Source organism: Zootoca vivipara, chromosome 5 (assembly GCF_963506605.1).
Source record: "Zootoca vivipara chromosome 5, rZooViv1.1, whole genome shotgun sequence".
NCBI classification, from domain to species: Eukaryota; Metazoa; Chordata; class Lepidosauria; order Squamata; family Lacertidae; genus Zootoca; species Zootoca vivipara.
Window position 1 is genome coordinate 3,143,714 of NC_083280.1, and position 70,554 is coordinate 3,214,267.

Below are 70,554 nucleotides of genomic sequence, written 5' to 3' on the forward strand. Positions count from 1 at the left end.
TTTGGAGAGAAGAGACAGCCCCGACCAGAGAAGAATGGCAAATCAAGTGGATAGGACTATGCCGAAATGGCAAAATTAACTGGGAAGCTCAGGAATCAAGAAGGCAATAAATTTTAAAAAGAATGGGAAATGTTTATAATGTACCAGTATATGCAAAATCATTAGCCAGCACGTGTAGAGACAAAGTCAGAAAAGCTAAAGCACAGAATGAACTCAGGATTGCTAGGGAGGTTAAAAGCAACAAAAAGGGCTTTTATGGGTATGTCCGTAGCAAAAGGAAAAACAAGGAAACAGTGGGTGAGAGAGAAGATGGTGAAATGTGAACAGGGGATAGAGAAAGGGCAGAACTCCTCAATGCCTTCTTTGCCTCAGTCTTCTCCAAAAAAGAAAACAAGGCCCGACCTGAAGAATATGGAGCAGATGATTCAGCAGGGGAAACACAGCCCTGAACAAGTAAGGAGGTAGTACAAGAATACTTGGCTAGTTTAGATGTATTCAAGTCTCCAGGGCCAGATGAACTACATCCAAGAGTATTAAAAGAACTGGCAGAGGTGATTTCAGAACCACTGGCAATAATCTTTGAAAATTCCTGGAGAACAGGTGAAGTTCCAGCAGACTGGAGGAGGGCAAATGTTGTCCCTATTTTCAAAAAGGGGGAAAGAGAGGACCCAAACAATTACCGCCCAGTCAGCCTAACATCAACACCAGGAAAGATTCTAGAGCAGATCATTAGGCAAATGGTCTGTGAGCACCTAGAAAGGAACGTTGTGCTCACTAAAAGTCAGCATGGGTTTCTGAAAAATAGGTCATGTCAGACTAATCTGATCTCATTTTTTGACAGAATTACAAGCCTGGTAGATGAAGGGAACGCTGTGGATGTAGCCTATCTTGATTTCAGCAAGGCCTTTGACAAGGTGCCCCATGATATTCTTGTAAAGAAGCTGGTAAAATGCGGGCTAGACAATGCTACCATTCAGTGGATTTGTAGCTGGCTTGCTGACCGAACCCAAAGGGTGCTCATCAATGGCTCCTCCTCATCCTGGAGAGTAGTGACTAGTGGGGTGCCACAGGGTTCTGTCTTGGGCCCAGTCTTATTCAACATCTTTATCAATGCAAAATAAGAAATTCCTTCCAGTAGCACCTTAGAGACCAACTAAGTTTGTCATTGGTATGAGCTTTCGTGTGCATGCATGTATCTGAAGAAGTGTGCATGATGCACACGAAAGCTCATACCTATGACAAACTTAGTTGGTCTCTAAGGTGCTACTGGAAGGATTTTTTTATTTTGTTTTGACTGCGTCAGACCAACACGGCTACCTACCTGCAACTAGTAGCTTTATCAATGACTTGGATGGTGGGCTTGAGGGCATCCTGATCAAGTTTGCAGATGACACCAAATTGGGGGGGGGGGTGGCTAATCATATGATTCTATGATCCCCCATGTACTGCTGGCAAGCCAGGTGTCTGCTCTCACCCCCCCCCACACACACACACCAAAAAACAAAACCCCAAAACACAGCAGCCCCCTGCTGTGCCCATGGATGGACTGGCAACCTTGGGGTTGTGCCCCTGAGAGCTTCCTGTGAGGAAAACCAGAAAAGTGAATTGAGACCGTGAATGCCCAGAAACACCTGTGTCCCGAAGGTAGCAGAGGGTGGGGTGGGAGGGGCCAGAACACCCACCATGGAAACATCACATTAGGGATTCCCTACTGGGAACAGTGGCATTCCTGTGAGGTATCTCAAACAGGGAGAGGGGTAGATGGTCCTGCGCTAACGGCACACACAGAAACATCTGATCTCAACCACTTGCCCCTTAGCTGCTGGGATTCTATGATTCATTGGAGATCTTTAAGAAGAACCTGGATGGTCACCTGTCAGGGGTGCTCTAGTTGCGATTCCTGTGTCGCAGGGAGTTGGAAGGGACCCTCAAGGGTCATCCAGCCCTACACTTCTGGGATTCTATGACTCTCCCAGCCCCCAACCATGACCATCCAGCTGCCCCTGCCCTGCCTTCGTCTCCTGGCCCTTGTGCAGCAGGCAGAGACTGACTCCTGGGCGCTGGTCCAGCAGCCGGGCTGAATCTCTCCTCCTTGGCCGGCTTCCCTCTGGCCTTGAGGGCCAGGCGGAGATGGGCATGGAGCCAGGCAGGCTGTAGCTGCCACGGCTGGCTGCTGTCACTCTCCGAGCTCCGGATCCCGCCCAGATCTTAATCACTGTGGGAACAACCGACTGAGCGCCCGGCCGGCTAGCAGACGATGTTTATTTTCATAAGGATTTATCGCAGCGCTCGATCAAGGCCTGCCAAGAGAGGCTGCTGGAGGAGCGTGGCCGGGGCAGAGAGCAACAGGAAGAGCAAACCCTGCTGGATCCCTTGGGCTGCTTGGTGGCTCCCAGGAAAGGAGAAGTGGAGTCAAGGCTTCACCCCCAAAAGGAGGTGGAGCGCCCCTCCCCCCCCCCTGAAGAAAGGTTGGGACATTTTAGTTTAGTGAAAGAGGCGAGGAAGAGGGGAATCTTCCAGGTTCTAGTGTTAGGAGAGAGGGATAAAAACTTCTCCCTTTTTAAAATAATCCTTTTTATTGATTTTCAATGATACAAACATGCAACATAAAACAGTACAAAATCCAAATATTGAGATGACTCTGAATCTCCTGACATCCCCCCATCCCTTCCATGGGTCCTTTTAATTCTATTTTCAGCCACATACCAGTACTTCTCCAATTTTTCATCTTCCTAAGTTATCTATACGTTCTATCACCTTACAGGTGTGTTTAAAATCCTGCTGATGTTTTGACCTGTTTACAATCATGGAATCATAGAATCATAGAGTTGGAAGAGACCACAAGGGCCATCCGGTCCAACTCCTTGCCAAGCAGGAAACACCATCAAAGCATTCCTGACAGATGGCTGTCAAGCTTCCGCTTAAAGACCTCCAAAGAAGGAGACTCCACCACGCTCCTTGGTAGCAAATTCCACTGTCGAACAGCTCTTACTGTCAGGAAGTTCTACCTAATGTTTAGGTGGAATCTTCTTTCTTGTAGCTTGAATCCATTGCTCTGTATCTGCTTCTCTGGAGCAGCAGAAAACAATCTTTCTCCCTCCTCTATATGACATCCTTTTATATATTTGAACATGGCTATCATATCACCCCTTAACCTTCTCTTCTCCAGGCTAAACATACCCAGCTCCCTAAGCCGTTCCTCATAAGGCATCGTTTCCAGGCCTTTGACCGTTTTGGTTGCCCTCCTCTGGACACGTTCCAGCTTGTCAGTATCCTCCTTGAACTGTGGTGCCCAGAACTGGACACAGTACTCCAGGTGAGGTCTGACCAGAGCAGAATACAGTGGTACTATTACTTCCCTTGATCTAGATGCTATACTCCTATTGATGCAGCCCAGAATTGCATTGGCTTTTTGAGCTGCTGCATCACACTGTTGACTCATGTCAAGTTTGTGGTCTACGAAGACTCCTAGATCCTTTTCACATGTACTGCTCTCAAGCCAGGTGTCTCCCATCCTGTATTTGTGCCTTTCATTTTTTTTGCCCAAGTGTAGTACTTTACATTTCTCCTTGTTAAAATTCATCTTGTTTGCTTTGGCCCAGTTGTCTAATCTGTTAAGGTCATTTTGAAGTGTGATCCTGTCCTCTGGGGTATTAGCCACCCCTCGCAATTTGGTGTCATCTGCAAACTTGCTCAGGATGCCCTCAAGCCCATCATCCAAGTCATTGATAACTTGGAAAGGATCTCAGGATCTCACAAGCTTCACATGAGTCAATAATGTGATGCAGCAAATAAAGCCAATGCTATTTTAGGCTGCTGTTGTTATTGTCCATGGAGTTTTCTTGGCAGGGATACTGGAGTGGCTTGCCGGTTCCTTCTCCAGGTGGATCACATTTACATAGTCTAAACTCTTGGCTATGACTTGTCCTTCTTGGGTGGCCATGCACGGCATAGCTCATAGCTTCTCTGAGTTATTCAAGCCCCTTCACCACGACAAGGCAGTGAGTAGTGATGTATGGAAGTGAGAGCTGGACCATCAAGAAGGCTGATCGCCGAAGAGTTGATGCTTTTGAATTATGTTGCTGGAGGAGACTCTTGAGAGTCCCATGGACTGCAAGAAGATCAAACCTATCCATTCTGAAGGAAATCAGCCCTGAGTGCTCACTGGAAGGACAGATCGTGAAGCTGAGGCTCCAATACTTTGGCCACCTCATGAGAAGAGAAGAATCCTTGGAAAAGACCCTGATGTTGGGAAAGATGGAGGGCACAAGGAGAAGGGGACGACAGAGGACGAGATGGTTGGACAGTGTTCTCGAAGCTACAAACATGAGTCTGACCGAACTGCGGGAGGCAGTGGAAGACAGGAGTGCCTGGCGTGCTATGGTCCATGGGGTCACGAAGAGTCGGACACAACTAAACGACTAAACAAAACAATTCTAGGCTGCATCCACAGAAGTCAAGTGTCCAGATCAAGGGAAGTCATTGTACCACTCTCTTCTGCCTTGGTCAGACCAGACCACACCTGGAATACTGTGTCCAGTACTGGGTGCCACAATTTAGGAAGGATGTTGGCAAGCTGGAAGGTGGGCAGAGGAGGGCAACCAAGATGATCAAGGGTCTGGAAACTAAGCCTCATTAATAATGGTTGAAGGAACTGGGGATGTTGAGCCTGGAAAAGAGGAGACTGAGAGGAGATATGAGAGTCATCTTTAAATATCTCAAGAGCTGACACATGGAGGAGGGAGGAAGCTTGTTTTCTGCTGCTCTGGAGGGTAGGACTCGAACCCATGGCTTCAAGTTACAAGAAAGGAGATCCTGACTAAACATCAGGAATAACTTTTTGTTTGACAGTGGAATGGACTCCCTTGGAAAGTGGTGGACTCTCCTTCCTTGGAGGTTTTTAAACAGAGGTTAGAGGGCCATCTGTCAGGCATCTTGGGCTGTGGTTCTGGCATTGCAGGAGGTTGGACTAGATGACTCTTGAGGGTCCCTTCCAACTCTACCATTCTATGATGTCCACGTGGCTTTTATAATGCATTCACTCCCAGGTCTTGCACAAGACTGACATTTAGCCCTGCTGACATCCTGATAAAGAGGTCTTGTGCAAGATCTCTGTCACAAAAGCATTTAAAAACAATAATAATCCTGGCATATGTACTGCGGTTACAGCCTCCAAGGTAATTAATCCACAACCTGTATGAGATCTGGAAAGAGTGACTCCTTGGAGCGGAGCTGTTGAAATTCCAGAGAGCCTCCCACACTGCTGCCGTTGGTGCTACCGGTAAGAGGAAGAGCCTGCTCTCCTTTGGCAATGAAACCGGCTGGGCTGGGCTGGGCTGGGCTGAGGAGGAAATGGCAGCAGGAGAGTGACAACGGAGGTCACCCACGGAAGCGTCACCACAAACACAACAAACCGCTCACCCCCAAAATGAAGTAAGAATGCGCTTAGCAGCTTCCAAGCCAGCAACGGAGGCATGCCGTATATATTATGAATCAGAGAATCCTAGAATTGTCGAGTTGGAAGGGACTCCAAGGGCCAACAAGGTCAACCCACTGAGATGCAGGAATCGCAGTGAAGGTATCCCTGACGGGACGGCCCCCCAAATTGTGGGTGATTTCTGCATAGCAGTTTTTCTGCTGAGCCAGGGATGTCCAATCAGTAGATTGTTGTCTACCGGTAGATCCCCGACTGATCCTGGTAGAACGCAGGATCCATATCATGTTCAGAAAGTTACGGGGGGGGGAGCTAGAAAACTCTGCAATCCTCCCCCTAAAAAGCTCAACAACTCTGGGCAATCCACCAGCCCCCCCCCACTCCTCCTCCCTCAAATGACAATGGGTAGATCACTGCCAGTTTGTTGATACTGGGAGTAGATCACAGTCTCTTGGGAGCTGGACATACCAAAATCTGCTCTAAGAAGGGATCCAGATTTAATGTAGGAAAAAAGAGAGCAAAGGCTGACATTTTGATGATGTGGATGTTGTATGGATGAGAAGCACCAACCAAGAACATAATAAGAGAGCCAGGGTGGTGTAGTGGTTAGAGCATTGAACTAGGATCTCGGAGATCCAGGTTCAAATCCCTACTCACCTATGGCTCTCCCTGGAAGAGCTTGGGGGACAGTCACTCTCTATATAACTTACTTTGCATTCTTGGGCACCTGAGGCATGAAAAGCCAGGATGCTTTGATGTTCCTCCCAATGGAAAATGTAGTCACAGCAGCCTCTGAGGCCAACCAAAAAGCTACTAAAGCGCTATTTCCACCACTCTACTAATCCTGAATTTACATTACAAAAGTTATGCCCAGTTCAGATCAGCTGAGCCATTGTTTAGCAGGGCTAAAGTGGTCCAGGGTGTCATGAAGAGGAAGAGTCAGACACGACTAAACAACAACAAAACTGGAGGTTGTGTATTTGGAGACAATGCAGGGAATAGCTACCTATTCCGGTCACATCAGGAGGGAAGAATCCCAGACCCTTCAGGGGGCGCAGTTGAGCCACATCAAAATACAAGGGCCATCTTTTCAATGGCAAAGGGTGCCTAAAACAGAGGATTCAGTCAGGACCAGTTCTGAGGGCAGCAAGGGCACACATTTAAGAACACAGGAAGAAAGAGCCTGCTGGGTCAAGGCAATGGCCCATCTAGTCAGTGCAACATCCTCTTCTCACAGGGGCCCAACAGTAGTTGCTTTTTCCCTCAGGAGTTCAAATTATTCTATTTTGTGATGTACAGAGTCTAAAAACTGCCAAAGACAGGGTGAGCTCCCATTGCTTGGTCCCAGCTCCTGCCCACCTAACAGTTTGAAAGCATGTCAAAGTGCAAGTAGATAAATAGGTACCGCTCCAGCGGGAAGGTAAAGGGCGTTTCCATGCACTGGTCTGGTTCACCGGCTTAGTCATGCTGGCCACATGACCCGGAAGCTGTCTGAGGACAAACGGCAGCTCCCTCAGCCTATAGAGCGAGATGAGCGCGCAACCCCAGAGTTGTCCGTAACTGGACCTAACGGTCAGGGGTACCTTTACCTTTAAGGTGTCTCAAAGCAGCTAACATTCTCCTTTCCCTTCCTCCCCCCCAACAAACACTGTGAGGTGATTGAGGCTGAGAGACTTCAAAGAAGTGTGACCAGCCCAAGGTCACCCAGCAGCTGCATGTGGAGGAGCAGGGAAGCGAACCCAGTTCACCAGATTACAAGACTACCACGAAGGACGATATTGGGGTGACACTGAAGGAGGCAGGTGAAATCTGAGAGGTAAACCACAGGATGCAGGAAGCTAGTATCTCTCAATCGCTGCATCTTTGTGGTGCTCTGAACTGCCCTGCATCTACCTTCCTCCTCCTCCTCCTCCTCCAAAATGAACTTTCGTTTAACACCAGTCCAACTGAGAGACCAGTTCAGTTCTAGGCTTCTGAAAGGAGAGTCACTGGAGGAGGACCGTCCACCTGGAGGCCAGAGGATCTTGGGGCTCCTCATACCGGTAGTTACCATAGAGTGGCTGGGGAAACCCAGCTAGATGGGCAGGGTATAAATAACAAAAATATTATTATTACCCAGTAGCAATGGAAAGGCACTCTGCACATTCACCAAAACACTCTGTTTCCCCTGTGGTGCCCTGAAGAAATGGAGCCCTGGTTCTCCTTGGACCGAATGGTGCCTGCTCTGTGTTCCTGGTCTCAGCAAAGCCTTCCCACTCTTTGTGCAAAGCTGCTGGATCCAGCCTGGCAGCCCCAGCAGATAAATATCCAGCAGATCAAGCTCTGTTTCAGCCACAGAGTGGGGGGCACGGAGGAGAGAGGCTGTTCCTGAGCAGGGATATCAAATCCACATTGCTTCCAGGGAGCTGTTGCAAGGGATATCTCTGTTTACAGCAGCCACAGGAGATCTTGCAAGGAGGCCCAGCCTCTGCCACCTGCTTATCTCTCAGCCCAATTCCATGGCTGACTTTGTACCTTATCACTTCCATGGAGGGGGGCGGGGAGAGAAGGGGGGCATTCTTTGCTCTGCTGATGGAAGCGGCTGATAGAGGGCTCCTCCCTGGAGGAAGGGGTCCATTCATGCTTTCCTAGGAAACATCAACAAGGGCCTCCATCTCTGCTCCTGGAAAGTCCCAGGACCACGTTGGGTGGAGAGGGCTTTGGCGAAGGGAATACAGTAATAGATTTGGCAGCTGGCATCTTGTGGGGGTTTGGGGGAATGTGTGGGTTCCAGAGAGAGAGAGAGAAGCAGGATGGGCAAATGGCTTGTACTCTCTCCTCATCGCTAATCCTTTTAAGAAGAGCATCTGCTGGATCAGGTCAGCCTCTTGTTCTCCCTGTGACCAACCAGGTGTCCCCAAGGGAAACCAACAAGCAATATTCAAGCACAAGAGGCCCCTCCCAGAAACTGATATTCAGAGGCATTGCTGTCTCTGACCACGCAAGTGGACCATAGCCATTCTGGCCAGTAGCCATCAATAGCCTTTTCAAGCCCTCTTGGTGGTGGTGGTCATACCTGTCTCCTGTGGGAGTGAGTTCCAAAGGTTAACTAGGTGCATTAGGCTCAGTTAGTAGCGCAGGTTTACCCAGAAGGCCTTCACAAGATTTAAGAAAGGTCCGGGATGTGCCTGAGCACCCATCAATGCCACAGGGCAATGCTTTGTGCCACTGGAGTCTGCCCATGAGCCAGAGCCAAGATGCGCCCCTGCTGCTCCCCCCCCCCCCGCCGCCGCCTTCATCTGGGCCCTGATAAGGGAGGAAGCCCCACTTAGCTGGTCCATGGGGAATGTTAATGGACTGGGAAGGGGGGGGAGGCAGACAGGGCAGCTCCATAAACACAGGGAGATCCGATAAAGGTGGAGTCAGGCAAAGCCCACCAGCCTCTTATCTCAGTGGAAGAAGCCGCAGGCCCCTGAGCATCAGAAGAGCATCTGCTGGATCAGGCCCACGGCCCATCTCCTCCAGCATCCTGTTCTCACAGGAGCCAAACAGGGAACCCGGGAGCAAATCCCTTTTCTCCACCATGCTCCCCTTGGGGATTTGCAGTGTGCGCCAAGCCTCTTCCTGAAATCCGCTTGCCAGCATCACACACCTGTGTGGAAACACACACCCTCAGCCCACAGCACAGGCAGTCCTGCTTGATGGTCCCTGAGCTCTGGCTCTTTGGCTGCCTCCCCCTGCCCCCCCCCCATCTTCCTCAAGCGCACCCGCAACAGCAAGTTTGGAAAGCTGCAGGTCCTGTGAGTGGCCATTTCTATAGTGGGATTAGCTGGGACTCCTACTGTTCTATGAATCCCAAATGCTCAGAGCTGACTGCAGAACTGCCTGAAGATATTTGGCTGACTCTGTTTCCTTCTTTCTCCCAAATACTTCACCCCCCACATCAAATCTGCCAAAGGCAGCTCCTTTCCTGGACAGTTAAAGGAGGATTCCAGTCAACGCTGCCTTGGCATGATTAATACTCGTGACTCATTTCAGTCCAGAGTGATCTGAAATCGTCTCCTTCTGGCTGTGTTCATGCTCCCTTGCTTGCTTGCTGTTGGGAGTCCTCCTGCACAGATTTGGGAGACCAGCCCATGCCTAGACCCTTGTTCAGCCTCACCATTCATGGAGCACCTGGGGCCACCAGGCAGGAGGCCCTGATGGGTGGACCTTCTACCCTGCAGGGGGTTGGACTGGATGACCCTTGGGGTCCCTTCCAGCTCTATGATTCTATGAATGAGAGCAGGAGGGGAAAGGTGGTGGGGGAGGCGTGCCTGGGAATTTAGAAAGAGTCCACAAATGCCAGGATCTGGGCATTCATGGGTTAGGAGAGGCGGGAGCAGGGGGCGGGGAGGGTCTCCCTCATTATGTGTTTTTCCCATTGATTGATTACGGTACACCTCACTTTACCTCAAGGTGGCCTACATACTTCTCCTACCAATTTTATTCCCACAACCACCCTGAGAGGTAGGTTAGGCTGAGAGGCGGCGACCAAGGTCGGCCAGTGGGCTCCACAGCCGAGCGAGGGATTTGAACCCTGGTCTCCCAGGTCCTGTTCCAGAACTCTAACCACTACTAAACCATACTGGCTCTTATTACTGGAATCTGGACTGTAACCCGTTTGGGGAAGAGACCCGGCTGTTGCTTCAGCTTCCCTGCAAAGTGCGTCCAGGATTTAGGGATGTAAAAAGCCAACAGAAATATGTCAGGGGGTGTCAGGGGCAGACCACCCCAAGGGACAACTTTGCTTGCAGATGAGCTCTCTGCAGTGATCAACTCCGCAAGCTGAACCAAGATTGGAGTCTCTGCCTTAAGCAGAATACTTGGGGGGGGGGGGTGTTATGTGGCAATTCTAATTTTATTATATAATGTATTATATTTATCTGCTGTGTGTCAGGGTGGCTTTCCTCTGGTGCGAAAGCACTTTGAACATAAAAACATTATTATTATTATTATTATTATTATTATTATTATTATTATTATCGCCCTATACCTGGGGGTCTCAGCGTGGTTCACAAAATAAAATCAGGATTCTTGTTGTTGTTGTTGTTGTTTTCTACAAAAAAAGGTGCCAGAATTCACCATGAACTCCTCCCTTGATCTCTTATAGGTGAATTCCAGTGAGTTCCAGCTAAAAAAGGGTCTGATTGTTATCACTATTTATTCAATTTAATATACTGGCCTTCATCTAAAGATGTCAGGGCAGTTCACGAGATAGAGACATATGTAGATTCCTTCTTGATGAGGCCAGTGGCCCATCTAGTCCAGCCTCCTCCGTCCAACCCACGTGAGCAACTCTCCCTTCCTGTGGCTTAAAGCAGGCAGGTCCAAAGTCCGTTTTGGGGTCCGTTCATTGGGGTCAAATCCTTTAAAAAGCTCAACAACTTTGGGGTAAAATTGTAAGAAAAGTTCAACAACTTCCATCACGCATGTTCACTTCACCAAATCTGGACCTCTTTGAAAAAAAAGTTTGGGCACCCCTGGCTTCCTTCCAGCAACTGGGATTCGGAAGCACTTCTCCTCCTGAAGGAGGGCAGAGTCCAGCCATCCTGGTTAGAAGCCATCCATAGCCCTCTCCTCCTCCTCCTCCTCCTCCTCCTCCTCCTCCTCCTCCTCCTCCTCCTCCTCCTCCTCCTCCATGAATGCACCTAATCCTCTTTTAAAACCATCCCAGTGGGTGCCCATCCCTGCCTCCTGTGGCAGGGAGTTCCACCGTTTAACTCTGTGCCTCGTGAAGAAGTCTTTTCTTTTCTCCGTCCTCCATCTTCCAGCATTCAGCTTCATTGGGTGTCTACCAGCTCCCAACTGGCAGAAGCGTCTGCAGGCCTGACTTCCAGAAAGCCCTTGGGAGCGGACGGCACCCATCCAGTCCAGCCTCAGGGTGCTGGGCACCAGCGGCCACTCAGCTGGGAAGCCGAGCTTTGGAGCTGAGCTCCTCCCTGAATGGGACCCACCAGCTGCTTGCTGACCTCCCCGCTGGCTTCAGGCAAGCGTGCCGGGCAGCTCCTGGGACAAGTTCCTTGGCCGCCTTGAGACAGCAGGTGCCTCGAACCCGAGACGGGCTCAGGGGTGCTGTGGTCATCTCAGCAATTTGCTCGGTAAGCAGGGATCAGCGGCAAGAGGATACCCTGGGCAGCGTCAACTCAGACTGGATTAGCAGCTGAGGGCAAGGCATTCCTCTGGCTCTGACCCGCTCCAGGCAGGGTGTCTGTTTCAAGGGGGCCAGCCCCACGGGGGGGGGGGGCTTGATCATTTGGAGACCCCAGCATCTTGCACAGGCTGTGAGCCAGTCTCCCAGGGCCTTGCAGCTCCACTGAGAGAGCATGGAATCCTAGAACTGTAGAGGTGGCAGGGACCCCGAGGGTCATCCAGCCCAACCCCTGCAATGCAGGAATCTCAGCATGTCTGAACCAGAGCCATTCCGGGGTGGGGGGGGTGAGGAATGGGGGACAAATCTTCTCCCAAGTGCTGCTGGGTGGGTAATGAATTTGAGTGAAAATGAGAGGGTTATGTTTTTATAAACCCCTTAGAAGTTTTCTTACAGTCAACCCACAACCCTGAGATTGAGTCTCTTGTTCTGCTGATTGAGCTATCCCAATATCCCTGGCAGGGTCTCCAGAGAAGACTGGAGAGGGGGCAATACAAGGCAAGGGGTCAGCAGGGGGTCGCTGGAGGTGTAAATGACTATCAGATTTTGAAAAGCTGTATTGCTGAAGAATTGATGCTTTTGAATTGTGGTGCTGGAGGAGACTCTTGAGAGTCCCGTGGACTGCAAGAAGATAAAACCTATCAATTCTGAAGGAAATCAGCCCTGAGTGCTCACTGGAAGGACAGATCGTGAAGCTGAGGCTCCAATACTTTGGCCACCTCATGAGAAGAGAAGACTCCCTGGAAAAGACCCTGATGTTGGGAAAGATGGAGGGCACAAGGAGAAGGGGACGACAGAGGACGTGATGGTTGGACAGTGTTCTCGAAGCTACCAACATGAGTCTGACCAAACTGCGGGAGGCGGTGCAAGACAGGAGTGCCTGGCATGCTATGGTCCATGGGGTCACGAAGAGTCGGACACGACTAAACGACTAAACAACAACAACAACAATTGCTGGATCATTTCCATTTTGTGGAATTAAACTTTTGTGGAATTAATTAAACTAAGTAGTCTTATTCCCGCACTGCAGGAGGGCCGGGCTAGAGGACCCTTTGGCTCCCTCCCAATTCCACAATTCTGGGATTCTATGGATTTTGAATAAATGTGCAATTATTGTTACTGTTCTGAATCAGTGGGTCATGAAAACCACTGTTCTGAACAATGCTTTTTATAGATGGGGGAGTTTATGGAACCCAAGGGGTGCCCCCACAAAAACCCTTGGGAGCCCCTGTTCTAGCCAGCCCTGAGGTGGGGGGCCCAGGGCTCCGACTCAGAATAAGGCAAAAACCTCCTCTGCTCCTCTCCAGGCTTCTTGCCTCCCGTTGTGACTGGAGGCTCTCGGAGGATGGAAGGGAGAGTCCCTCCTTCTGCCCCTGCCCCCTGTGGGACTTTCATGGGTGCGGTGGGGGGGGGGAGAGAAACTGGGGGTGGGGAGGCAGGAGGGGAGCTCCTCTTCCCCCGCCCAGGAATGAATGTGCAGAAACCCAATAGGTGGGAAGGGAAGGCTTATAGCGTTCTCTGTCTGTGGCCCTGAGTCCTGAGGAGGCCTTGCCAAGGCTGCTTCGTAAATAGCAAAGGATGCTCCAGGGATAGAATGTGTGCCACGTGGGCCGCATGGAGGGCCTGATGCAAGGCAGGCAGCTGCTCCAGGGTTGGAAATGGCACACTTCTCCTCGGCACCCTCACGAGCACTCGGGGCACGCTTGGCTGGAAAGGGAGCGTGCCGGGGGCGGGGGGTGGTGGCCATCTCCCACCAGCCCGTCTCCCGAGCACAGCTGCAGGCCCAAATATAGGACGGAAGTGTGTCTGTTGCAGAGCATGGAAGGGAGAGCTAGCACGCACCACTGGGCTACACTTCGACCGACCCTGGCTCTGCGCCCGAAAAGCACCGTTTAAGAACATGGGAAGAGGCCGCTGGATCAGGCCAAAGGGGGAAACCGGCAAGCAGGATCTGAGAACAGGAGCAATTCTCTCCTCCTGTGGTTTCCAGCAACCGGGATTCGGAAACATGGCTGGCTCCAACTGTAAAGCCAGAACAAAGCCATCTTGGATAGTAGTAGTAGTAATATCCCAGGCCGCTGTGTGCTAAACTCCATTCCGGATTGGGGCCTTCCTTAGCCAGAGACCAGCAGCAAGCGGCCAAGGGCTGCTTCATCTCCCGGGAGTCTCCATCCCCTGGCCTGGCTAAAGGCAGCGCGTGACCCGAGAGTTCCCCGGAGGCTCATCTATCGATTCACGGGTCACCAGAGCAGGTCACAAATAAACAGGCAATTCATTAATAATGTGGGACTGGCAGGCAGGGGAGGGGGAAGAGTCGCATGGGGGGCTGGCAGATTCCATTTGGCTCTCCATGGGGCTGACATTGCCTCTCCTGGCAGGCCTCTTAGAGGGGACCTGGAAGGAAAAAGAGGGAGAAAAAGGTGGGAAGGAAAGAAGGCCATGGGGAGGCCAGGACTGGACTGTCAACCCCCCCCCCCCCCCGCAAGCTCTGCTCCTGTGATTTTAGGCCCTTCATGAGGATGGAGGAAGGAGAAGGAGGAAAAGAAAGGGGGGAAGCAGAGAGATTCCTGTTCCCCATCCTAGGAAAAGCCACACGCTCCATTTGGCAGAGTGTTTGCTGGGCCTCCATCTGGGACACCTGTCTTGGTTCAAGTCTTTCCTTTGCCAGAGGCTTCTTTTATTTCCTGGGATGAGCCACCCCCTATCTTCTCCTCACCTTCCCAAATCAGCCACTCTCTTTCTGAGGGGAGAGAGGGGTGTTCAGGTGTGCGATGGAAGAAACATATAGCCAGCACGTGTAGAGACAAAGTCAGAAAAGCTAAAGCACAGAATGAACTCAGGCTCGCCAGAGAGGTTAAAAGCAACAAAAAGGGCTTTTATGGGTATGTCCGTAGCAAAAGGAAGAACAAGGAAACAGTGGGGTCACTTAGAGGAGAAGATGGTGAAATGTGAACAGAGGACAGAGAAAGGGCAGAACTCCTCAATGCCTTCTTTGCCTCAGTCTTCTCCAAAAAAGAAAACAATGCCCAACCTGAAGAATATGGAGCAGATGATTCAGCAGGGGAAACACAGCCCAGAATAAGTAAGGAGGTAGTACAAGAATACTTGGCTAGTTTAGATGTATTCAAGTCTCCAGGGCCAGATGAACTACATCCAAGAGTATTAAAAGAACTGGCAGAGGTGATTTCAGAACCACTGGCAATAATCTTTGAAAATTCCTGGAGAACAGGCGAAGTTCCAGCAGACTGGAGGAGGGCAAATGTTGTCCCTATTTTCAAAAAGGGGAAAAGAGAGGACCCAAACAATTACTGCCCAGTCAGCCTGACATCAATACCAGGAAAGATTCTAGAGCAGATCATTAAGCAAACAGTCTGTGAGCACCTAGAAAGAAACTCTGTGATCACTAAAAGTCAGCATGGGTTTCTGAAAAATAAGTCATGTCAGACTAATCTGATCTCATTTTTTGATAGAATTACAAGCCTGGTAGATGAAGGGAACTCTGTGGATGTAGCCTGTCTTGATTTCAGCATGGCCTTTGACAAGGTGCCCCATGATATTCTTGTAAAGAAGCTGGTAAAATGCGGGCTAGACAATGCTACCAATCAGTGGATTTGTAACTGGCTTACTGACCGAACCCAAAGGGTGCTCATCAATGGCTCCTCCTCATCCTGGAGAGTAGTGACTAGTGGGGTGCCACAGGGTTCTGTCTTGGGCCCAGTCTTATTCAACATCTTCATGTTTCACATGTACTGCTCTCAAGCCAGGTGTCTCCCATCCTGTATTTGTGCCTTTCATTTTTATTTTTGCCCAAGTGAAGTACTTTACATTTCTCCTTGTTAAAATTCATCTTGTTTGCTTTGGCCCAGTTGTCTAATCTGTTAAGTCATTTTGAAGTGTGATCCTGTCCTCTGGGGCAGTGGTTCCCAACAGGTGGTCCGGGGACCCCCAGGGGTCCGCGAGCTATGCCAGAGGGGTCCGCAGGATGCTATTAGAATAAAAAATATATTAAATATATTTTGTATCATAACAGATTTTTTGTTTTGGCCACTTCCTGCATGAGCAGAGTCTAGCGCAAAACTAGAATTAGATAGAGGCAGTAGTTCTGCTGTATGCCGTTAGGTGGCGCTTTACAAACACTACTGTTTTGCAAAGAGGCAGCGTGCGCATTCTACTAACGCTCACCTCCCCAAGATGCTTTGCGCGCGTCGGCTTCATTTGTGCGCTACTGCGCAGGCACCCTGTCTTCTCCATTCCCCTCCCTCCTCCCTGGCGCGCGCTGCCTCTTTGCAAAACAGTAGTGTTTGTAAACAAAGTGTTGTTTTTCGCGGAAGCTACAGTTCACGTAGTTAAAAATGGACCGTTGGTTAAAAAGTGGTTCGTTAAAACGACAAAGGCCTACAGATGAAGAGGAAGAAAATGTGTTTGATGTTCAAGCAACTGTAAAAAACGTATAAATATAAAATATAAAAAGACTCTTAACTTGGCTCTCACTTTTTAATTTTAGGATTAGGAATTAATGGGGGTCCTTGTCACAATAGCGGCTCGATGAGGGGTCCTCGAGAAAATTTTGTTGGGAACCCCTGCTCTGGGGTATTAGCCACCCCTCCCAATTTGGTGTCATCTGCAAACTTGCTCAGGATGCCCTCAAGCCCATCATCCAAGTCATTGATAAAGATGTTGAATAAGACTGGGCCGAAGACAGAACCCTGTGGCACCCCACTAGTCACTACTCTCCAGGATGAGGAGGAGCCATTGATGAGCACCCTTTGGGTTCAGTCAGTCAGCTAGTTACAAATCCACTGAATGGTAGCATTGTCTAGCCCGCATTTTACCAGCTTCTTTACAAGAATATCATGGGGCACCTTGACAAAGGCCCCATGAAAAAAACTAAGATCATGGCCACTGGTCCCATCACCTCCTGGCAAATAGAAGGGGAAGAAATGGAGGCAGTGAAAGATTTTACTTTCTTGGGCTCCTTGATCACTGCAGATGGTGACAGCAGTCACGAAATTAAAAGACGCCTGCTTCTTGGGAGAAAAGCAATGACAAACCTAGACAGCACCTTAAAAAGCAGAGACATCACCTTGCCGACAAAGGTCAATATAGTGAAAGCTATGGTTTTCCCAGTAGTGATGTATGGAAGTGAGAGCTGGACCATAAAGAAGGCTGGTCGCCGAAGAATTGATGCTTTTGAATGATGGTGCTGGAGGAGACTCTTGAGAGTCCCATGGACTGCAAGAAGATCAAACCTATCCATTCTTAGGGAAATCAGCCCTGAGTGCTCACTGGAAGGACAGATCCTGAAGCTGAGGCTCCAACCCTTTGGCCACCTTATGAGAAGAGAAGACTCCCTGGAAAAGACCCTGATGTTGGGAAAGATGGAGGGCACAAGGAGAAGGGGACGACAGAGGGTGAGATGGTTGGACAGTGTTCTTGAAACTACCAACATGAATTTGACAAAACTGGGAGGCAGTGGAAGACGGGAGTGCCTGGCGTGCTCTGGTCTAAATGATTAAACAACAACAAAAGGGGAATGCATTCTGCTAAGTAAAGGATCTTGCTAGCGCAAGTTAGGAAGGATATTAATAAACAATCTATCCTCTCCTGCCACCCTGAAAGCTCTTTTGCCAGGGCACAGGCATTGCCCCCCCCCCCAAGGCTGAGCTGCCAGGCGAGTCTTTACAGGAAATTCGATAAACTCTGCCTGCTGCTCCTAATGCAGATTCGTGAACACTTAACAATGGGTTGGGGGTCAATAGAGAAAAGCCCTTTACAGCTTTCTTCTGTCCACTCTCTGTGAATTACCTGCCCGGAGTGGGTTTCGGGGGTGCGCTCTGCTGCCGGTGTCCGCCACGTCGAGGCTCGCCTTGCCTGTGCTCCTTGCTTGGCGCGTGGCGGCCGCCCTTTCCCACACTCTGCCGGCTGCGCTGCCAAGCCCCGCGGCTCGGCCTGTCAGCGTTACCAGGCTCGGCAGGCGGTAATTCCTGAAGAAAGCCGGGGCTTGAAGAGCTGGCAAGCCCATATTTGCATGTCTGTTTTCCGAGGCCCCTGGAGAGGATTACGTAAGTCCCCCCCCCTTGCCTTCTCTGCTTCCCCAGAAAACATTCTTGGCATAACTCCATGAAAGAGGCTCCAGCCCCACATGGGCAGCGAGGCGGTAGAAAGTGCACCCCCCCCCCAGGCCCAGTCTTGGCTCTGGGGAGCCAGGAGGGGTGTTATAAGAATGCCCCGGGGAGAACAATTCACAGAATAGTGGAGTTGGAAGGGACCCCTAGAGTCATCTAGTCCAACCCCCGACAGCGCAGGAATCACAGCTAAAAAGTCACTCCCTGGCAGATGGCCACCCAACCTCTGCTTAAAAACCTCCACGGAAGGAGAGTCCACCACCTCCCATTTGCGCCCCTCTGAGGGCGGGACCTGCTCCAAGGACCCCTAATTCCGAGGTGCCCCTTCCCGCTCTCTGATTGGCACATGTTCATTTGGGGTTTAGCCACACTTACCTTTCCAGAGCTGCTCCGCCGAAACCTGCTCTTTAAAGCTCAATTGGAGCAAATGTCAATCTGCAGAAAACACAAATGGACCTTTGCTCTGATTCAGCTGCAAAGAGCAGGTTTTCCTGGGGAAAGCTGGTGGGAAGGAGCGCAAAACACACACAGACCACCATGAAGCGTTAAGAGTGGGCCTGTGCCTGGAAAGAGGGGGACATCACGCCAGGCACAATTTTTTGAATTATTCTCACAGTGGCCAAACAGAAGTCTCTCTTGGGAAGCCCCCAAGCAGTAAATCATGAGCACAGCAGCAGTCGCCACTCTTCTCCTTGTGGTTCCCAGCAATTGGCATTCAGAGGTGGGCACAGCCGTTATGCCTAGTAGCCATCCTTTGTGGTTTCTCTAATTTTGAGGCTCTCCAAGTCGGTAGCCATCACTGTGTCCTGCAGCAGTGAGTTCCACAGGTTAACTGTGCTGCCTTATGTCACTGACAAACCAGGTCAGTCAGAGAGCACAAATTATTATTATTATTATTATTATTATTATTATTATTATTATTATTAAAGCCTGGAGACTTTCACCCTGCTGGCGTGCCTGGCAACTCAGCCGGGGGGCGTGGAGCAGGGCACCTCTTCAAATGCCTGGCACAGCAGAGCCTGCCAGACTGGCCCCGTTCCGGAGTGTCAGAAACTAGAACACAATAATGAGCGCATGCGGTTCAGGGAAGGTCGAGATGAAAAGACACGCTGACAGGCCTTGCAAACTGACACCCTGAGAACAGCTCCAGGCCTGAGGTCATCTCGGCAGCACCAGGTAAGGGGGCGGTGGGGGGGGGAGAGGCCTCCTTGGGCCCCCTTTCATCCTTCACACTTGGCACTTTGTCTGCGCCTTGAGAGCCAGGAGTTGGTCACAGGAGAGGGGGCTCCCCCAACGGCAAGCGGGGGGGGGGGGGAGGGTGTCTGCAGCAAGAAGCAGCCAGCTTGGCCCCAGGAAAGGGACTTTCCTTCTCCTGGATCTGCATCCGGCGGTTCTCTCTCAACTCCACCAAGAGGAGCCCCCTGGATGAGGCCAAAGGGGCCCGGCACCCTGTTCTCATGGGGGCCACTCAGCTGGGGCCATTCTGCAAAGTCCACAGGCAGGATTCGAGCACAAAAACAGCACACACACACCGCGGTTTCCAGCAATGGAGATTATTCAGAAGCACTGCTCAGTTGGCGAGAGCATGGTTCTGATAACCCCAAGGTTGCAGGTTCGGTCCCTGTATGGGGCAGCCGCCTATTCCTGCATTGCCGGGGGGGTGGACTGGATGACCCTCAGGGTCCCTTCCAACTCTGCCATTCTAGGATTCTGAGCCTGCAGGCAGAGCACAGCCCTGGTGACTGGTGGCCTTCGAAAGCCCCCTCCTCCGTGAACTTGCCTCCCACTCCTCTTTTAAAGCCATCCTTGTTGGACAGCCACTGCGAGAACAGGATGCTGAGCCAGGTGGGCCTTTGGCCTGATCCTGCAGCCTCTTCAACCCATCTTTGGGTTCTTGTTGCTCAATGCAAAGGGGGGTCCAGAAGATCCCCCAGCTTTCTCTAAGTCTATGCAACACTTGGGAGCTCCCAGTGGGACTTGAGCCGACTGAAAACGGAAGTGGCCCCATCACACACACACACACACACAGCCCCAGAGTGGCCAGGAATGCAATTCCAGCAGAAAGGAGGCTGGCACTGCTGGGGGGGGGGAGAGAAAATGACCCTGGGAATCCGTTTTTCCTCCAGGAAGGAAGGGCTAATCCTGTTTGGCTCAGAGGCCACCATGTCTGTCAGGAGGCTAAGTGCTGGCCCTCCTGGCTGAGCCCCAGCCGCCTGTTCTTAAGTCTCCTGGGAAACATGGATGATGACGGAGGAGGAGGAGGAGGAGGAGGAGGAGAGACGCCTGCAAGGAAAGAAACCCCTTCCCTCCCCTTCCCTCCCTGCATTAAAAGAAGCAGCGGTGCCATCTCGTATTCTGAGGGGAGAGGGCTGCCATGCCCACCCAAGGCACTTTATTGCTTGGGAGGGATCCTTGAGGTCATCCATTCCAGCCCCCTGCAATGCAGGAATCTCGGCAAAAGCATCCATGGCGGAGGACACATCCCTCGCACACTGGCAGACCATAAAGCAGTCTCACTGCACCCGTCAGGCACCCATTCCTGCCTCCGCCTGAAGCCCACCTTGGGGGCCCCTCCACGAGGCAGGATGCTTCCCTCCCCACAGGGCTGTGTCTGTGGTGGACTGGGAAGGGGAGGTTCCCAGAGAGATTTTTGAAGTGTGAGGGGAGGGCATTTGCAGCATAGGGGCCACATTCCCTTCTGGGTGACCTTTTGGGGGTCCTGTGCCAGTGGCAGAATTGGGCGGCGATGAGCAGGCTCCTTTTAGGCCAAACTCCTTCTCTCTCTCAGAGTTCAAGGACACTTCCCAGCCAGGAAGCCTCACCCAAGGATGGTGCGGCCCATCAGGGCTAGTGGGGGGGGGAACGTGATGCCAGGCAGAGAGGCATGGAGGGCCACATTCAGCTCCTGGCCTAAGGTAAGAGGCCTCCCCTGAAATCATTCCCTCCAGGTGTTTGGACATCTTAAACAGCTGGAGGGCACAAGGTTGGGGAAGAGTGGTCGAAAGCCCCTCCCTTATACAGACTCAAAGTTAAATTTTGGGGAGAAACACAGCCGACACCGAGGGTGCTTTGCTCCCCTTCCTTCCCTTCCTTGGTGGTTTTTAAAGAGAGCTCAGATGGCTGCCTGTCAGGGATACTTTACCTGTGAGTCCTGCATTGCAGGGGGGGGGGTTTCTCTGGAGGACCTGGGGGGGGGTCCCTTTCAACTCTATAATTATTTGATTCTGTGATTTTTAAGAGCTACCTTTTGACATTGCCTAGTAACTGTAGCCGTACGATTAACAAAAGCCACACCTGCCTTTCTCCTAAAATAAAAATAAAAATCAAAGGATTGTGTTTTCGGAAAGCACTCTTAATGCATCAGAACATTTAATTGGCAAGGCACTGTGCTCACAAGCAAAGATGCTTAACCCTGTGCTGCATGAGGAGTGAGAAAGCCTCAAGGCTGGGGAGACTTTTGTCCCAATTCTCTCCTCCAGGGCTGGAACTGAGCCCCAGAAGAGACCTGCTTGCCTGGCTTGTGTGAGCTGCTCCAGGGAGGAGCAGGCAGAGGCGCAGGTGAGGTTCCTCTTCCTCTGTGGCCACCCTTCCCCACCCCCACAGCTCCCCTCTCGCACCTTCACCCCCCCCCTCAGCCTCCTTCCCTGGAGTTTTTATCCCCGCACAAATATTTGCGCTTTGCAAGTTCCTCCCCGGGACTCTTGATGCTCTTGTTCAAACCCAGACAGACCACATCAAACACTCTCCGTGCTCCTTGCTCCGTCTTGTGTTAATCATTAATGCAGAGAACAGGAGCAGTTCAGAGAGCCATTCTCCTGCAGCGGTGGCCCCGACCCTGGTCTGTTTGCCTGGGACAGATCAGGAGCTCTGCCCCAAAGAGTCTCCAGTTGGGGGTGGGGAATGGTCAGCGGCTGTAGGAAGCTGGGGTGAAAGCCCAGGGCTGGCTGCAAGGGCCATAGGGGCTGAGGAAGCTGCCTTGGGCTGAGTCAAGCCCTCGGCCCATCTGGTGCATATTGCCTGCTCTGACTGGCAGCAGTAGTGCTCTGCATCAATAGGAGTATAGCGTCTAGATCAAGGGAAGTAATAGTACCACTGTAGTCTGCTCTGGTCAGACCTCACCTGAAGTACTGTGTCCAGTTCTGGGCACCACAGTTCAAGGAGGATATTACTGACAAGCTGGAACGTGTCCAGAGCAGGGCAACCAAAATGGTCAAAGGCCTGGAAACGATGCCTTATGAGGAATGGCTTAGGGAGCTGGGTATGTTTAGCCTGGAGAAGAGAAGGTTAAGGGGTGATATGATAGCCATGTTCAAATATATAAAAGGATGTCATATAGAGGAGGGAGAAAGGTTGTTTTCTGCTGCTCCAGAGAAGCGGACACGGAGCAATGGATTCAAACTACAAGAAAGAAGATTCCACCTAAACATTAGGAAGAGCTTCCTGACAGTAAGAGCTGTTTGGCAGTGGAATTTGCTGCCAAGGAGTGTGGTGGAGTCTCTTCCTTTGGAGGTCTTTAAACAGAGGCTTGACAGGCATATGTCAGGAATGCTTTGATGGTGTTTCCTGCTTGGCAGGGGGTTGGACTGGATGGCCCTTGTGGTCTCTTCCAACTCTATGATTCTATGATTCCATGATTCTACTTCTCCTGCTCTCCTTCTTTGTTTCTCTGGCACTTTAAAGAACATAGGAAGGGCCTCTGCTGGTTGAGGCCCATGGCCCATCTAGTCCAGCATCCTTAAAAGGAAGTCTGCAAGCAGGATTCGAACACAAGAGCAACTCTCCCCTCCTGGGGTTTCCAGCAACTAGCATTCAGAAGCATCGCTGCCTCAGGCAGAGCAAAGCCATCCCGGCTAGGGACCATCAGTGGTCGACTCTCCTTCACTGGAGGTTTTTCAACAGAGGCTGGATGGCTGTCTCTCATCTGCTAGCTGTGCTTTCGACGCGACAGTTCTCTGTTTCTGCACTGCGGCTTCTGATAGTGTTGAGTTGATTCAATATTTGTATCCCACTTTCCCAGCAACAAATGCCGAGCTCAAAGCAGCTTGGAAGAACCACAACAGCATGAAAATACATCAAACACTGCAGTCTCTATAATACCAAACACAACAGCTTAGAAAGCAAACAACGACAGCAAATTCACCAAAAAAACAATTAATACTAGTCAAAAAAGTCATTGTAACTCATTGCATTCCTTCCCTGCTGCAGCCTCCTTCCCTTGGGAAAACAATCCCTGGAGATGATCTAGGGTTCATTTCTCCACTGAAATCCGGCCCCCCAAGCAGCCCCCGTTTTGCCCACTGAAGCCAGAGAGGCTCTTTCTCGCCAGGGCGGTTTGTGCCAGGCGCGCAGAGGTGGTGCCAAGGAGGTGCCCGTGACTTTGGCTCCCGCAGCACCTGAAGCCTGACTTATTAACTTTATGAACAGAGGCTGAGGGCTTTGATGGCCCCGGAATTGCCTGGGATTGCAGCGCCTGCCTTGTTCCCACGTACTTTCCTCTCCAAAAGGCTTTGTCTTGGCACTCTGAGCTGTTGTGGGGCTTGGCTTTAACAGCCTCCCATAAAGATAGTGGCCAGAGAGAGAGAGAGAGAGAGAGAGAGAGAGAGAGAGAGAGAGAGAGAGAGAGAGAGAGAGAGAGAGCCAGCCAGGATGTTGCGGGACAGCGGAGGAGGAGCAGCTGGCCTGGGCAAAGCGGCTCCTGCAGCTCAGGACAAACAGGGCTTTTTGAGGGGGGGGGCTGGTATATATATATATATATACACACACACACACACAAACAATTTTTTTTTACAATTTTACAATTTAGAATACTCATTTAAACATCCTTAAGATATCAATGACTTCCCTCCTTCTCTTTCCATGGTTCATTTGGCGTATCATAAATCCCTGCATATTTTACAAAGACTAAACCTTTCAGTATTCCATTATTGCATCCATCAAAACTTATTTACACTGTTGAATTTTTCTTAATGCTGCCAACGTTTTTAGGTGTACACAATTATTTCCCAAATATTCAATCAACGTTTTCCAATCTTCTCTAAACGTACTGTCTTTTTTGTGTGTATAAGACTCCCCCTATTTTGGGGGACTCAAAATTAAGAAAATTCAATTTGCACTATCCATGTATAAGATGACGCCTTATTTAAAACTTCAAAAATTTAGGAAAAAATATAGTCTTATACGGTACACAGAAAAATACGGTATGTTCTTGTTTTCTTATTCTATATGGTAGGTCTGCAAGCTGCACATATTCCATCAGTTTAAGTTGCCATTCTTCTTTAGTTGGGACCTCACTCATTTTCCATTTTGGGGCTAACAAAACACGGGCCGCAGTAGTGGCATACATAAATAACCTTTTTTGACACCTCAGAATTTCAGTCTGAATTATCCCCAACAGAAAGGACTCTGGGAAAGTACTTTTAAACATTTTTTCCCCAATTCATTATGGATCATTTCCCAAAACACTTTTACCCTTTTACAAGTCCACCACATGTGATAGAACATTCAGGAGGGGCCTGGCTCTAAAGAACTGGGGAGCTGGCACCCATAAGAAGAGCGTACTGGATAACATGAGTTGGACCAAACTGCAGGAGGCAGTGGAAGACAGGAGTGCCTGGCGTGCTCTGGTCCAGGGGGTCATGAAGAGTCGGACACGACTAAACAACAACCACAACCGTCCAGGGATCCTTTACCTTTACCTTTTGGTTCCTTCAACTAATTCCCAGTACCCCTCACCCTATAAAAAACATTGTTCAGAATAACAGTTTGCATGACCCAACAAAATAGCACAATAAGATTGCACATTTATTCAGGATGAAATCAAAATTGTTTAGTTTACTTAATTCAATAACACTGATGAGCTTGATCCGGAGATAGCGGCTTTTGAAACGCTGGTAGTCCTTTACGCCTCTGGTGCCCCCCTGCCACCCCTTGCCTCTTAGCAGCCCCTAGGGAATCCCACTGCCCACTTGCGGAAGCACTGGTTTAGTTTATCATAATATTTATCTCACTGGGCAGGGCGGGGGGCAGGCATCCAGCTGTGACCCCACCATCATGCAAAGGGTTAACTCCAGGAAGCAGACTTGGGTCTGCCCAGCTCAGCAATACCTAGGCCTTTCTGGAGGCTGGTTCTGGCACACAAACACTCTCTGCACATGTTCAGGGGCTATTCTACATCACAGACCTGATTGCTTTGAATCCAAAGAAGGTAAAGAGGAGGAAGTGGGTGCAGAAGGACCCACAGGATTCACTTGAGGTTCCCCCCACAAAAGAGATGGATGACCTATTGTAAAGGGTTTCTTGAGCAGTGATTCTTACATTGCAGGGGGCTGGACTAGATGACCCTCTGGGTCCCTTCCAACTCTAGGCTTCTGCAATTCTCTGATTCTGCCTGTTGATGAAAAGGACTTAGCCAAGAAACCCTTTCCCAAGGATACAAGGGAAGAAAAACAAAACCCTCTTGCCCTCTTGACTCCCTCGGGCTTAAAGGAAGAACACAGTCTCTCTCTTTAGGCAGCCGTGCAAAAGCATGTTCACTCTTGAATGGAGAATGATTTTAAGTAAGTGGGCGATGGGGGGGGGGCTGAGGTGGAGGAAGGAGGAAGATGCAGCAGGAAGAATTTAGCCTGGGACTGGGTCTGTTCTTAGAAGTGTGGCCAGCCGGTCTCTGCCCTGAAAACTTTTTTAAAAAAAATATTTTTATTGGTTTTTTCACAATTTTATACATTTTAACTTAACCATTTCAAACATTAAAATAAAAGGTTCCTTTGAACCTTCAGACCTCCTTCCCTCCCTCCATGGGTTCCATATTTAAGATTAAATTCACTGCATCTTTTACCATTGTCCATCTGTTATATATCCATAATTACCATAATTAGTTCCACATTACAAGTCTCATTACATCCCTGCCAATGATTTTAACTGTTTCCAGTGGTCTTTTAAATAAATTTACTCCAGTCTTTAGAAAATACTTGATCTTCCTGGTTTCGGATCTTCCCCGTCAATTTCGCCATCTCCCCATAGTCCATCAGTTTCGTCTGCCATTCTTCTTTTGTTGATACGTAGCTCTCCTTCCTTCCATCTCTGGGCTAGTAGCATTCTCACTTGCCATCGTTGCATACATAAAAAGTCTTTGATCCTCTCTTGGTATCTCTTCACCTATTCTGCCCTGAAAACTTTCCGCTCTGATCACTGAGGACTAGCAGCTGCCAGGGGTTGCTCAGCCGTGGGAAAGGGCACTCTGTACACACTCAGGGCGCTGTTTTCTTTGTGTTGCAAGGCTGAGCCACAGTCTCCAAAACAGTCCCTGTTTCTTTTGGAAGGCTGGCCAGAGAGAAGACCTTAAGAACAGAAGGAGAAGCCCTGAAACAGCAGCCCAGCATCCCCTGCTCACAGTGGCCCAAAAGTGACATTTAGCAAATCAAATGGATCATTCTACAATGCTCCGCATGAAACCAGAACAGGATTTTTAATAATAATAATAATAATAATAATAATAATAATAATAATAATAATAATACAGAATGGACACCCATGACAGGGACCTATTCGCCCAGTGAATGTCTTCTGTAGTTTCCAGAAAGTGCAAGTAGAGGTCACCTGTTGCATCTCCAGAGGACTGCTGTTCCACAGAGCAGCAACAGCAGCAGCAGCAGCTTATTTATAACCAGCTGGGATTCCTGCCTTGCAGGGGGTTGGGCTAGATGACCCTTGGGGTCCCTTCCAACACCGCAATGCTATGATTCTATAATAAGGTAATTGTCCCTGTGTGTATTTTCCTGCCTTTTCTTTTCTTCCACGCCGCTTACCGTTCTGCCCCGCTCCCAACCCCAAGTGTAATACCTGGAATTCAGGGTAGTTCTCCTGATGGAGGAGGCTGGAGCAGTCAAATGCCGACGCCACGACCAATCTGTCAGTCTTGCTGTTGTTTTCGAGTGACGGGTGGCATGCCATTCCTGCCGGCTCAGAGGCTTTCCCTGTGAAACCCAGATGGATTTCCCACTAGGCTTGGCTTCTCCGCCACCACATCCACCCTTAAACTTCTTGCAACCACCCAGGCGGCCTTTTATCTGCTTCTCGATCTCAGAGCTGTTACCTTACGCCCTCCATGAACAAATAAAGCAATCACAGTCCTTGTGACAGATTTGTGCCTCTCTGCCCCGGAGACTTGGCAGGGTCATCTGGCTCCCCAGAAGAGAACTTGGCAGGCTCCTCCGAGAAAGGGGGGCTTCCAGGCTGTGATCAGCTCACGACCCTGGCAGCCCTTGGCATGGTGTAACCCACCGGAGCAAGAGATCAGGGACCCCCATTCCCTCTTCCCTTTCCCCAGGCACCTACTTAAAGTGGGAAGCTGACTGGGGAGACCCCGAGACCCTTTGTGAGGTGGGAGACAACGGGGGTTCCTGGAGGCAGGTTCTGGAGTGTGTGGTTCATTTGTGTCCTTATATCCTGCCTTTTCTTCAAGGAGTTCATATATAGCATATGGTTCTCCTCCTCCCCGTTCTGTCCCCAGAACAACCCTTTGAGGTAGGTTAGTCTGAGAGGCCTGTTGTTTTTGTCTGACAAAGGTACGTATAGTTCAAGCTATGGTTTTCCCAGTAGTGATGTATGGAAGTGAGAGCTGGACCATAAAGAAGGCTGATCGGCGAAGAATGGATGCTTTTGAATTATGGTGCTGGAGGAGACTCTTGAGAGTCCCATGGACTGCAAGAAGATCAAACCGATCCATTCTGAAGGAAATTAGCCCTGAGTGCTCACTGGAAGGACAGATCCTGAAGCTGAGGCTCCAAGACTTTGGCCACCTCATGAGAAGAGAAGACTCCCTGGAAAAGACCTTGATGTTGGGAAACATGGAGGGCACAAGGAGGACAGAGGACAAGATGGTTGGACAGTGTTTTCGAAGCTACGAAGATGAGTTTGACCAAACTGCGGGAGGCAGTGGAAGACAGGAGTGCCTGGCATGCTCTGGTTCATGGGGTCACGAAGAGTCGGACACAACTAATCGACTAAATAACAACAGGCTGAGAGGCAGCGACTGGTCCACTTCGTTGCTGAGTGGGGATTGGAACCCTGGACTCTCCCAAGTCATAGTCCTGCACTCTAACCACTACGCCACATGGCAGCAACAAGGCTCAGCCTGGGAATAAGTTTGCATGAAGAGGAAAGCAAACCCCTTCGCCCCCACTTCCACATCACGCAAGGCCCTTGCCAGGGGTGGGTCCCCTGCAAATGCTCAAAATCTAGGAAGCGGGGGAGGGTCTTCATGTTTTCCCAGTGATGACTTCTGGGTATTTTAAAGGAATAACCTTTAAAACCCTTGGGAGGTGGTGGGCTCTCCTTCCTTGGAGGTTTTTAAGCAGAGCTTGGATGGCCACCTGTCATGGATGCTTGAGCTGAGATTCCTGCCTTTCAGGGGGTTGGACTGGATGACCCTCGGGGTCCCTTCCAACCTTACAATCAGGCGCACCGAGCTGGGCCCCACATGGGGGAGGGCTGTTGTGCATGGATGATGTCACACCCCTGGTGCCCCCTCCCCATCGGGCCACACCTATCAGGCCCTCTGGTGATCGCTGCAGGGGGCAAAGAGGGCAGAATCACCCTCCAAGCCTCCCTACCGACCCTCGCCCAGGGGTGGCGGGGAATGGCGGCCTCCTCAATATGGGGGGGCCTCTTCCCCCTGCCTCAAAATATTGAGGAGACTGAATCCCCTTACAACCTGTCTACAATTCTGTGATTCTATGATCAGGCCATTTTTGTTACTCCTTTGCGGGTGGGGAAGATTTCTGCCAGAGGTCAGCAAACTTTTTCAGCAGGGGGCCGGTCCACTGTCCCTCCGACCTTGTGGGGGACTGGACTATATTTGGGGGGAGGGAATATGAACAAATTCCTATGCCCCACAAATAACCCAGAGATGCATTTTAAATAAAAGGACACATTCTACACATGTAAAAACACGCTGATTCCCACCAGACTGCCAGCGCGGCTGGATTTAGAAGGCGATTGGGTCGGATCCGGGGCCCCAGGGAGCATCCCATTCAAAAACCAGCTGGGGAAAAGACCTGCAGAGGCATTGAACAAAGGCAAAAGGAGTAGCTCCCCACCCCCAGCCAGGTTCCCATTTTGGCTGCCCTGTGTGTGTGTGTGTGTGTGTGTGTGTGTGTGTGTCGTCTCCGGAGGTGTGGGGATGGGAACGCGCTGGCTCTGGGAGTTCTGCAAACATGTCTCTTCTTTCCTGGACTTTATTTTTCTCACGGTCTATGAAAAGGCAAGATCAGGTGATATGTGTGGGACTGGCCCCAGCCAGGTGCAGATCAGGTGGGGAAGGAGGAGGAGGAGGAGGAGGAAGCGGGTGGTGGGACTTGTGCTGGCCGTGCTGCCTCTGCTGTGCATACTTGCAGCAAAGGAGAGAGAGAGAGAGAGAGAGAGAGAGAGAGAGCGCTTTTGATGAGAGCAGCCCAGTCCTTGGCAGGCGAGTGAGTCAGCCTAAAGCCGGCAGAGCAGACTGTGGGAATCCAAGTGTGAGAAAGTCAGTCAAGCGAGGGGGGGGGGGGAGAGAAGGGAAAGAAGGGGGGTGAGACACCTCCTAGGCCTCTGGCAAAATACTCCACGTCCCCCACTGCCACCCTCCACAAAATGCCAGGGCTGGAGCCAGGTAGCAGGCAAAGCAGAGAGTGCCTGGCAAGGCCCAGCCAGGAGCCTCTTCGTCTTCCAACAACAACAACTGAGGCAGGGTTGGTGCCTGCACCTTTGAAGGGCCACCTTTGCAGGGAAACACTTGCCCCACCCCAAACCCAAACAGGACCCCCCCAAGGCTCCTGCTTCAGCTCTTCAGCCCCTACCTGGCTGGGAGCCCAGGGAGGCAATCCAGAGCGCCACAGGCAGGCTGTAGGTGGCAGCTGGCCAAAGAGGACATGCCATGCCTGTTCCCAAGGATGAGGCACAGAGGAGCCTGCCAGATCCTGGGCCAGTCCATCTCCCTCAGTGCAGCCAACACTGTTGGCAGCAATAGCTCTCCAGATTTCAGCCCTGCCTGGAGTTGTTGCCAGGGAATAGCTGCCAGGATTCCTGCATTGCATGGGGTTGGGCTAGATGACCGCTTGGTGTCCCTTCCTCCTCTCTGATTATGTGATTGAACCTGCAGCCTTTGGCTCCTGAGTTAGGGCCCTTTCCCAGCCAGCTTCTGGGCAGAGGGTTCAAAGGCCTGGTCTCTGAACATCAGGGGAAGCCCTTCTCCAGGGGCACCCCCCCCCCAGCCCATGGTCAGGCAGAAGTCTGTCACGGAAGGGCCCACCAGATATGGACCCCTGGCCTTGTTCAGCAGCTGCTCAAAACCTTTAGAATATGTGGTGTTTTAATGATATTGCTAAACACCTCAAGATCCTGCAGGCTTTTCTCATTGACTGTGTGGGTGCCAGGCCCCAACCACCCCCTGGAGTTGGCTTCTGTGTCAGGGAATGAATATGAAAGAAAGCAATTTATGTCTCTGAATGGAGCCATCATTACTGAGCAGTGAGAGTGGCCTCTTGCAGCCAAAGAGGCATAGCTTAAAAGCAACCTACTGACACACTCTCTCTCTCTCTCTCTCTCTCTCTCTGTGTGTGTGTGTGTGTGTGTGTGTGTGTGTGTGAAAAGGCTGCAGAGATTCTCCTTGCATCAGTGCAGTGATGAGGCAGCCCAGGGGCCGCCACTGTCTCCCCACCCCCCAAATTCTCATGACTGTCAAGCCAATTTCATGGGAAGGAAGCAACAGGATTACCCCCGGCAACTTGTAGGTGCGATTCCAAAGCTCCCTTCAGGCTTCTACCATCAGGCGGCCAATCCTGTCCAGAAAAGACATGTGGGGGGAGGAAGCAGGGAAGCAGGCTCCGGAGACACCCCACCCCCACCCCAATTTCAGGGTGCCTGGGAAACCCACCCAGAAATGGAGCCAAATTATTATTATCATGATTGTATAATCACAGCATTTATACCCACTTTTTCCCCTGACAAGGACTCAAGGTGGCTTACAGATAAAAATAAGAACAACTCAAAACTCAAGGGGGAAAACACCACCAGGGAAAGGGCACGGCACCCTTTGAGTGCCCCGGGGCTGCCAGCGCTGCCCCCTTTGCCCAGCCCTTCATTGTGGCTCTCATTTCAGCTGTCCTGGAGCAAAGGAATTGCATGTCATCTCTGGCCAACCCTTACGTTCTAAATGCCCCCAAATCCTGGGAGATGCAGGTGTCTGTGTGTGTGTGTGTGTGTGTGTGTGCGCGCGCACCTTGTGGGTCTTTCATCCCCTGCAAGAGAAAGCCCTCCCCATCAAGCCAAAGGGCAACCCTTTTGCTGGGGGCACCTGCTGAAGCTCTGAAACCTGCTGTCCAAATAAATCCCCTCTCTCCAAGCCTCCCTCTTGAGCAGCCACAGACAGACCCCCCGTGAAGAGGAGCCTCCTTCCATGGCTGCCCCAACCCAACCTCGTCCCCAACCCCAGACGCTGAGCTTTCATTTTTTAAAAAAAGGTCTCTAGTCCTCCCAGAGAACTTTGGAACTCCCTGCCTGGGGAAGCAAGATGGGCTCCCTCCTTGCTGGCAGATGGGAACTGACTGTGTTTTGAGGAAAGGGCTAGCGCTGTGGTATTTTTATTGTTGCTATTTTCTGTATTTCTAATAGATCTTTTCAATACATTTTTTCAATTCTATTTGTGTTTAATAACTTTTTAATGATTATCTTTTCCATGATTTTAGCTTTTTCTGTTTGATGTGTAAAGTGGCTCTGAGTTCCTGTTTGGGGGAAAGGCAGGCTATAACAGCAACAAAACAACAACAACAACAACAACAACAACAACAACAACAACAACAACAACAGCAACGTTATGAAACAAAACGCTGCAGGCAGCCTCTAGGACTAGGTGGTTTCTGTGACATGCGCCCAGCACCTGTGTACCTATCAAGTCCTTCCCAGCTGCTGAGTGAAGGGAAGATTGTGATTGATGGCTGAGCTGCTTGGACACCAGACTAGAGGGCTCTGGTGACAGTGCAAACATACCCCAAAACACTGTGAAGTGGCCTATGATGAGCTCAAAAGAATTCTTAAAATCACATTTCAAAAAAGAACCTGAAGCCTTTCTATTAGCGATAATTGGTGATGGGATCCTTATGAAGGTACACAACTTATTTCTTTATGCAACAGCAGTGGCCAGAATAGCATAAATTGGATAGAAAGAGAAAACCCAACCAAAGAGAAACAACGGCTGCACAAATTGCACAAATTGACAGAATTCACAGAACAGAACTTGCAAATATGGCAGCCCAAGTAAGGAATCAGAATGGGGAAAAAGACAAAGGGGGAATAGTTGCAGGTAGGTAGCCGTGTTGGTCTGCCGTAGTCAAAACAAATTTAAAAAATTCATTCCAGTAGCAAACTAAGTTTGTCATTGGTATGAGCTTTTGTGTGCATGCACACTTCTTCAGATACACGGGTGAATAGAATAGTTTTGGGGAATATTTTTTAAAAATATTATACTAAAATCAATTTACAAGCAGGGGTATTCCTCTGAACAACAGTTAAATACAGGGAGGGATTAGAAGAGGGAAAGTAGGGTGGACTAACAAACTTTATATGATACAGCAACGTTCAAAATACCATGGAAGGTCAGGTTGGGAAGTCTGCACAGAAATTATGTATGGTGGTAAAGTATGATGTGTAAATAAGAAAAATGGGAAATGCATAAACAATTTTTTAAAATGGCTTTCTGGGGTCCTGAAGAGATGCTGTTTCCCCTATCCCTTCTAATATACTTTCCCCATTAGTGTTTCATTTTCTAGGCAGAAATTCCACAGGTTAAACCTTTTCTCCCTATGGCAATGCCATTTTGGGGAAAGTTTTGCCATGGTGTTTCTCCCCCTCATTCTGTGTTGTGCCACACCTCCCCCACCCCACCCATGGCAGCTAATTTGTGACTGGCACCCCCCTCACAATTCAAAGTGCCCCCCCTTCGGAAAGGGTCCCCTGCTGCAACCTCTTTTGATACTGAGCTTTAAATGGCTGTAAACTTCCCTGGGAGAAGGGCAGGTAAGAAATCAACAGCAGCAAGAATTGGGGACTTTTCGCTCTTGTTTTCCAGAACATGCAAACCGAATGAAAGGTTGAAGAGCTCCTGAAGTTTATACATAGTGAGAAAAAAGCAATTAGCCAAGAGGAAAAGGAGCCCCTCCCTCCATGTAAATGGAGAAAGTTTGTCATGGTTTTTCTGCTGCTCCAGAGAAGCGGAGACGGAGCAATGGATTCAAACTACAAGAAAGAAGATTCCACCTAAACATTAGGACGAACTGCTTGACAGTAAGAGCTGTTCAACAGTGGAATTTGCTACCAAGGAGTGTGGTGGAGTCTCCTTTGGAGGTCTTTAAGCAGAGGCTTGACAGGCATATGTCAAGAATGCTTTGATGGTGTTTCCTGCTTGGCAGGGGGTTGGACTGGATGGCCCTTGTGGTCTCTTCCAACTCTATGATTCTATGGTTACAGAGTCTTCTTCCAAATTTTTCAGTACTGTACTTAGATCGCTCACGCATCTACCGGTAGATACTGAAGCCATGTTTTGTATTGCAAGCTTCTTATACTGCCAAGGTAACTTTGAGGCAATACTTAATAGTTACTGAGGTCACGACTAAGAGTGCAGATTCCCTAACACGTTTTCACAGAGGGGGCTTGTCAGTAACAGTGGTACGAATTAAAAATAAAAATAAAAATCATAGTATATCCATTTCTAAGCAAGATATATTTCCACACCCGGAGGATGGAGCGTGACCTCGAGGAGAACCGCTGGTCTCTGCCCAAAAGTCCGCCCTCGCCTCCCCGCACTCTCAGCTCCTCTGGGTCGCCAGAAGGAGCACCGCGGAGGAAGCGTCGTCGCCCCCCCAAAAAAGAGAGTTGCAGCCCCCCACAAGAGGGGAAACCCCTTGGTTTGATGCAAGGGTCCTCCTCGCTCCCCAGAGGCGGGCACCTCGAACATTTTGGGAGAGGGGGACCCCCAGATGTGCCCCGTTCCCCGCTTGCCGAACCAGAATGAGGGTCCTCGCCTCGGCCAGGGGCCGGGCAGCATTCTTCAGGGGTGGGGATGAGGAGGAGCACCCACCCCCGCCCCGGCCTGCTCTGAGTCCGCATTCCTGCCCGCCCCCCGATGGCTGGGTTTTCCCAGGCTCTGGGGCGTCGGCTGCAGCTGCTGCGGGCCGCCCGCCCGGCTTCCCTCCCCGACGGCTCTGTCCAAGCCGCGCGCCAAGAAGCGCACACCGCCCGCCGCTCAAGTCCCCGGGGGGGGGGGCAGGAGGAGGAGAGGGCGGCGGCTGCAATAAAACTTCCCGGCACGTGCTGGGCTCGGAGCTGCTGCTTGCGAAGGCCCCGCTGCCCTTTACTCGCGAGGAGCGGTCGTTGTGCTCAGGCAACTCCGCGCCCTGCATTTCTCTCCTCGCCGTCGGGATCCCGGCCCCAAAGAGGCGGCTGCGCTCCTGCTCGACGGCATAGTCGAGAGGTGCAGGGACAGGTGCACGTCCTCCCCAACTCCCGGCCGCATCCTGCATTGGGGACGAGGTCGGGGAAAGCCTCGCCCCACCTTCACGTGAGCAGGACACCAGCTAAGGGGGTTCCTCCCCCCACCACCCGCCAGCGACCCTCTCTCCGGCCCTAACGGGGACCCCTATTTAACCGCCGCACAGGGTGCTCTCGGGGAGAAAGCTCCTTCCGCTGGAGAGCGAGCCCCCGAGGCCCGGCTGCGAGGCGGAGCCCCGAACCCGTCCGGTGTCCGGGCGCACGGCGCGGCAAGGGTTAAAGCAAAGCGAGCGGCTCCTGATTGACAGGGCGGCCCCTGGTGCCCGGGGTGGCGGTGGCGGGGGGGGGGTGTCCGGGCGTGCGCCATTGGCCGCCGGGCGTTGCGCCGGGCGGCCAATGGGTGCGCGCCGTCCACGAGCGGGGCCGCGTGCCTCCGGCTCCCATTGGCTGAAAGTCACTGTGGGAAAGAAAGTTTGGGAAGTTTCACACGAGCCGTTCGCGTGCAGCGCAGCCTATAAATAGGCGCCGCCGGGCGGGGAGGCTGCCGGGATTGCGCCGCGCGGGGAGGCAGCAGCAGCAGCAGCAGCGCCCGCCCGACTAGACTGAGAGCGCGCGCCAGGCAGCCGCCTGCAGGAGCAGGAACAGCCGCCGCCCGTGACCCGCCCTGCCCGCTCCGTCCCTCTGGGCTGCTCCACCGCGCGCACCCGCCTGGCCGCGCGCGTCCCGGTTGCCAGGGCGGCTTGGGAAGCAGACGCCGCCGCCACCACCGCAGCTCCGGCTCCTTTGGACTCTCCACCACCCGGAGAGCTGCTCACCTGGCACCCTCGACGGCGCCCTCGACGGCCGCTGCCGCTTCTTCTCACGACTAAAGGGATTCGCGGCGGCGACGGTTTGCCCCGCCGGGCCTCTCTGGGGGCCAGGATGCCCGCCGACCTGATGGAGAAGAGTTCCTCGTCGCCCGTGGCCGCTACCCCGGCCAGCATCCACGCGACGCCCGACAAGCCCCGCACTGCCTCGGACCACCGGAAGGTAACAGCCGGCGGCGCGGGCGGGGGGCGTCGGGGGGCCGCTCTTCTCCGCTCCCCTCCCCGTCTCCCTCCCTCCCTCCCTTCCTGCGGGTCTGACCGGCGCTTGTCTCTTGCAGTCGTCCAAACCCATCATGGAGAAGCGGCGGCGCGCGCGGATCAACGAGAGCCTCGGGCAGCTCAAGACGCTCATCCTGGACGCGCTCAAGAAGGACGTAAGTGGCCCAGAGAAAGCGGCTCGGCGCTCCGGAGGAACCTCCTGGGCATCGGCGCGTAGGTCGGGCAGCGGGTCGGGGGCCGCAGAAGAGGGTCCTGGAGCGCGGGCCCCCATCTCCGGCTCCCGAAGGCTGTGGCGAGGCAGGAAAGGCCAGGCGAACCCCAGGCAGGCTGGGCATTCAAGGAGCCGGCCATTCTGGAGGCAGAACGCCGCCCTGCCCGGGAAGGCTACTGGGCATCATTCTCACAACAACCCTGTGAGGTGTGCCCTTCTCCCACTTCACCCCATGGCCCTCCAGTATCCAAAGTCTTCCCATGTCCTTATTGCTATTAAGTATTGTTGTTGTTGTTATTTATTAAATATCAATCAAATGTTCTTTGTAAATTTATTAAGTACTATATATTAACACCCCGACGATAAATCCCACCCTCACAATTATTGGGGATAACCTTGTGGACTTGACTGGGGGTGACCTGCTGCCGGCGGCCCCCTTTTTCTGTGCCCTTTTGGGACCTGGGAGTGAGGGTCTTCCTTCACTTTCCAGCTGAGATTCATCCCTCTTTCCCTCCTGTGCCCAGACTCTCTCCCTCGCCCGCCCGCCCCCCAGCGTGTAGCCCCCTGGTGCTAACTCCCCCCTCCCTCCTTTTGCCTTGCAGAGCTCCCGGCACTCGAAGCTGGAGAAAGCGGACATATTAGAAATGACAGTCAAGCATTTGAGAAACCTGCAGCGAGCGCAGATGACGGGTGAGCGGCTGGCCGTGCTGTGTGCGCGCGAGAGAGAGAGCGTGTGTCCCCCTCCCGACCCCCCTTCCTCCCCCTCTCCCTCCCTCCCTCCCTCTCCAGAGGTGATTTCTTCCAGACTTCCGCCTGCGGTTTTGAATGCCATTCAAGCTGTGTTTTACTGACTTGGCGAAGGCGGTCTTTCCCACGGTCTGGGTCTTATTTATAGCCACAACTCCAAGTTGTTACTGTTCCGGAAAAGAGGTGCGGGGGGGGGGGGAGAAGGGAGAGGGTGGCAGCTTGCAGGCAGAGGAAATGGGGACGGGATAATGAGAAGCAAGGGACACATCCTGCTGCTCCTGCTGTAGGAGGCGAGAGCCACCCCCCTCCTTCCTAAGGCTTCCCTTTGTTTAAAGCTGTGTGCAACCTTGGCATGCAGCCTCTGAATGGAGGGTGTTTCTGCACTGCTGAGATCTACTAGGCCATTGAATCATAGAATTCGAAGGGACCCCAAGCATCATTCCTGCAGTGTAGGAATCACAATAAAGCATTTTGTGTGTGTGTGTGTGTGTGTGTGTAGTGTCACTGTCCAGCCCCTGTCACACTTTTTCTTGGCTGTTTCCCTCCTTCTCAAGGCTGAATGCTCTGGGCTCTGTGTGTCTCTATCTTTCTGACGGTTGCCTCTTTCCTTCCTTTCTTCTTCCAGCCGTGCTGAATACAGACCCCACTGTGCTGGGTAAATACCGGGCCGGATTCAACGAGTGCATGAACGAGGTGACCCGCTTCCTCTCCACTTGCGAGGGGGTGAACGCCGAGGTGCGAACTCGACTGCTCGGACACCTGGCCAGTTGCATGAGCCAGATCAACGCCATGAACTATCCCTCCCATCAGCCACCCTCCGCTGCACTGCCGCCGCCACCCCACCCCGCACCCCCTGGGGCACAGCACGGCCCCTCTTTCGGGCAGCCCCTGGTGCAGATCCCAGCTGGCGCAGTGCCCCCTGCTGCCAACGTTGTGCCTTGCAAGCTGGGCAACCCGGCCGGGGAAAGCGCCAAGGTGTACGGTGGCTTCCAGCTAGTGCCAGCCTCCGACGGGCAGTTTGCCTTCCTCATCCCCAGCACAGCCTTTGGGCCCCCGCACAACAACGCCGTCATCCCCCTCTACGCTGATGGGGGCATGGGGTCGGGGCTGCCCCCAGCTGCCTCCGTCTCTCCTGCGTCTGGTGCCCCATCGCTTTCGGCAGATTCGGTGTGGAGGCCTTGGTGAAAGCGGGCAAGGGGGCTGGCGGCCTGCCCACCCTTCGGCCTCTGGACTTTGGGTCAGGACTTCGAGTGGCCCCCTACCCCTGTGGCCAGGGCTCTGGGGTCTCTTCCTCCCAGGGAGCCAGTGACCTTCTGGCTCTCTGGCTGTAAATAGCTGTCTACTGTTCATATTGGATTGTGCCTTCATTTGTACCGTAGCAAATGCTCTCCTCTCCCTTTTCTTTTCTGTGGCTTTTCACGTGGCCTGTGCAAGTGTGCACATGCTTGTGAGAGAGTCCACATTTCCAAGTCCACCTCTTTCCCCTCCCCCCCTCTGGCTTTGTCTCTGCCCAACTCCTTTTATTTTCAGTGACACCAAAGACCTGTTTGTTCTTAACGAGGAAAGCCTTCCCTTCCTTTTGGAAGTTATTTGATAAAAATAAAAAAAGACATTAAGCATTGTGTGTGCTGCAATAGGCTGGTGTGGGTGCAGCTCTCTCCTTTGTGCAGGAGGCGGTGTGGTTGTGGGTGGGGGGACAAAGCCAGGAGGATGAGGGTGCAGGACCCTGAGCTGGGGCTCTCCTGACTGCCCTGAGTCTGCTATGTTTGCCTGGCTGCTCATGAAGGGCCAAATCACATGGCCTCCTAACCTGATAAGCTCCTTGCTAAGTCCCTTTTATCTTCAAAAGTGACTCCTGAATTTAATCCACACAGCAGCAAAGAGGAGGGAGGCCGTGATAAGGCCGCCTATCAATGCTATGTGCAAAAAAGACCTTTTCCTCCTGTTCTGAAGTGTCTCACATATGTACACACACAGATTTCCTAATTTTTCCCATGCGGCACAAAAATGGCAGTATAGCCTTTGCTCACTGCTTGGCCCCAAAGGGACTGTGCCCTAGGCCTAGAGGGACACTGCATCTCTGGTTCCAAGGGTCTCGGATAGCAGATTTGTGAGTCTCTGCCTGGGATCCTGGGAAGCCCTTGTTGCTCTAGAGTGGACAATGGATCCTAAGGCCTGCTCTCCATGTAAAGCACCTACCATACTCCCACAGCAATGCCCCTGAGCTAGCCACGGGGAAGTGATGGACTACAGCCTGCAGATAAACACTCACTAGGGCCTGGAGTTTGTGAAAGCACCAAGACCAAGCCTTTTGCAGCCAGAACTAGGGGCAGTTTTAAGTCTTCAGGAGAAAAGGTCAGGAAGCCGGTACTGTATATTGATTCTTTCCTATGTAGCTTTGGCAAGTTCCTGGGGGGAAAGGGGAGCCAGCCCTGTCTGGTTGGCAGACACTGGCAAATTGTTGGCTAGACCAAGCACATTTGGTGGGTCATAGAATTGTAGAGTTGGAAGGGACCCCAAGGGTCATCTGGTCCATCCCTTGCAATCCAGAAATCAAGGTCCACACCTGGCTGAACATCTGTACCCCAGGCTTGGTATGCCCCTCTGAGGATTCTGCACCATGTGGAGGGCCATGGAGCCTCTGTCTTCGGCCCTGTGTTGCTGCTGCTGCTCAAATTTGCAGGTGGTACAAAGTGGGGAGGTTTGGCTGACACCCTGGGAGATCAACCCCAGATGAGAAAAAACAAATGATCTTGTCAGGGTTGGAACCTAGAACTGAAAGCAGCAAGATGGATTTCAACAGAGCAAGGTAAAAATCTGCAGCTGGCTATAAAAGATCATAGGAGTAGGGAGGCCTACTTCAACATAAGGTAATCCTTGTTGTTGTTTAGTCGTGTCCGACTCTTTGTGACCCCATGGACCAGAGCACGCCAGGCACTCCTGTCTTCCACTGCCTCCCGCAGTTTGGTCAGACTCATGTTCGTAGCTTCGAGAACACTGTCCAACCATCTTGTCCTCTGTCGTCCCCTTCTGCTAGTGCCCTCCATCTTTCCCAACAGCAGGGTCTTTTCCAGGGAGTCTTCTCTTCTCATGAGGTAATCCTAGGCTGTATCAAAATCTCTTTTCCCTTCTGTTCTGGTCAGGCCACCTCAAGAGTATGGTGGCTATTTCCAGGCAGGGCATTCCAGGAGTTCTTTCTCCAAGGAATGATGGAAACTTGTTCAGGCTGGAGAACAGAATGTGAACAGGAACCTTGACTCTGTTCTCCCAATACCTGAGGGACTGGCAGGGGCAGACTGGTTCTCCATTGCTCTGATAGAATGGAAGGGGTGAGGCTAGTAGGCATGGAGAGGGGCAGACTCTCAATGAGAGGAAATAGCAGATTCTGGCTGAACATCTGAAGGTCCTTCAGAGCTGGGCCACTGTATTCTGCATGGGTCAGACCTCACCTGGAGTACTGTGTCCAGTTCTGGGCACCACAGTTCAAGAAGGATACTGACAAGCTGGAACATGTCCAGAAGAGGGCAACCAAAATGGTCAAAGGCTTGGAAACAATGCCTTATGAGGAACGGCTTAGGGAGCTGGGCATGTTTAGCCTGGAGAAGAGAAGGTTAAGGGGTGATATGATAGCCATGTTCAAATATATAAAAGGATGTCATATAGAGGAGGGTGAAATGTTGCTTTCTGCTGCTCCAGAGAAGCGGACACGGAGCAATGGATTCAAACTACAAGAAAGAAGATTCCACCTAAACATTAGGAAGAACTTCCTGACAGTAAGAGTTGTTTGGCAGTGGAATTTGCTACCAAGGAGTGTGGTGGAGTCCTTCTTTGGAGGTCTTTAAGCAGAGGCTTGACAGGCATATGTCAAGAATGCTTTGATGGTGTTTCCTGCTTGACAGGGGGTTGGACTGAATGGCCCTTGTGGTCTCTTCCAGCTCTATGATTCTATGACCAGGGACAGAGGCTGCCTGCAGAGGTGGTGATGCTCCCTTCCCCATGGATCAGAGGCTTGAGGGACTGCTGTCCAGGACGCTGACACAGGAGTCCATCAAATCATAGTGAAGAGTTGGAAGGGATCCTGAGGGTCATCTAGTCCAACCCCCTGCAAGGCAGGAATCACTCGTCCCCGACATCCTCTGCTTAAAAGCCTCCAAGACAACAACGGATTTTTGAATAAACAGAGATGGAGGTCGCGGGACTGATGACTTAAGGGAGGTGGGGGAACAGGTGGAGCAGTGGGGAAAACGAAGCCCATCTGCAGGGAATCAGCTCAGACCGCTGCCCCCTCCTGAGGGGCGAGAAGCAGAGGCAGAAAGGGAAGCCGGAGGGGGTGGCCTGCTGACTTTTTAGACTTTCGCTTCACCCACTGCCCGGGTGTGGCCCGGGACAGGCTAGCTGCGAGGGAATGCGGCCCCCAGTAGGGAAAAGGGTTCCCCTGACTGAGGATCTCTTTGCAGCTGTCAGGTCCCCTTGCAATGCTTCCTTTTAGGGGGGAGCGGGGAAGCAACACACTTTCCCCCTAGAACAGCTTAAGCGGGGGGGGTGTGCATCCCTGCGGGGCGGGAAAGCAAGCCCCCCCCAGGGGGGGACACATAGCAAAAGAGGATTTGCGCAGACCAAGAGCAACATTTTCCAGCAGGGGCCGTACCTCTGCCCCCACCCCATTCATCCTTGAGTCCCCCCCCCCGCGCGCCCCTCAATGCTTCCTGAGCGAAGGCCGGGCTGCTGTGTGCTTCGCCCCACGGCGCTTGGCCCGCCCCACTTTCATGCAGCTCCGGACCTCCCAGGAAAGCAGGGGCAACCACCCCCACCCTAAGTCATTTTGCACGCTCCTTTCCTCCGCCCCCGGGCCTGGCCGGGCGGCGATGATTTAACACCCGCCACATCTGGTTGTGATCAGGTCCGGCGTTTCCTTTGCCTCCCCCCCACCCAATGGATAAAACATGTGGAGAGGGGCGCTTGCCTTCGGAGCAGCAGCAGCAGCGGCAGCAGCCCTCCCCCCCCTCTCCTTAGTCATGCCCCATTTGCAGGCGAGATGGGGGAGAGCCGGATAAAGGGCAGGCTTGCGTTTCAGTACCCCCCCCCCGCCCCCGCCCCCCTTAATAACTCAGCCCGTGCTGAGAATTCCTCGCAAATCCCTCCCAACAAAGGCGGCCGAATTCCCGCTGGAGAGACCAGGTGCCTGCCTTGCGCTCAGGTGTTGAGGAAAGGAATGCGGCGGGGGGAAGGGGGGCTCCAGCCCCTGTCAGTACAGGCCCACAGGCCTCCCTCCTTGGAAAGGCCCCAGGCGCCCAGGCAAAGGAGCCCCTCCTGTCAAGGGTGCATTTTTGGACAGTTTGGGGGCCCCTGCTGCTGGCACCCGTCTGCCGCCAGGCAATGGAGTCTGCCTCCGAGGGTGACGCCAAACCGCTGCATTAGGAGCACCCAACTGGGCCGTGTGCATGAAGGTCCTGGGCTGCCCAGTTGCGCCCCTGCCCTCGAACATAAGTCGCTTGATTCGAGGAAGAGGTCGCCCCCCTTCCATGTTCCATCATAGCAGACTGGATGGAAGCGGCTGAGGTCTTCCTCCCATCTCACCACTGGCTCAGGGTAACTCAGGATTCGAACCCGGGTCTCTCCCAAGCCCATAGTCAGACACGCTAACCACCAAGGCACGCTCTGGTCTTGAGTCCTGGCCAGACTGGGGCATAGCTGCCAAGTTATCCCTTTTTTTAAGGGATTTTCCCTTATGCTGAATAGGCTTCCTTGTGAGAAAAGGGAAAACTTGGCAGCTATGGACTGGGGTCACGAAGCAGCCCTCCTCCTCCTGCTGCTGCTGCTGCTGCTGCTGCTGCCCACGTTTCCCGCTCACTTGGCTGAGAATCCGGGCGCCCGGAGCCCCTCCTGCCCTGGCTGCCACCGCCTCTAGGCTTCACTCCGCCGGGGACTCTGCGCCCCCTTGGCCCGCCCGGCTCCCGCTGCCCCCCCCCCCGGCTGGAGCGCTCCCGGCTGGAGCGGCCTCGGCGCAGCTTTCGGTTCTGGGCAGGCGGCCGGAGCTGTGTGCGTTGGCAGCCGGGGAGCCAGGGAGCCTTTCTCTGTGTCCCTGCGCCCGGCCGGCTGCTAAGTGCTCCGCGTTGAACTCCGTCCCAGGCAAGGTCGTGAGAAAGGAGCGACGGGCAGGCGGCCAGGGAGCGAGCGCCTCCCGCCACGCGAAGTCATGCCGGCTGACAGCGCTCGAGCCTCTGCCCAGAGCCCTAGAATCCTACTATGGTAGAGTTTGAAGGGACTCCCCAGGGTCATCCAGCCCAACCCCCTGCAATGCAGGAATCTCAGCTAAAGCCTTCATGGCAGGTGGCTGTCTAACCTCTGCTTGAAAGCTCGCCAAACAAATCACTGATGTGTAGAGTTGGAAGGGATCCCCAAGGGTCATCTAGGCTAACCCCCTGTACAGTAATGCCGGAATGACAGCTCAAGAATCCTGGACAGAGCCTCTGTTGACTACCTCTGGTGATGGAGAGTCCACCCACCCCACTGCCGTGGAAGAGCTCTCAGAAGTTACTCCCAATGATTCAGAAGCTCCTTGAGAGAGTGCTTCTTCCTTCCACCTCTCTGCTTTCCTTAGAGCTTCCACCTTTCAAGACTGACCCAAGGCATTCTCCCTCCCAAGTCAAAGGACAAAGGGGTTCTTCTTCTTGGCTTTTAGGGTGCTGCTGGCCTCGCCTGTCTTTTTCACAGGGAAGGGATCCCTTGCCTTGGCCCTTGAGCTCACCAGAGCTGACTTCGGGGTTTGCCTGCTGGTTCTTTGTACCCAGTTGCACCGCATGGCTGCAAAACCTTCCTGTGCTCAAAGGCTCTGGCAGCCGTTTTCTCGGAAAAGAGATAATTTTCTGCACGCTTCCATTTTTAAACTTAGATTTTGAGTATTACCCCCTGCAAGCTAAATCCGGCATCCTTTGCATAAATCACAAAGTGTGAAGCAGTGGCTTTAATGATATGCCTCCTGATTTTGTTCTTCTGGAAGCTCTGAATTTGAGAAACTTTCACTGATCAGAATGTTATTTGGGGATGGATGGGTGAATCAGATGAGGAAGATGGAGATTAATTATTTCTGCGAGTAAGCTCAAGCTAGGACCGTTTGCTGGAGAATTTGTTCCCCATCAGTGCTTCCAAATTCCCTTTGCCTGCCCAGCTTGGAGACGCCCCAGGGGCTGGAGGAATTCCCTCTCTGCTCTGTGACTCCCCACCTATTTAGACAGCTTTTTATCAGGCAGGCGATCTGCCAGAATCCCCCACAGGGACTTATCTACAGGATGTTTACAGAAGGAGGTTCAGGTTGGCTGGGAGAGGAAGAGGAGGAGGTGGGGATCTGGTTTCTACAAAGCAACTTGGAGGAGGGCAGTCAGGTTACCTGGCCTTTATCTCTTCACCACCAGATCCTTTCCCAGCTCAGCAAAACTGCCAGAACGCCAAAGTCTTAGCCCTGGAAACAAATTCACATCCATGCCACAAACATAGCCCCACACCATCCCAGAGTTTTGGGTAGCCAGAGAAGAGATAGAAAGCCACTATGATGCTTTATTTTGTAGTCTGATGGAGTTCAGAATTCCAGAAGCAAACTTGAGAGCTACACAGAATGCTTTTTTGGGGGGGCAGGATGACCCCAAGGTCCGGTTGCCCAGCCAAGTGGATGAGGGCCAGTGGCAGTGGAGAACAGTTTTTGAAAACTGAAGGGAGTTTAACTGGGTCTCGAAATCTGTAGCCTTTTTGGAGGATCACCAAGGGAACCAAGGGAACCGGCTCACCACCCACTCACCATCCCAAAACAATGCAGGGAAACATTTTGACAGGGTGTCTTTCGAGTTGGGGGAATTCCAGCTCAAGAACAGAGTCAGCCGAGGCTCTCTCCATCCTCCCCAGCCCTTAGAAGGACAAAACCATTCAGATTGCAGGTGGGGCGGGTTTTGGAAAGCAGGTTGGCTTGCTCAAGGCTCAGTTCATGTCTATCTGTGGCTGGAAGGTTGGATCCTGTGCCCTCTCCCATGCTCAGCCTCTTTCAGAAATAGGACACCCAGCAGGGAGCTTGAGGCTGCCCTCCAAGGAAGAGGAGTGGGCTTTGGAACGTCCAGCACAGGCCTGGGCTGGCAGCCAGAAACTCCTTCTGAGCCACGCAGCTCCTGCTTCATTCTTCACGGCAGAGCGCCTGGGGGACTCATCACATTCCAGAGAGGCAAGCAGGGGAACAAGCCCTTCCTGCAGGGGGGCATCGTGGTGGCTCCGTTTGGGAGCGAAGCCTCAAATATGCGATGGAAGCAGCCCAGTCCTGGGGTACTCAGAACAGGCACAGGAAATGCACCAAGAAAAGGCTCTGGCTGGCCCTCCAGGAAGTGTGCCAGGGTTTGTGTGTCTTTGCCTATGGAACTCCCTCCCACAAGAGGCAGGGATGGCCACCAACCTAGATGTTGGATAGGGAAAACTCATGGAGGAGAGGGCTATCGATGGCTACTAGCCAGGCTGGCTCTGCTCTGCCTGCACAGCTTCCCTTGGGGGCTCCTGGCCAGCCACTGTGAGAAGAGGGTGCTGGACTGGATGGGCCCCTTTGGCCTGGTCCAGCAGACTCTCCTTATGTTCTTTACTCATATTCTTATGAGGCAGGACAGAGAGAAAAATCGGACCGAGTTCCTGCTGCTTGTATACCAGGATGGCAACCATCTGAGATGCGTGCAGGACTCTGAATGGGCACCTTTTCAGCAGCAGCGCCACCCGGTGGGAGAAGGCCTGTAACTGCACAAAGGACCTGCTGTTGGAGCTTTTCTCCACCTGCTGGTGCATCTGAATGCAAACAGGGTCAGGGTCCCCTGGAATGGTTTGCTCCGCCCGTCTAGCAGGAAACCCAGAAAATCACCCTCCAATTCATGCCTTTTGTCTGACTTAATGGGTCAATTGAGAGGGATCATGGCAGATCTCTTGTGTGTTGTGCCATGCAGGGTTTCATCCCCACCCCCATTGGCTGAACCCTGCCTTGTCCCTCACCCCACCCCCACCTGGAATGCAGCATTAAAAGATTGTTGGGGGGGGTCCTCTCCCTCTTTATCAGCCCAGATAAATGCTGTCCTCATCAATGGGTTGGGAGCCAACTACTGTACTTTAGGCTTTGTGATAACCTATGGTCAGCCGTTGTTGTTGTTGTTGTTGTTGTTGTTGTTGTTGTTGTTGTTGTTGTTGTTGTTGTTGTTGTTGTTTTTTAAAAAAGCAACCTCTCCTTCCTGCCTCTCCCTTTCACATCACTTGCTTGAAGCTGTCAGAAGTGATGCGCTGAACACAAAGTCTGCCCAACCCACTTGCAAAAGTGCCCAGCCATGTCATATTTTTGGTAAGGTTAAGTCCAGCTGGTGATGATTGAGGAGCTTCAGGGGTCCTCCTTCTCTACTCATGGAATCCCCTTAGCTCTGCAGCAGGTCCCGCTGAGCACTAGGGAATAAATTGACTTGGTGGCAGCTAAAGGTAAAGGTAAAGGGACCCCTGACCATTAGGTCCAGTCGCAGAAGACTCTGGGGTTGCGGCGCTCATCTCGCTTTACTGGCTGAGGGAGCCGACATACAGCTTCCGGGTCATGTGGCCAGCATGACTAAGCTGCTTCTGGCGAACCAGAGCAGCACACGGAAACGCCGTTTACCTTCCCGCCGGAGCGGTACCTATTTATCTACTTGCACTTTGATGTGCTTTCGAACTGCTAGGTTGGCAGAAGCTGGGACCGAGCAACGGGAGTTCACCCCATTGCGGGGATTCGAACCGCTGACCTTCTGATTGGCAAGCCCTAGGCTCTGTGGTTTAACCCATAGTGCCACTCGTGGTGGCAGCTTGTTGTTGTTGTTGTTTAGTCGTTTAGTCATGTCCGACTCTTCGTGACCCCTTGGACCATAGCACGCCAGGCACTCCTGTTTTGCACTGCCTCCCGCAGTTTGGTCAAACTCATGTTGGTAGCTTCGAGAACACTGTCCAACCATCTCATCCTCTGTCGTCCCCTTCTCCTAGTGCCCTCAATCTTTCCCAACATCAGGGTCTTTTCCAAGGATTCTTCTCTTCTCATGAGGTGGCCAAAGTATTGGAGCCTCAGCTTCACGATCTGTCCTTCCAGGGAGCACTCAGGGCTGATTTCCTTAAGAATGGATAGGTTTGATCTTCTTGCAGTCCATGGGACTCTCAAGAGTCTCCTCCAGCACCATAATTCAAAAGCATCAATTCTTCGGTGATCAGCCTTCTTTATGGTCCAGCTCTCACTTCCATACATCACTACTGGGAAAACCATAGCTTTAACTATACGGACCTTTGTCGGCAAGGTGATGTCTCTGCTTTTTAAGATGCTGTCTAGGTTTGTCATTGCTTTTCTCCCAAGAAGCAGCCGTCTTTTAATTTCATGACTGCTGTCACCATCTGCAGTGATCAAGGAGCCCAAGAAAGTAAAATCTCTCACTGCCTCCATTTCTTCCCCTTCTATTTGCCAGGAGGTGATGGGACCAGTGGCCATGATCTTGGTTTTTTTGATGTTGAGCTTCAGACCATATTTTGCGCTCTCCTCTTTCACCCTCATTAAAAGGTTCTTTAATTCCTCCTCGCTTTCTGCCATCAAGGTTGTGTCATCTGCATATCTGAGGTTGTTGATATTTCTTCCGGCAATCTTAATTCCGGCTTGGGATTCATCTAGTCTGGCCTTTCGCATGATGAATTCTGCATATAAGTTAAATAAGCAGGGAGACAATATGCAACCTTGTCGTACTCCTTTCCCAATTTTGAACCAATCAGTTGTTCCATATCCAGTTCTAACTGTAGCTTCTTGAGGTGGCAGCTACTCCTGTGTAAATAACTTTTGGTCTGACCTCTCAGGTGGTCCTTCAGTCACATGCAGCAGGCGATCTTTCCAAAACAGCACACAAATAATCTGTTGAGCAATCAATCTGGACACTTTTCCAGTAATGGAAAAGTTGCTGGTGGATTAACTCAGCGATGGGGGGGGGCCCTGTGAACTACAACTCCCATCATCCCTGACCATTGTCCATGGTGGCTGGAGCAGAGGGGAGCTGGGGTCCCAAAAATATTTGCAAGGCCACACACAGGCTTCTCATCTTAACTAGCACTACCCTAGGCTGCATCAACAAAAGTTGAGTGTCCAGATCAAGGGATGTAATAGTCCCACTCTATTCTGCCTTGGCCAGACTGTGTTCAGATCTGGGAGCCACAATTTAAGAAGGATGTTGACATGCTGGAAGGTGGGCAGGAGAGGGTAACCAGGATGATCAAGGGTCTGGTAAACCAAGCCTGATGAGGAACAGTTGAGGGAATTGGGTTTGTGCAGCCCCGGAAAGAGGAGCCTGAGATGTGATAGGACAGCCATCTTCAAATATCTGAAGGGCTGTCATATGGAAGTCGGAGCAAGCTTGTTTCCTCCCGCTCTGAAGGGTAGGACTCGAACCCATGGCTTCAAGTCCAGCTAAACATCTGGAAGTTCAACAGTGGAAGGGACTCCCTTGGAAGGTGGTAGACTCTCCTTCCTTGGAGGTTATTAAGCAGGGGTTATTTAGCTGCGATTCCTGGGGGTGGCTGCGTGGTCTCTTCCAACCCTACATTTCTATGGTTCAAAGATCTCTGGATTAATGCTAACCTATGGATTAATTGAGTAGCATGTGCAATCGATTCGGAGGTGCCTTCTGCAGCCGTGCAAGTAATCCTGAGGCTGGGTGGGGCCCCCCTGGGTCGAGGGCAGGCTAGCTGCAATGGAGGCCTCAGCACCCTATACCGGCTCTGGGATACTTCTCAGAGTCAAGGAGCATCAAAGGTGTTTTAAGGCTTCTGTTTATTCTAAAGGGTCCTAAACGATTGCCTAATTTTCAAGTCTTGGATTTCCCATCAGCTAACAAACTCAAAGGTCCTTTGTTGGCTGATAATGCAACCAGCTGTTGCCAAAGGACTCGCCCTCATTTGCCCTTCTGTCCATCACTCGCTGGGGATCCCAAGTGGGGAGGGCTTTGCTGCTCTTGCACTTGGGTCTTGCTGCTGGTGGCCCATTGGGACCTCCAGCTGGCCACTCTGGAGAACAAGAGGCTGGACTAGATGGGCCACTGGCCAGGGAACCTCTTCTTAGGGAGCCTCCCTGTCCAGAGGCAGTCTATCGAGATCCCTAGGTTCTGAGTGTGAGGAGGTTGGACTGGATGGGCAGTTTTATGATCTCCCTCTTTTCTCCCATCTTCCATGATGGTCAATAGGGCACCTTTGAAATGGAAATTGCCCCCCCACCTCCTCTGAGCAACAGCTTCTGGTGCCTCCAGTACCCCTTGAGTGCCCCAGAGGTGACCCACAAACCAATTGGTCTTGCTGACGGGGGCCTTTCAGGACCTCTCATTCCTACTCCTGCTCAGTTGAAGTGGGGAGTTTGTGTGTGGGCCTCTGCTGCCCTACTGGGTCCCTGGTGGGCAGAGCAGCTGGGGGGGAGGGGCAGGGACTGAGCCCCTAAGAGTAGACGGCCAGAAAAGGATGGGGTGGGCTGTGGGGGGTGGTCCTCTCTTCCCAATCTCTGCTCATAAATTGGAAGCAATAAATATCTCCTTATCTGGGAGTCCTCCCTCCCTCCCTGCTGGCTGCCAGACTGCTCTTATCTCGGGGAGCTTTCCCAGTTGGCAGGTCATATTTTAAGCTGATAAAGAGAGGCAGGCAGAGATTAAATGGGCCCTTTTGGCGGTGCTGCTGAGAGATTCTCAGGCCATATTTCTCAACTCGCCACCTTCCCCCTCTTCCTCCTTCTCCTCCTGCTGTTGCTGCTGCTGCCTCTTCTGGAGACCCAGGGAGAGGCTGGCTGCTTCCTCCTCACCTGATTCCTCCTTCACACAGCACAAAGTTAAACTATGGAACTCCTTCTTGACTGCTGGACCCCCCCCTCTTGCTCTCAGTCTCATCCACTCCATCTGCCAGAGCCTGTCTTCACACGCAGGGTTTGAGACCCATCAGCTCCCCTCACCTGGTTTAGCCAGCCTGTCAAAGGCATTCCCAGGATTGTGGCCCCTGTCTCCTGGGGACAGACAGCTTCTAGGAGCCGCAGGGGAGAGCTGAATGCCAGACCAAAGGTGGGCCAAGTACCCCGGAAACAGCACAATGTGTCCCCCATCAGAGGTACCAACCCCTCTCCCCCCACCCCATAATCATCATGTGCTGCCTCCCCTTGGTGGAGTTTCCCCACAGCCTCTCTGACTGTTGTATCTATTGCCTCCAGGATCGGATGCCTTTGCTGTTGCTTGGGGAGAGAAGGGGGGGCGCCTTGAAATCCCCTCCAAAGAGTGCAGCCTGTGAGAGAGGAAAGGGTGGGGGGCCCCCACATCACTTATTCATGGCAGATGAAACACGGCCCCCAGCAGCCCTTTTGAACGTGCCCGGCCTCCGCATTGTCCGTGCTCCTTTCTCTTTGCGGCTGGGCCAGGCCAGCGCTGGGCCCTCATTGTGGCCAAACAGCAGGTCGCCCTGGCAGGCAAAACCCCTCTCCTCGCCCAGCCCCACACTCCCTTTGTGCAGACCAATGGAGAGGCGCTTTGCTCGCCGCTCGGAAAGGTCACCCCCCCCTGCCGGGGCGCCGTACCTGCGCCTTTGTGGCGGAGGCCTTGCCAAAGCGACATTTATTTCCAGATTACCACCACCTGCTTTTTCTGCAGTGAGAGCCCTTTAACCGTTGAGGCTCCAGGACGCAAAGGCAGGGAAAGGCCTTCGTGAGCCAGGAGAACGGGAGCTCTGCTCCAGCAGCTGACCTCGCCACCACCACCAGACCCAGCTCCACTGCTTCCGCAGGGAACTTCCGAGGAGAGCCCTTCACAAAATCATGGGATTGCAGACTCCCGAGGGTCCCCAAAGGTCATCTAGTCCAACCCCCTGCAATGCAGGAATCTCAGCTGAAGCATCCCATTAAAAGCAGAGGCAGCCTTTGGAAACCTGCAAATGGCGGCTTCAGATCAGCTTCCCCAGAAGGACCTCAGGAATCCCCAGTGCCTAATATACTGAGTCAGTATTGTCTGCACAGGCTGGCAGCAGTTCAGTCAGGGAGCCCCACCTGCAGACATCTGCAGGGATTGAACCTGGAGAGGTGTTCTTCCCCTGTAAAGAGCAAAACAATGTCCAATATACTCCCCAAATGGATGGCTACTAGCCATGGTGCGTTTCCTGCATTGCAGGGATTTGGACTAGATGACTCTTGGGGGTCCCTTTCAGCTCTCTGATTCTATGGCTATGCTCTGTCTCCAATGGTTTCCCATTGGGGCATCCCAGAGGGGGCCCATCTTAGCCCAGCATCCTGTTCTCTCCATGGCCAATTGGATGCCTCTACCAAGATCATGGCCACTGGTCCCATCACCTCCTGGCAAAGAGAAGGGGAAGAAATGGAGGCAGTGAGAGATTTTACTTTCTTGGGCTCCTTGATCACCGCGGATGGTGACAGCAGTCACGAAATTAAAAGACGCCTGCTTCTTGGGACAGGTAGGTAGCCGTGTTGGTCTGGGTCGAAGTAAAATAAAAAAATTCCTTCAGTAGCACCTTAAAGAACACGGCTACCTACCTGTAACCAGAACTATGGAAGGCACCACATTGAGCGGCATGAAATGGTCTTAGTTGGTCTTTAAGGTGCTACTGAATGAATTTTTTTATTTTGCTTCTTGGGAGAAAAGCAATGACAAACCTAGACAGCATCTTAAAAAGCAGAGACATCACCTTGCCAACAAAGGTCCGTATAGTTAAAGCTATGGTTTTCCCAGTAGTGATGTATGGAAGTGAGAGCTGGACCATAAAGAAGGCTGATCGCCGAAGAATTGATGCTTTTGAATGATGGTGCTGGAGGAGACTCTTGAGAGTCCCATGGACTGCAAGAAGATCAAACCTATCCATTCTGAAGGAAATCAGCCCTGAGTGCTCACTGGAAGGACAGATCGTGAAGCTGAGGCTCCAATACTTTGGCCACCTCATGAGAAGAGAAGACTCCCTGGAAAAGACCCTGATGTTGGGAAAGATGGAGGGCACTAGGAGAAGGGGACGACAGAGGACGAGATGGTTGGACAGTGTTCTCGAAGCTACGAACATGGGTCTGACCAAACTGCGGGAGGCAGTGGAAGACAGGAGTGCCTGGCGTGCTCTGGTCCATGGGGTCACGAAGAGCCGGACACGACTAAACGACTAAACAACAACAACAACATTGGGAAATCCAAGATCCAAGCACAAGAGCAACTTTTCCATCCAGCGGTTTCCCCCCAGGAACTGGTATTCAGAAGCATCACTGCCTCCGACTGAGGAGGGCAGAGCACAGCCATGATCCTGGCCAGTGGCTGTCGATGGTCTTCTCTTGTCCTTTCCCAAAGACATCTGCTTTGGTGGCCTCCAGTGGGAGAGAGTTCCACAGCTTAACTCTGCATGGCGAGTCCCATCGTTCAGCCAGGCGCTGTGAGTTCTGCACTTCCACCATCCCTTGTGCGAAGAAATCCTTTTTTTTACTTTCTTTTCCTCTCCCTCCTCCTTGACCCAAATAGCCCTGCTGCCTCCATGGGGCATAACAATAGGCGAGGCCCCCATGGATGAGTGCAAGGTGTCTGCAAAGATGGAGGCCAGAGAGGTTGGGGCAGCTCTGGCGGGAAGCCTCCCGGGGCTCTCTCCCAGTGTGAGAAGGCACAGAGGCTGCCGGCACTTTTCATCCTTCCACGCAGGAGAGCAGCCACTTCCCGCTGCTAGGAATTTGTCCGCCCCTTTCTCTCCTCCACGTGGGTGAGCAGTGGGGCCTGGCAGCCCAGAGGATGATGGGATAACTTGATTAAGGCCGAGAGCCAATGACCGGGCGCCATGGAGCCCACCTCAAAGGGAACGCTGCTTCTGGCCCTTAACCTCTCCTCGGGAGTTTGCAAATCGTCCATTAAGGCAGGAGCCCCCCTGGATGCAGACAAATCGGCCGCCAGTTCGCTCACATGCACATCCATCACACCCAGGAGGGCTTTGTGGCCTCACTCTTAACACATGGATGTTCCCCCGGGGCTGGGAAATGTCTGCTCTGCAGGGAGGTCGGGCCAGAGTCACTCGCATGGAGGTCTGCTGCTCTGCAGTGCAGTTAAAGCCTTTCTCGGTTGTTTTTCATTGCTGTGTATGCATCACGACTCCTTTGTGCCATTTATACAAATGCTAAAAGGATTTAGGAGAAAGATTTCTGCTCCTACGGAAGGAATGTCAGGTTAGCTTGGCCATGCCCCCGCCCCCGATTAGAATTATTATTCTCCAACTTCTTTAAGGTTCCGTTTTCATTACTGACCGTTCAAAAATAGCCTTGTTCTCACCTAGATCTAGAAAAGGTGGCTGAGCTGGAGCAAAGGGCAGGCGCAGGGGGCCACCCCAAGGAGGACCCTCTCTCCCCTTTCCAAGATGAAAAGGCTATGGGGGGGAGAGATGAGGTAACAGCAGGACTTGGGAGGGGGCAGAACAGGGCAGAGGGGCAAGGAAGGAGGTTCCAGGGTCCGCGTAACTGTGGGCTGGTGCATTTATTGCTTTAACAAATTGCTACTTCATTGCATTTTGTATTCCACACTGGATTTGACAAAGAGACAGTACATAAATATTTCAAAACAATAAACATTTTTAGGGGGGGAATTGGTCACAGCTTTGGTTTGGAAAGAGGAGAGCAACCCTGTGGGATCAGGCCCACCTAGTCCAGGATCCTGCTCTCCCAGAGGACAACCGGATGCCTCTGGGGAATCCCACAAGCAGGACCCACAGTCTCCCTGGAATGGCTCTGCTCTGCCCTTCCCAGTTGGAGCCCGCGATGCTTCTGAACACCAGAGACTGGAAACCACAGGGGGGGGGAGGGGGCTTGGATCCTGCCTGCAGGTTTCCACAGGGATCTGGTTGGTCACTGTGAGAAGAGGATGCTGGACTAGATGGGCCATGGGCCTGATCCAGCAGGCATCCTCTTACGTTCTGAATCTCTCTGAGCACCACCAGCCTTGGGAACAGCCTCACACGAGGAAGCGGTGGCTTAGGAGAACTTGCCCAGAACAGCCTGAGGCTCAGAGCTCATCCAGACTTCCTTTTTTTAAAAAAAATACCTTTATTTCAAATAAAAATTTAAAAATTATTTACATCAGATCTTTACAAATGTAAACAAATAAACTATATAACAAAATACATCAAACCAAATTCTCCAAACTGAAATTGTACATACCAAAATCATGTCTCGAGATGTATTCCATTTCCACAAATAAACAAGGCTTCCAACCCTTCTCCATCATATCTAGTTTCTTTTTTGTTGTTGTTGTTATTTCCCACAGGTTAGTTTATGTCGGCTTTACACTAGAATTTTTCCTCTCTATTTTTGATTTCATTTTTTATATTTCACAGATATCGTTCCAGTTCTGCCAGTAAAATATTGTTGTTGTTATATATTTTTAGATACTCTCTGAGAATTTTCCATTCCTTTGATACTTTTTGATATTCTATGTCCCGTACCCAGCCCGTTAGTTTTGCTAACTGTAGGTATTCAATCAGCAGGGCTTCCCACTCTGTTATGGTAGGGGGCAGTTTGTCTTTCCATTTCCTTGCAATCAGGATTCTAGCGGCTGTCAGGCTATACATCATTAGCGTGCTGTCTTCCCTTTTAAAGTTATCAGGTAAAATGCCTAGGAGGAATATTACAGGTTGTTTTTTAAAAGTTGTCTTGAATAGTTTTTTGATTTCATTATAGATTTTATCCCAATAATCTTTAATTAGATCGCATGTCCACCACATGTGGAAATACGATCCAGATTCTTTCCCGCACCTCCAACATTCAGGACTCCTCCCTTTATACATCTTTGCTAGCTTCTGTGGGGAGAGGTGCCACCTATATAGCATTTTCATGCTATGTTCTCTCAATGAATAGCACGCTGTGAATTTCAGGTCTTTGGTCCACAGCCGTTCCCATTGCTCCGTTGTTATATTATGTCCACAGTCCTGCGCCCATTTGATCATGACCGTTTTGGTCAATTCCTCTTTAGTCTCCCACTCTAATAGAAGGTCATATATCCCTGAGATATTTTTCTTTCTCTTTATTAATAATTCTTTTTCAAATCTCAATGTTTCTTTAGCCAATCCATTTCTAATATCTACAGCTAATTTTTGGCGCAGCTGAAAGTACTGGAGCCAGTCCGTCATCCTTCCTTTGATGTCCTCATAATTTTTTAGAGTTATTTCTCCATTCTCTATTTCCGTAACCTCTCTATATGAGGGCCAGCTCCAATCCATGTTCCTTCGTTTAACAGCAATGGCCTCTGTTGGGCAAGCCCATAATGGAATTTTAGGTTCTAAAATTCCTCTAAACTTAATCCAAATGTTATACAGGGATTTCCTTATGGTGTGGTCTAGAAATCCTCTGTGTGATTTTATTTTCCCGTATAACAAATATGCGTGCCATCCAAATCTTGTATTGTGGCCCTCTAAATCCAGTAACTCTCTTTCTTTCAAAACTATCCATTCTTTTATCCATACCAGCCCAGCAGCCGCATGATAGAGTTCCAGATCGGGAAGTGCAAAGCCTCCCCTTTCTCTCTTGTCTATCAACAATTGATGTTTTATCCTTGGTTTTTTCCCGTTCCAGACAAACCTCGCTAGATCTTTCCTCCACTCCTTAAAACAGTTTTTCCCACCTAGTATGGGTATTGTCTGGAACAGGAACATCAATTTCGGTAAGATGTTCATTTTTACCGCGGAGATTCGGCCCCATAGAGATAAGTGGAATTTATTCCACATTTCCATATTTTTCTTTATTTCTTTCCAGATTTTACCATAATTATCTTCCATCAAATTTAAATTATTGTTTGAAATCCAAATTCCTAAATACTTTACCTTCTTTTTTATTTCCAATTTGGTTATGTTCTCTAATTTCTCTTTTTCCTCTTTATTTAGGTTTTTTGTCAACATTTTTGTTTTTTGATAATTTATTCTTAAACCCATCGAATCTCCAAATTGTCTGATTGCATCTAGGGCTGCTGGTATTCCTACCTCGGGGTCCTGTGTTGTAACAATTAGGTCATCCAGACTTCCTTTTGAGCGGTGTTTCGTGGCACAGATCCAGCCTTTAACGGCACTCCGTTTCTGAGAACCTCCCCCCCCCCTTTGCCACTTTCTCACGAAATTTCCCCATGAAAACCTGCTCTTTACCAGTGAATCAGAGCAAAGAGCATTCGGACACGGGACTTCAAAGCTCAGACCTGTGTCTAGAAAGTGCGGGGCAAAAGGTAAGTGTGGATGAGTCCTCTGTGTTACGCCTGGTCCAAAACCCGCTTGCCATGGCTGCTTCCACCCGCAACTGTTCTCTGGGTGCGAGAGGCTGAGGCAGGTCCTGTGAGCTCAGGGGAGCAGGGGGGTAATAAAAGCAGCACCCAGCTGTGACTCTCAGCTGGGCCACACGGCCCGGCTGCCCTGGTCAGAAGCCTCTGCTCTGAGAACTCCCCCCCCCTTGCCAAAATCAGGTTCCAGTCACAAAACACCAGTCTGGGGCTGGAATGATTTACGGAGTTCAGCCAGGAGTGGAGTCAATTAAGGTCACATTTCTGTGTTGCTAAACAACAGGCCGCATTCTGAGTTCTGAGCGGGCGGCTGAAAAGACGCCAAAGCACCGCCCCCCCCCTTTGGAACGGGCCTTTTGAGGCGGCTCAAAGAGGACAAAACAAAAGGCGGGTTCTGCGGTGTCCCTCTTCTCCCACCATTGTCCCCTCCCTGGAAAGCAAAGGGGCTTCTAATGTGGCTGGGGAGGGTTTTTAATTGTCGCCTGCACACAATGTGGCCTCACTGAGGTTGCTGTCATTCCAAGGGTCTCCAAAACACTGCGGGAGAAGAATACCCCTTGAGAAGCACCCAGCGCGGGGGCAGGACCCCACTGCCCTCAGGGTGTCCTTCTCACCTCGAGGGACAAAATCCCCATCCACCCGTGGAAGAAGTCCCCTGCAATGCTAGCTTCGCAGGCCCAGCCCTGCGGCAGACAAAGGCATCTACCTCAGGTGGCAAATTTTGAGGGATGGGCAGTGCTCTGCAGCCCCAGGAGAGCTTGCTGCCCTGGCATGGCTGGCGTACCACCAATGAGGCGACCTGAGGCAACCCGCCTTGGGCGGCATGCTCCTCCCACCCCACCAGGGCATGGGCCCATATCTGTGGGTGGGAAGAAACATCCATGATCTTGCCTCGGGTGCCAAAAGATCTGAGGTTGGCCGTGCAGCTCCCCGTGAACCTGAGAACACAAGAAGGGCCTGCTGGATCAGGCCATTGAACCTGCTAGCCCAGCATCCTGTTCTCACAGTGGCCAAGCAGATGCCCCAGTTGGTCAGGCCCCTCCTGGAATACTGTGTCCAGTTCCGGGCGCCACAATTTAAGAAGGATATTGACAAGCTGGAAGGTGTGCAGGGGAGGGCGACCGAGATGATCAAGGGTCTGGAAACCAAGTTGAAAGAGCTGGTTATGTTTAGCCTGGAACAGAGGAGGCTGAGAGGAGATAGGATAGCCATCTTCAAATACCTCAAGGGCTGCCACACGGAAGATGGAGCAAGTTTGTTTTTTCGGGCAGGACCCGAACCAATGGCTTCAAGTTACAAGAAAGGTGATTCCAACTGAACATCAGGAATTACTTTCTGACTGACGGTAAGAGCTGTTTGACAGTGGAACGGTCTCCCTTAGAAAGTGGTGGACTCTCCTTCCTTGGAGGTTTTTAAGCAGAAGTTGGGTGGTTTGTAATAGACCCCCAGCCAGATGGGGAATGTAGAGCCCATTTCAATGTTCTTTACCAAAGGGTCCCCCTTTGCCTCTATCAGAGGGCTCAGAGTAGCCCCCCTCAAAATTGTGGGTCCCTCCCAAGTGGCCCACCTTCCTGCCCTCTGTTCCGGCTTGTGGCCATCTGTCGGAGATTCTCCAGCTGCGATTCCTGCATTGCTGGGCTGGACGACCCTTGGCTTCCCCCCCCAGCTCTGCAGTTCCATGATTCTACGGTATGAGTCTTCTTTTGGAGGGAGGGTGCCATCCTGTTGCGAAGCTCGGAGACCTTAGCAGCAGTGATCCAGGAGCAGAGGAGGCGAAGGCTTAGATTCATAGAACTGTTTTATCAGAGGGGACCCCAAGGGCCATCTAGTCCAACCCCCGCATTGCAGGAATCCCAAGTAAAGCACCCCTGACAGATGGCCGTCCAGCCTCTGCTTAAAACCTCCCAGGGAGGAGAGGGGTTAGCAGCAGCAAGTTCTCAGCTGTTCCTCCTGGGGCTCAGATGGAAATCTAATTGGGCGGGATGTGAAAGGCAGGCAGGCAGTTCCCTCCCTCTGAGGAGGTGAGAGGAGGCAGGCGGAGCTCGGCATCTGGAAGCTATTACATGCAAGGCAAAGGCAAGCTCTCTCCCAGGACTTCGCTTTGATGCTTCCGCGGCTGTTGCGTCTTGTGCTCAGCACATGGCAGCCCAAAGCTGTTCTGGGCCTGGCAGGAGAAGCAAGACATTCCCTCCCCACCTCCTTCTGCAGCGGCCGCCCTGCAGGCTCACCCATGTGGCCACTGGGGGTGTCTCAGGGAGCCTGTGAAGACCACATCAACGTTTTCTAAAAGATGTGGCTTTGCAGATCTGAGCCAAAGTCTGTCCACATGCAATACCTCCTGACTCGTTAAACTGTGGAACTCTCTCCCGCAGGAGGCAGTCTGGATGGCTTTAAAAGAAGACCAGACAAATTCACGGAAGAGAAGAGGCCTATAGATGGCTCCTAGTCAGAATGGCTCTGCTCTAGGCAGCAATGCTTCTGAGTGCCAGTTAGAATCATAGAATCATAGAGTTAGGGAAGAGACCACAAGGGGCCATCCAGTCCAACCCCCTGCCGAGCAGGAAACACCATCAAAACGTTCTTGACATATGCCTGTCAAGACTCTGCTTGAAGACCTCCAAAGAAGGAGACTCCACCACACTCCTTGGCAACAAATTCCACTGTCGAACAGCTCTTACTGTCAGGAAGTTCTTCCTAATGTTTAGGTGGAATCTTCTTTCTTGTAGTTTGAATCCATTGCTCCGTGTCCGCTTCTCTGGAGCAGCAGAAAACAACCTTTCACCCTCCTCTATATGACATCCTTTTATATATTTGAACATGGCTATCATATCACCCCTTAACCTTCTCTTCTCCAGGCTAAACATACCCAGCTCCCTAAGCCGTTCCTCATAAGGCATTGTTTCCAGGCCTTTGACCATTTTGGTTGCCCTCTTCTGGACACGTTCCAGCTTGTCAGTATCTTTCTTGAACTGTGGTGCCCAGAACTGGACACAGTACTCCAGGTGAGGTCTGACCAGAGCAGAATACAGTGGTACTATTACTTCCCTTGATCTAGATGCTATACTCCTATTGATGCAGCCCAGAATTGCATTGGCTTTTTAAGCTGCTGCATCACACTGCTGACTCATGTCAAGTTTGTGGTCTACCAAGACTCCTAGATCCTTTTCACATGTATTGCTCTCAAGCCAGGTGTCACCCATACTGTATTTGTGCCTTTCATATTTTTTTTGCCCAAGTGTAGTACTTTACATTTCTCCTTGTTAAAATTCATCTTGTTTGCTTTGGCCCAGTTGTCTAATCTGTTAAGGTCATTTTGAAGTGTGATCCTGTCCTCTGGGGTATTAGCCACCCCTCCCAATTTGGTGTCATCTGCAAACTTGATCAGGATGCCCTCAAGTTGCTGGAAAACACAGGAGAGGAGAGAGTTGCTCTTGTGTTCGAATCCTGATTGCTGGTTTCCCTTTTGGGCATCTGGTTGGCCACCGTGAGAACAGGTTGCTGGACTAGATGGACCATTGGCCTGATCCAGCGGATTCCTCTTAGGATGTTATGATTTCCCCACCCCACCCCAGGACATGTGGAGTAGCCTTGACCCCAACACAGGTCAAAGCATTCATAGGACCACGTAGAATCATAGAGTTGGAAGAGACCACAAGGGCCACCCAGTCCAACCCCCTGCCAAGCAGGAAACACCATCACTATCACTTCAGGGCATGAAAATCCACTGGATAAACAGCCTACTACAGGAAAAGAACAAGATTTGCAGCTGTGGAACTGTTCCCCCGCCCCCCCAGCAGAGAGGCAGTGCAGCCCCTCCCCTGGGACCTCGACAACTCCTTGAGAGGAGCATTGGATCTCGCCCACTGTTCCCCATGACTCTTGGATGCTCCTTGAAAATGCCCAGAATCTCGCAGAGGCTGCGAGTTACACCTTTGCATTGCAAGAGGCCAAATCAGCAAACAACTGGGTCATGGCACCCACAGCAAGGACAACCGACAGCCGGCATTGTGCTGTACAAAGCAGTAGTGGGTGGGTGTTTGTGTACACCTTTTGGGTTATCTGTTTCCAGAGGTCTGGGCAAAGCCAGGAAATGGAGTTCAAAAAAACACACATCATGATAAGAGGTGCAGACAGACTACATTTTTTGTCACCAATATAACATGACTGATTGCCAGAAAGGGCACCTACACGGAATAGGAATTTGGTCACTGGCAGCAGCAGCAGACCACCCCCCTGGACCTTCACCCCAGAGCAGGAGAGATCTGAGCAGAAGGGAGAGCCTGGCCTGACTCATTCCCATCCTCCTCGCCTCGCCCTGCCTTGTTCTCATTCCCCTGCTGCTCCTCTGCAGCCTGAAAGGATTAGAGACCTTTTACTTGCTGCGTACTTTTCAGGTGCCCCGGACAGCTTTATAGCATTCCCAGCAATTCCTTGGAAGCAACTGTATCGGTGTGCAAAGAATTTTTGTTTTTATCTCCTGGTGTTTGTCCCCACGGCAAACATCTGAGAAGGGTTAGCCTGAGAGAGAGAGATGTTTTTCGGTGGCCACCCAGGGAGCTGCATCCCAACACCCTCCACGCACAGCCACAGGCAGCCCATGGGGGCCACTGCGGGTGTGTCCCACCCTGTGCTCTCCAAGGAGCACATCTGGAAGACTGTGATGCACGAAGAGGTGGCACCCGCCTACAGGAGGGTCAGGAACAGGGGGATGGCGGAGAAGCGGAGCAAATCCTTTGAATCAGGCTTCACCAAAGGGAGGGAGGCAAAGGCTTGCGGTGCCAACACAGAGAAGCCCCAGGAAGCCCCGAAATGGCAGGCACGCCACATAAGACCTTGTCATGGGCAGAAGAAAGATGGTATCAAAAGGCACCTGCACTGGGCAAATGGGTCCCACTTCTGGGTTTGTTGACTGCTGAACAACGGAACAACTGAGTGTAGCAGACATTTACTTATTTATTTACTTACTGCATTCATATGCTGCCTTGGTTCTCCCTTCCCCATTGATTCCCCATTCTCCCCACAAAACCTTGTGAGGCAGTTTAGGCCAGGGGTCCTCAAACTAAGGCCCGGGGGCCGGATGCGGCCCAATCGCCTTCTAAATCTGGCCCGCGGACAGTCCAGGAATCAGCATGTTTTTACATGAGTAGAATGTATCCTTTTATTTAAAATGCATGTCTGGGTTATTTGTGGGACCTGCCTGGTGTTTTTACATGAGTAGAATGTGTCTTTTTATTTAAAATGCATCTCTGGGTTATCTGTGGGGGACAGGAATTTGTTCATCCCCCCCCAAAAAAAAAATATAGTCCGGCCCCCCACAAGGTCTGAGGGACAGTGGACCGGCCCCCTGCTGAAAAAGTTTGCTGACCCCTGGTTTAGGCTGAGAGGCTGTGACTGTCCCCAGGACAGCGAGTGAGCTTTGGGGCCGAGTGGAGATTCAAACCCTGCTCTCCCAGGTGACCCTAGCCCAGCACTCGAACCTCGTCTACACCATCCAGACTCCAACATCTAAAGATTTCTGGCTCCTCCCCCCTCCTCCCCCTCGGAGAAGCAGTCCCCAAATGGCCACAAAGCCCATCGGAGGGAGCCCATTCTGGCGGGAGGCGTCTCTGTTTCTCCCGCCCACTGGGCTGCTTTCGGTCCCTTTGCTCACTCATTTCCTTTTTCATTCCTCTCCTGTGAAAAGGGGAATATATAAAATATGTTATTGCAGGTGTGTGCTAATTAAGCCCCAAGGAACTCTGTTCGTTTTCTGCAAAAAAAAATTCTTTTAATGCCAGGAGGGTCCGCGTTGTGCCACACTTTCCGAATGCAACTGGGGAAGGGCGTTCTTAAAAGCACACAAGCACAGCTGCAGCCCCAGGGGAGGGAGACTCTGTCCAAGCTGCCACTTGAACGCAGAAGTGACCGAACACAAGGAGAGCCTGCAGGATCAGGCCCAAGGCCCCTTTAATGCAGCACCTTCTTCTCAAAGTAGCCTGGTTGCTTGAAACCCACAAGCAGGACCTGAGTGCAAGAGCTGCTCTCCCCTTCTAGTAGAGCCATCCCAGACAGAAGCCATCCTTAGGCCTCCACACCATGAATGTGTCTGACCCTCCTGGGGTCCCTTCCAACTCTGCTGTTCTAGGATTCCAGGTGGCCCAAAGCTCTACCACATCAGGGTCCATTCCAAAGTCTGCCCCCCAGACACTTAAAATAGGAAGTGTGAGTTGTGCAACTTCCCAATCCCTCCCCCCCTGCCTTGCCCTGGCTTGGCTACCACCTTCCCCTCTGAGCACACAAATCCAAAACACATGCTGTGGCCGCTCACTGCGCTGCGCCAAGGCTGGCTGGGCGCCAGCGGCTCTCACGCCTTGTCAGCTCCTCCTCGGTTTCCACAGCGGATGTTCCCTGGCTGGAGAACAGCTGGGCTGCTGTCCCAAAGGCAGCAGCCAAGACAAATGAGCAGGAGATTTGCGCTCTCTCTCTTTCACACACACACACACACACACACACATACACACACACACACACACACACACTTGAGACAGAACAACTGAGCAAAGCCCCATTACGCACGCATGCACACACACACACCATCCTGGACCCCCTTCTCCCCCACAGCCTTTCCAGAGGGTGACACCTTTCTCTCTCTCCTCCTAAGAACACCAGAAGAGGCTGCAGGATCTGGCCAAGGGCCCATCCAGTCCAGCATCCTGTTCTCACAGGGGCCGACCAGATGCCTCTTCCGGGAAACCCAAAAGCAGAATTTGAGAACAAGAGCAAGCAGCCCCCTCTCCTCCTGTTCTGTTTAGCCACTGATATCAGGAACCTTCCTGTCTCTGACTGTGGAGACAGATCAGAGCCATCAGGGCTACTGGCCATCGAGAGCCCTCTCCTCCTCCTCCAAAACTTTGCCGAATCCTCTTTTAAAGCCATCCAACTTGGTGGTGATCTTTGCCTCCTGGGGGAAGGAGTTCCATAGTTTGACTATCAAGAAGGACTTGTTTCATCTGCCCTGAATCCTTCAGAATGACCTCGTCCAATTCTGCCATTTCATGGATCTGCAGACCTTTTCTCCAGCGACCCGAGGGCTGCGTCTGCGTCAAGAGGAAGCTCTGATATGCAGAAGCCCAGGAGTGTCCCACCCAGGCTGGGAATGGAGAGGATGACTCTCCAAGCCTTGGCAACCAGAGATGGATAGGTCCTAAGCTCTTTGCCGCTGGACTGAGCCTGCATCCAAAGCATCCCATGGTGTAGAAAAGGTGACTAGCCTGGCCCAGTGGCCCAGGGGCCCAGTGTGGGGGCCCAGGGGTGGCTGTCCTGGGTGCAAAATGGTCAGGGGCGCAAAACCTCAACACCCAGGGCTGTTTCAATACAGTTATGTGCTTCCATTGCTGGGCTCCGTAGAAAACGGCTTCTCCATGAGAACCAGGAAGTGACCTTAACAGACAACTGGACTCTTCTTTCCTTATCTCTGCTGCTATGGTCTTCTGGGCAATACGGATGCCATTAGGCCAGGCATCCCCAAACTTCGGCCCTCCAGATGTTTTGAGACTACAATTCCCATCATCCCTGACCAGTGGTCCTGCTAGCTAGGGATAATGGGAGTTGTAGGCCAAAAACATCTGGAGGGACAAGTTTGAGGAAGCCTGCATTAGGCAGTTGAATGCACATGTGTCTGTTTTCTTCCCCTCCACGTGGCCCTAGTTGCTGGCAACCACACTATGCCACTGGCCAGAGGGCTATCAAGGGCTGCTGGCTGCTAGCCACTCTTGCTATGCCCTGCTTCCACAATCAGAGGCTGCAATACTTCTGAATCCCAGTTGCTGGAAACCACAGGGAGAGAGAGTTGCTTTGGAGCTCAGATCCTGCTTGCTGGTTGGCCCCTGTGAGAAGAGGATGCTGGACTTAGATGGGCCATGGGCCTGATCCGGCAGGCTCTGCCTATATTCTTACCAACCTGCCACATTACACAGGCTCACAGGTGGACAAGGAGGACCAGTCCTGCTTTGCACCCCGTCTTGCAGGGCAGATAGCACGGGGGGGGGGAGAGAATGGGGTTCAATGAGAATCTTCAGCTCCTTGTGCATCTGGTCTCTGGGGCCCATGAGGCCAAGGAAGTGGGTGGTTGACAAGGGAGGAGGCTGTGCTCCTTGTCCATCTTCCAAGGAGAGAAGCCACAGTGCTTGGCTTGGCCCAGCCCAGCTCAACTTTCCTCTTGTTGTGGGAGGGGAGAGTTGCTCTTGGGTGCGAATCCTGCTTGCTGGTTCTCAACAGCCAGCTGTTCAGCCGCTGTGAGAACAGTGGGCTAGGTGGGCCATTGGCCTGATCTAGCACTGGCTCTCCTCGTGTTCTTATGTCTACTTTCCTTCCTTCTGAGCCGCCACCACCACACCCTTCCTCTTGCAGCCTTCGCTCGGGGTCCAGTTCAACTGCATCTGGGAGAAGGCAAGCAGGAGGTTCCATCTGGTGAGCAGAGACATCAGAAGCCAACACACACACACACACACACGGGAGGGAGGGAGGGAGGGAGGGGGAGGAGGAGCTGCAGCAGCCCATTCATAATCCTCCAAACAGAACTTGGATTTCTCTTGAACATTCCAGCTCCCAGGAGCTAGCAGGGAGGAAGCAGGGAGGAAGCCACCAGACAGCCACATCTGGCCTCAGTTTGCTCCCAGCAGCCTTGTGGGGAGGAAGCCAAGCCCAGCAGCAGGCCAGGCTCTGAGGGCCTGTCCTCCTGCGGCTAGGAAGCACAGGTGTGAGAACCCAGGACAGCAGAATCTCCCTCGGGGTGGTTGCAAGAGATTCAGGCTGGGGTGGAAGGAGGCTCCCTTTAGCCACCACAGGAAATAGCTTGATAGACTCTGACGCCTCCTCTAGGAGTTTCCCCACTTGCAGGAAGTTTTTAATGCTTGATGTTTTGCATACAACACGCGCTAAGTCCTGTCTGTGGTGCCTACCCCCTTCCCCAATAAAGAGGCAAGAGTCAAGAGTATGGATTAAAAATTGGCCACAACTTTATTGAATTCCAGAAGTGGGAAACTTGGCCCAGGCCTTGGCAGGTAACCCTCTCAGCCCAGCTGGCTGAGGATATGCAGGTTGACGAGGCCAGTGAGAGGGGACTGTAAAGCACAAACTTACACAGCATGCCCTCCACTAACCCCATCCGGGAGTTTGACCTACGAGCCGCCGCTCCAGGGCCAGGGACTCCCGATTTTTTGCCCTTTATAGATGGGCCCCTGCAACGCCGCCGCATGGAAGGGAGCCTGTTTGCATGGCGGGTCATAGGCCAACTGGCCAAGGTGGGTGTCACCGACCAGGTAAGCCCCGCACGGTGTCGCAAACCTCGCCCACCTAAGGGGAGGGGTGAGGGCGGATATTGCTGTGTTCTGTTGTCCCAGGGTGGATGGGGCAACTCAGTCAGATGTGCAGGGTACAAGGGGAGGTGGTGGACTCTCAGCTTTTGGTGAGGAACATCAGAAGAGGTTGTGGGATCAGGCCAAAGGGGGCCCATCCGTCCTCACAGGGGCCAAACAAATGCGTATTGTGGGAAACAGGCAAGCAGAACCCAAATGCGAGAGCCCTCCCCCCTCCTGTGGTTTCCAGCAACTGGTGTCCGCATGCGTTGCTGGAGGCAGAGCACAGTCATCCTGGCTCGGAGCCGCTGAGAGCCTGCTTTTCCTCCTCCACAAACCTGTCTAAACCTCTTTTCAAGCCATCCAAGCTGGTGGCCCCCATTGCCTCCGATGGGAGCAAATTCCACAGTTTAGCCGAGTGAAAAAGCACTTCCTTTTACCTGTTGTGAATCTTCCAACCTTCAGCTTAATCAGAAGAAAATCAGCAGTTGAGGAAATCCTTCTTGGACGGAACAGATCTTTCTGGCTCCTTCCTTCCCAGCTGTTCTCAGGAGCTACAGCCGGGAGCATCTCCTCATTTGTCCAGGGCGGCTCTTTCCCTCCCTTCTTACTGAGGTTCATTGTTGATTTTTCCGTCAGGAAAGGAGCACGGAGAATTGAGAAAATTAAATTTCATCTGCAAACAGGTGGGTGTGAAATCGTAGCAGCCCCAGGCTGTGGGGCCTCTATACCCATAGAAGAACTCATGAGGGTGTGTGTATGTGCGGGCGGGGGGGGGTGCGTACAAATTGCCAGACATGCTCAGACTGCTTCCCCACCCCGTCCCCCATCCCACAAAACTAATATTGAGGGCCTCCCCCTCTTACTTGCCCTGTGGTTGCCTTGAGGATTTCCCTGTGAGCAAAAGAGTAGATTTGATTATGCCAGAAGAACGTAAAGCCTCAAAAGGAGCTCCTCAGGGGGCCCCAATCCCTCCAGCCAGCTCATCTCCGCTTAATTCTCAGCTTGCTGGGCCTCTGCACTCTTTGAAGCTGGATTTCAGGACTCCAGGCCTGCTCAGGAACAACAGGGCAGAGGGAACCACTGCAGCTCAGGTAATAAACAGGATGCCCTGAGATGAAGGAAGAGTGGTTGCCTAACACACACAGGGGCTGGGATGGAGGCCAATGGCAATCATTTGCTTCCACTTGATACTTCAAATATTTGTGTCTCACAACCACACTCCCTACATTCCCACCATTTGAATCATGTGGAGTTAAAAGGGACCCCAAGGGTCATTAGTCCAAGCCCTGCAATGCACGAATCTCAGCTAAGCATCCCTGACATTTGACCATCCAACCTCTGCTTAAAAACCTCCAAGGAAGGAGAGTCCACCACCAGCGGCAGAGCATATGCCCGCGCTGCCCAGGGTGGGCAAGCTCCCGAGGGGGCTGGGGTGCGGAGGGGGACCTCCCAGGCACGGGATAGCCGCTCGGGTGCCCGGAGTGGCACTCGCACCCTGAAGCCGGGGGCGGAGTGATTTGGCGTGCCGCCCGCCCGTGACTCCCAAGCCTCCCCCAAGCTGTCAAAACGAAGGGGGACCAGGGGATGCTGCCGGCAAAGTGGCACAGCTCCCCCCCCTTACCCCAATTGCTCGTGGTAGGCTTGGGAGTCGCGGGCGGGCGGCGCGCCAAATGTCACCCCCCTCAGTGAGGGCACCCAGGGCGGACCACCCCCACCGCCCCTCCTTCCTACCCTCCTGTCCACCACCTCTTGTGGGAGCCTGTTCAACAGTCAAACAGCTCTTACTGTCAGGTGGCCCTCTAACCTCTCTTTAAAAACCTCCAAGGAAGGAGAGTCCACCACCTTCCAAGGGAGTCCATTCCACTATCAAACAGAAAGTTCTTCCTGATGCTTAGTCGGAATCGTCGTTCTTGTAACTTAAAGCCATGGGTTCGGGTCCTACCCTCTGGAGCAGCAGAAAACAAACTTGTTCCCTCTTCTATGGGACAGCCCTTGAGATATTGGAAGACAGCTCTCATATCTCTTATCAGTCTTCTCTTTTCCAGGCTAATACATAACCAGGTACTTCAAGCGCTCCTCATCAGGCTTGGTTTCCAGACCCTTGATCATCTCGGTCTCCCTCCATGGGCGTAGCTGGGGGGGGGAGGCAGAGACATAGCAGCCCCCTAAATCAAGTAAATTAAAAACAACAACAACACTGAGCTAACTGAGGTTATGCCCCCTAACATAAAGCATGCCTCCCCCTAACCTAAATCCTGGCTACAACAAGGTGGTCTTCCTCTGCACACCTTCCAGCTTGTCAACATCCTTCTAAAATTGTGGTGCCCAGAACTGGATGCAGGACTCCAGGTGATGCCTGGGGTGGGACTATGACTTCCCTTGATCATTCGAAGGGGTCATCCACACTTCTGCTTGCCTCTTGTTTTTTCACCTGTGCTCAGGTGTTCTTTGTTGGCTTCCCGTACTGTGTCTCAGGCCAGCCACTGTGAGAGCCGGACGCTGGACTGGACCGGCCATTGGCCTGATCTGTTAGGGCTCTTATTCTGTTGGAAGTGCAAGAGGAAAAGGGAGCAGAGAGGCATCGCAGAGGGGGCCTTTCATCCTGGAAACTTGGGCGGGTGATGTAGGAGCTTCCCCCCCCTTCCCCAGTGTGAAAAATCAGTGGCTTAAGGACCCCCCTTGGGGAGAGGCAGCCTCTGCATGGCTTTTAAAAAGAAACGGATGGGCCTGCCTCCATCGGAGTTCAAGATCAAAACAGAGAACTTTCGCCTTTTGATGGCGCATGTTGGACAAAGTCTCCATTACACTCGCATTAGGTGCCCCTGTTTTGTAACAACACCCCCGGCAGTGGGGCTAAGCGGATTAGAGATATTGGCCTGCCCTTCTCTTTGCAAATGGGCTGTCAAAAGAAACTCTTGTTCCGCAGCCTTCCCTCTGAAGCCCGTGGCGTCCTTTCCTTCGGACGAGGCAGGGTGCCCTGGGACCCTCCAGCTCTTTGGCCGCTGCTCCTCCCCCCCCCCAACTTCTGCTCCCAGTTCTTTAATAAAGCAGGGTGGAGGGAGGGAGCATGATTAGCACTCGGTCCCGCAGTGCTGGGAAAGGCCAGGATCACCATCTTTTGGCTCTTCCCCTCCTGCCTTTTGGAAGGAGAATTGACTCCTTACAGCTGTGCCTGGTTTCTGCAGAAGCCCAGAGACGCACAGATGTTGGCATTTTCCCTGGGTTAAGACGTCTTCCAAAGCCCTTTCTTCACATTTGTTACTTCTTTATTACCCGGGGGGGGGGGTGTTGTCTTCCCTTCTGAAGAAACCGGCCTGGGATAATGAAGAGAGCGGCCGTTGCCAGGCGCGCGATGATCCGGGGCCTCCTTTCTCACCCTCCCCAGGACGAGGTCTCCTTTGTGGCGGAGCAGCAGGTAGCCGCGGCCGGCAAGGTCACTGCCCCATCCAGCCCTGGGGGGGGGGGCTCCCTTTGTGCCGCCTCCTCTCACTTGCTGCACATTTGTCCAGAGATGCGAAAGGTCAGCCGCATGCCGTGGCGCCATACCTGGGCCTTTGTCTCCGGAGCTGGCCAGATCTTACAGAAATAATTTGCTGGAAAGCAGTTGCTGGGGTGGGGGAAGGAGGGAAGGAGCCTTGCTTGCAACATCTGCAAGGAGAGGGAGGGAGGGAGGGAAGGAAGCAGAGAGCCAAGAGCTCAGGAGGATCACAGAGCTGTTTCCCCACCTTCCCAAGGTTGTTGGACTCTGTGCAGGAGTTGGACCATGTTCAGGAGGAGGTGGGAGGCAGCCAGGGGCTCTTCTCCTGACATCTGGAATTAGAATCACGGAATCATAGTCAGAGGGGTCCCCCAAGGGACATCTAGTCCAGCCCCCTGCAATGCAGTTAATCTCAGCTAAAGTATCCATGGCAGATGGCCACCCAAGCTTTGCTTAGAAACCTCCAATTGGTTCCTAGTTCTTTATCTGGGTTTCCCCCTGTTTGATGTGAAGGACCAAGGACCATCGAAATGATGCCCTGACATCTTAATAAACTGGCACCTCAAGAGAGTTCAGGATCACCCACCCAGTCTGAATTGTAGAGGCAGTTCCCCCCCAAAAAAAGCAGACCCGAGTCACCCCTTCCTTGTTTTCTTTACCTTAAAGAAAATGGATCTGAGGACCTGATTAATGACCTCAGTGCTTTGACGCTAATGGGATCCTTTGGTCGCAGATTAGCCAATGTGAAGGGCTTCCTTCTTATCTATGTTGGATACCTGAGAGTCGCCTCTTAGTGGATGTCTGGGGTGTTTTGCACCTCAGCCAGGAGAGAAAGCCCAGGTCTCTCCCCTGGAGTGAGCTGTTAGAAGGGGCCATTCTCCCCTAATTGGGCACTCAGGAAGCCCCCTTTCAGAGGGTGGCACAAGGGGAATGTGCTGGCAAACAGCATCCTGTTTTGGAGAGGCAAGAAGAAAAATAAGCTGCCCCTCCCCTTTTAGGATGAGTTACATTAGGAAAGTATTTGGAATCACCTCTTGGAGACAAAAGGGGCTCAGGTCTTGACTAGCACTGACATTAACCCCATGGGATCCTGTGATCCTGCAGCTTTCCAAAAAGCTCATCCGCCTTGGCACCTGAATATCCCACACAACAGCCCTCTGTCTGCAGGCATCCTGTCTGTCAAAAAATGCTGCCCATCTGATTTTGCCGCTCTTGGGCTAGGAGAGAAAGCGGTGCTCCAGCTTTTCATTCTGCCCAACCATTGCCTCATTCACTCCTCCAGAGATGGGAAAGAAAACGCTCCAAGTAGCAAATTTCAGTGCGCAACCCTGTTTGACAGCTATCCTGTTTCATCCTGTATTATCCAAATCTTCTGCCCATCAGATTTTGCCACAGTTGGACTAGAGAAGCAAACCGTGGTCTGGCTGTTGGCTAGCTCCGTTGGTTAGAGTGTGGCACTGATAATGCCAAGGTTGCAGGCACGATCTCCATCTGGGGACAGCAGCAATTCGAGGATTTTATGATTCTACAAAATAAAAGGAAGTCCGTCCTCATGCAGCGCTATGGAACTCCCTGCGACAGGAGGCAGGGATTGCCCCCATCCTGGATGGCTTTAAAAGAGGAGTAAGGAAATTCATGGAGAAGGAAAGGACTATTGATGGCTCCTAGCCAGGAGGGCTGTGCTATGCCTTCTACAGCTGGAGGCAGCCATGAATCCCATTTGCTGGAAACCACAGGAGGAGAGATGGCTCTGGTGCTCGGATCCTGCTTGTGGGCTTCCCACAGATGTGGGAACAGGATGCTGGACTAGATAGGCCACTGGCCTGATCCAGTGGGCTCTCCTTTATGTTCTTATGTGGGGCGGGGGCCCTGGCAAGCAGCAGCTTGTCTCAAGTGCAGTTCTATTGCAGGAGACCAGACTCTCAGCAGAATCGCTGTCAAATGGAGCAGTTTCGGCACCGATAACCAAGCAGGACACTGGGTCACAGAAAGACCCCTGATTCCCACAGCCCACCACAAGCTCTGCCACCTGACCCCTCTCCCAGTGGGCCCGACTGGGAACAATGCTAGGCTGCAGGGACAGATTGAGGTTTGATGAAGGTAATGGGACCATTTACGGTACATCCAGGGGGTTTTTCCTTTCAATTTTTG

The 70,554-nt window shown here is 52.0% G+C and overlaps 1 protein-coding gene across 1 annotated transcript; it reads left to right on the forward strand.

The window, feature by feature from the left end:
• The first annotated feature begins 34,776 nt into the window (after positions 1–34,776).
• HES1 (hes family bHLH transcription factor 1) lies at positions 34,777–39,289 on the forward strand. Its single transcript, XM_035133224.2, has 4 exons — positions 34,777–35,275; positions 35,391–35,486; positions 36,145–36,232; positions 36,915–39,289. The coding sequence occupies exons 1-4, from the start codon at positions 35,168–35,170 to the stop codon at positions 37,472–37,474; spliced, it is 852 nt and encodes a 283-aa protein (XP_034989115.1). The 5' UTR covers positions 34,777–35,167; the 3' UTR covers positions 37,475–39,289.
• The last annotated feature ends 31,265 nt before the right edge of the window (positions 39,290–70,554 follow it).

Coding starts and splice junctions, on each gene's coding strand:
- HES1 (XM_035133224.2), top strand. CDS start 35,168: ATGCCCGCCGACCTGATGGAGAAGAGTTCCTCGTCGCCCGTGGCCGCT. Junction 35,276..35,390: donor CTGCCTCGGACCACCGGAAG/GTAACAGCCGGC, acceptor TGTCTCTTGCAG/TCGTCCAAACCCATCATGGA. Junction 36,233..36,914: donor GCAGCGAGCGCAGATGACGG/GTGAGCGGCTGG, acceptor TTCTTCTTCCAG/CCGTGCTGAATACAGACCCC.